Genomic DNA, 72,089 nt, shown 5'->3' on the forward strand with positions numbered 1-72,089 from the left:
CTTGCCTGCCTAGCTAGATGTTGCTGCTTGTAGTTTCCTGCTAGGTGGCTTAGTGCTATTAGCTATTATCTGCTGTTGTAGTTTGCATGCCTGCTAGCTAGCTAGTTGCCGTAGCTTACATGCTAGTAGATGTCGTTGCTTGTCTGCCGCTTGCCGTCGCCGCGTGCTCCATCCCCTCCTTCATGGAACCGACAAGCTCGCCGATTACCACGTCGTCCTCGATGACCCCCGGACATCTTCGGACCCGTGTTCGACTACCGTCGCCGAAGACTCGTGTTCATCTACCGACGCCGAGCGAACGACTACCGTCGACGAGACCGAGTACCTCGACTTCCACGACGACCACGACCTCCACGACGTCCGCTTCGAGCGAACCCCTCTGTTTCGCACGCGTCAAAGGTATACCGATGAGACGTGTCGTGTAACGAATGCATGTGTTGTATGAGATGAATGTATGTTTGCGTCGTATGTTGCCGTAGCACGTTGTCTCACTTTTGTTGTGCCCCGACACATGGGAACCCGGTAACCGGGATCACCCCATTCCTTATTTAGCGTTCCCGCACACGCTCCCTATTCGTTGGCACGATATCTCGACGAGTTATCGGGATAGAAACGTTTCCGTGGCATTGTTTCCGTCTTGCCGCCATGGTCCCCTTTCGCTCGCCGTGGCGACACTTGTTTCTGTCTCTTCTTGTCGTGGTGTTGATGAACTCACATGCATGACACATTCATGGCATATACATCTTGTGTTGCATGTCTCTTGTGTCGTAGCTCCGTTCTAAGTCCCGCGTTCTATCGACTAGTATGACAGGTAGAATCATCGCTTCACCCCTTGCCATGTTAACAACATTTAATCTTGCCGGTAAATTAACGGGAGTGAACTAAATAATTAGACGTGGAGTTTCGTCGATATGCAACTCGTTGCATATCGAGCTTCACTTAATGTGTAGTGTTTGGTTGTTGTGTTTGTCATGCCTTGCATTAGACCGTTCATGCATCATATGTGTTGTGCATCGTGTGGTGTATATCGTGTGTTGATGCTTGTTTCCGTTTCCCTCCATCTCGATAGAGTTCCGCAAGCGTGTCGGATGTGAGGACCGTTCGAGTACATCGGTTCGTATGCTTCACGGAGTCATTCTTCTTCCAAGCGGGATCTCAGGCAAGATGACCATTTCCCCAGATACCATTACTATCATTGCCATGCTAGTTTTATCGCTTCTATCGTTTATGTCTCGATGCCTACCACATGTTAAATATCAGCCTCTCAACAATGCCATGATCACCTTCAACCTGTTCGACCTAGCAAACCACTGATTGGCTATGTTACTGCTTGCTTAACCATGTTGTTAGCGTTGCTAGCTGCAGGTGTAGTTGCTTCCATGTGATAACATGGGTTCCTTGTCATATCACCATATTTAAATGCTATTTAATTTAATGGACCTATATACTTGGTAAAAGGTGGAAGGCTCGGCCTTTCTAGCCTGGTGTTTTGTTCCACCTTTGCCCCCTTAGTTTCGGCTACCGGTGTTATGTTCCATAATTGAGCCCTCCTAACACGATCGGGGTTGTTATGGGGACCCCCTTGATAATTCGTTTTAGATTAAAGCTGGTCTGGCAAGGCCCAACTTTGGTACTACATTTGCCTAATAACTAATGAACTGCATAGGGAGTAATTAACCCGAGGAAATTTAATCAAGCCCCGGGCCAGTGCTCCTCATGAGTGTTGGTCCAAAATGGACAGACTGCGGGGCCACCACGGGGCAACTCGAGGTTTGGTACCTGTAGGCTTTTCCATCCGTTGTGTCCTGAGAACCAGATATGCGGCTCCTATCGGGTTCGTCGACACGTCGGGCGGCCTTGCTGGATTAGTTTTACCTTTGACGGAATATCTTGTGCATCGGGATTCCGGTGATGCTTTGGGTAATCTCAGAGTTGAGGTTTTCCATTAGGGAACCCAACGAGATCGTGAGCTTCGTGATTGAGGATTTCTATGCGGCTTGTGGTAATTTGTGATGGACTAGTTGGAGCACCCCTGCAGGGTTAAATCTTTTCAGAAAGCCGCGCCCGCGGTTATGTGGCAACGTGGAAACTTTGTTTAACACTGGTTCTAGATAACTTGAAGTTAATTTAATTAAAATATGCCAATTGTGTGCGTAACCGTAACTGTCTCTTTCATGAGTTCCTTCTCCGATCGAGGACACGGTGGGGTTATGTCTGACGTAGGTAGGTGTTCAGGATCATTCATTTGATCATCAGTAGTTCACGTCCGCTGTGCGTAGATCTTCCCCCCTCTTATTTCTTGTACTCGTAAGTCTAGCCACCAAATATATGCTTAGCCCCTGCTGCAACCTCACCACTTAACCATACCTCACCCATTAAGCTTTGCTAGTCTTGATACCTTTGGAAATGAGATTGCTGAGTCCCCCTGTGGCTCATATATTACTATAACACCAGTTGCAGGGACACGTAAAGGTTACTTGACGCGAGCGCGTTGATTGTTCATTTGGAGTTGCTTCTTCTTCTTCTTCTTCTTCATCTATCTAGGATGGGTTCCAGGCCGGCAGCCTGGGATAGCAAGGATGGACGTCGTTCTTATTTTCTCGTTTGTTTTCATCCGTAGTCGGACCCTGCTCTTACTCTTGATGAATATGTAATGTACTGATGTGACTCTAATGTAGCTTGTGGCGAGTGTAAGCTAACTCTATATATACCTCTTCTTTTCAGTACATGTACTTGTATCGATATCCATTATTGCGACACGGCGAGATGCGCTTCTATCCATGACGAGGTCCTCGTGCCAAATTGAGGATAGGGTCGCATCGTGGGCATGACAAATTGGTACCAGAGCAGTACCGACCTAGGAGCCCCCTTGATTGATCGAACTTGGCCGAGTCGAGTCTAGTGAAAAAACTGCTTTGAGTCTAGTTATATATCGGAGAGTAGGATTCTTTTTTCTCCTCTTCTATGCTCTGGTGAGGAATCTTGACGTAATAATTTAATTCTACTCCTGTTCTCACTCAAAAAAAAATTAGGATCATGCGGATATTTTTGGAATCTATATGATGCCGATGTGACGGAGTTCTGTCTTGGTGCCTCCTATCTGCTTTGAGTTTCAGGGGAGTTGAGCTCCAGGGGATTCTTGAGCACATCATTATCATTCAAGTTTCTTAGTATCTCAGAACGAAGGATGTTCGTAATTGCTTCAATACTAGTAGTGGCGAGATAACCCCGATGTCCCCAGTACTGGTGCAGATTGTTCGGGAGTACTGCCATACTTTGTATCGTTGTGATCACGAGGGTCTGTTGTAGATGAAGGTCCGAGATTCTGGTTGTGTGTTGACGGATGTGATACAAATGACGGGTTAGTATAGGAGTTGTGTGATATTACTCCTTGTATCTGTGTACCAGATTGCATGACCGGATATTTCGGGAATTCATAGGTGGGAATTCAAGTAGTTGCTTATAGGACAATCTTCCAACAAATGCATGATGTTAGGTTGGGGTTTGACATCTAGTGGATTCGTTTGTTCACGCTCGACTTACAGCGGTACACGTTGTGTCTTAAAGAGTCCTTGTAGCTTGCTACGACTCGGGGACGCTTTGTATGTCGGGTGCACTGCCTTGCACTTGATGGCTACTGTAAGGATCGAGCCCGTGCGATCCTGTCCACGAAAATATCGGAAGAAATCTTTCTCATGAGTTTGTTCTGGCTTGTTTCATAAGCCTAATCCTTTGTTTTGTTGAATATGGTAATTCAAGTTGCTTCGATGTCAAGTGGTGATTTCAGATCTTTCCTAAGTGGTGTTCTCATATTTTTATGAGAGTGGTAATCCTTTTGCTTAATCAATTGTCTTATCAATTCTTGTCTACCGGAGTTGTCATATCAATTCTTTTCCAACCGGTGTGCTTCTCTTCAGTGAATTCAATCCTCTATAATTTTTGCAGATCAGTCTTTCTATTCTTATTCCGGAGTTCATCTCATCTATCCCAAGTTGTCTTTGTTTTTCCCGGCCCTCCCACCCTTTTTCTCAGTGATTCAATTTTCATCCAAGAGTTTTCTTTTCTTTGTGCTCCCGCTATCTTTTCTTCCGTGTCCTATCCGATGTGTCATTGTGATGATTCTCAAGAGTTCTAGTGCATCATTCCTTCAATCTGGTTATTTTTTTTCTCTGGTGAATTTAATTCAGCTATCCGTGTTCATTATATCCTATTTATCCTTGTAATTCTTTCCCATGTCGGAAATTTTTATGAGCCTATCTTGGTATTTATTTCTCTCTGTTTGATCCGGAGCGTTGAAGTTATCTCTGTAGTTCTTCTTTCCAGTCTTTTCAATTATTTCGAGGTTCTCAACCTCATCTAGTTCTATTCATACCGGTGCAATATCTCTCTTCTAAGCAATCTTTTCTAACGGTGGTTTCTTTGAGTGGGCCCATAACCCACAGGTTTTTCCCAGGATCTTTTCTGGCTCTTGTAATCTTTTCCGGAGATCTCTAATTATTTCAACTATGATGTAAGTATGATTTCCATCAGTCATATTCCTTCTTCAAGTTCTATTTGAATTAGTTCTCATATTTGGCTCAACCTTTCATTCTTCGTTCTTCCGGAGTGTCTCATTAATTCTTGGTGGTGTTCTCCTCCTCATTCTCAGCTTGCTATCCGAAGGAGTGTTTCTCTCTATCTTGGTCCATTCTCTTGAGATTCATCATTTCAGCTTTGTGCCAACATCTTAATTGTTGTCAATCATGAGTAATCCCTTTCTTGCTATCCGGTGCAGTTATGAGTTGTTTTTATTTTTCGTTCCTCCGAAGGACATCATTTCAGAAGATTATTCGTTCTCAACTTTCAGCTTTCATTATCAATTCTTCTCAATTGTTGTCTCTTCGTTCGTCTCTCGATTATCCGGTGCCTTGTTCAAGTTTTCTCTCAAGTGGCTCATGAGCTCTTCATTCTCATGTTTCTCCATTAATTCGTGGTGTTCCCATTCAATTGTGAATTCTTACCGGTGTTCCTTGCAACATTTCTTCTAGTTTGTGCTTTATCTATCTCTCTTTAATCGTTTCAAGAAGATTAAGTTGTATGCGAAATCCGTTGCTTGTCATCAATTAAACTTGATGAAGGATAAGCATAACATAATTCTTATTCCTGTTTCATTATGATTTCAATTCTTCTTCCGGAGTGGCTCATGATATCAATTCCTTTTTTCTCAAGTGTTCTTATCTTTTCTTTCTGGAATGCTAAGTTTTCTCAAGTATCTATTGTGAGGCTTCATTTAAATCCTGGCAAGGTCATAATCTTATTCTTTTCTACCATGATATATTTGTATCATTCATTCGTATACGGAGGTCCTTCTTGGTGGTTCATCAAGGTTTCAATCCATTCTCAAGTGTTCTTCAAGATTCCTGTTGGAGTACCTCAAGTATTCTTTTCTCTTGCATTTCCAAGTGCATTTGTTCTTCCTTTATCCTTTGAGGTGGATTATAGCATTCTTGTTAGTGTAGGAGCCTCGAAGAGTTTTCCTTTCAAGAGTGAGATAATTAAACCCACCAACTCTAGGATCATGAGATATTTTCAACCCATGATTTCTTCATTGAGCTATCTTGGTTTGGATTTCACCTAAAGCTTTTCCCTATGGATTATGCTATCATGGTGCTTGTCATTAATCCAAGTTCTCAATGTATCCTCTTGGTGTAAGAATTGTTCATATCTTGTTTCTCTCAAGCTATCCTTGTTTCTCTTAGTGGTTGGTTATCACCTCATAAATGTTGAGATGATTTTCATAAGCCCACTACTATCTTGTTCTTTTCGTTGTTTGTTTTCCAACTACTACGTCAATTCTCTGTCCGGAGGCTCTTCTATTCTATTGTGATGATAGTTGTCATTCTTTTCTTCATTCTCTTCTTCTGCTTGAGCTAGTTCTTATTCTCTTGTTCCGGAGGCATTGTGATGTAGCTCTTTTGGGTCTATTATGTTGTTCTATCAAGATCATGGTGTTCCCTTGTTCTATTTACTTGTTTCTTGTGAATATTGTCTAATTCTCTCTTCTTATCGAATTTTTTGTCCCATTTTTCTACCGAAGTGCTGCCGAAATTTTCCGTGAATTCTTGCTTGTTTCTCATATCATTCCTCATCTCTTTGCAACTTTCAAGGACCGTTGGTTTCACTCGTTTGTCAAAGAAGCGACTAAGTTTTACCTCTTGCTTTCTCATCCTCTCCCCCTTTCATTCTTGGATCTGGGGACGAGATCCTCTTGTAGTGTAGGAGAGTTGTGACAGCCCGAGACCGATGCTCTAGAAGATTCCCCCCTTTATTCCATTTCCGTCGTGTGGCTATTTTATTTTGTTGGTTGCATCATCATTTAGTTTGCATCATCGCATCATGCATGGCATCATGTCAACTGTGTGTTGTCGGTGTTGTTTGTTGCTCCGTGTTGTTGCTTGTGAGTGCTTGTGAGTGTGGCGTCGTTTGTTGGCGTGATGAGAGTGCGCGCGTGAGAGCCACCGCTAAACCCAGTTTCACCGCGAACCTCTCCCCTCCTCTCCTCTTGTATTTGTTTTTGCGGTTTGCTAAAGTTTCCATTTTAACCCCTACTTAAAAAAAAGGTTTGTCTTCTTTTAAAGAAAATCCTTTTATTAAATGTGGGGGCAACCCTTGGGTTTTATTTTATTTCTCCTTTTCTTTTATTTTAAAGCCGTCTCATTTTATTTTCTCTTTTAAAGAGCTTTTATTTTATTCTTTAAATAAAAGAGGTATTATTTTTTTCTCTTGTCAAAAAGGAGTTTAGATTTTATTCTTTTGTAAAAGGGTTTTATTTTATTCTCTTGTTAAAAGAGTTTTATTTTAATTCTTAAAAGGGTTTCATTTTTATTTGTTTAAAAAAAGCCCAGCCTATTTTATAGTGGGGTATTTTTTTCAAGGTGCCAAAATCATTTTTTTATGTTGTTAAAATCGTTTTATCTTAGACTGTGTGTTTTCTGTTTTTTTAAAGGAAAAAAACAATAGAGGGAGAGGAGCCAGCTGGCCCAAGGCCCAGCTCCCCCCTGCCCTAGCGAGAGGAGCACGTGCCCCCTCGTCCCTCTTCTCTCGTCCTCCCCCACGCGTCGTCATCCCCTCGTCCCGTGCTCCTTCCTCCCTTGAAATGTGCCACCCCGCGAAAGCTTGTGCCCCGTCCCTTGCCCGACCTCGCCGCGCCGCCGTGGCACCTCCCGGTTGCCCGTGCCCCGCCGTCCCCCGGTCGCCGCCTCCAGCTCCAAGAACACGAGGCCCCGCCGGCGCCGCCATGCCATGGCCGCCTCGCCGTTCTCCCTCGCCGGCTTGCCCTGCACCTGCTCGCCGGTACCTCCATGCCTGTGTGCTCTGCCATGCGCCCACCGTGCTGCTGTGCCCCGACGCCGGCCACAGTCCCTGCTGCCTGCTGTCGCCATTCCCGGCAGGAACCCGGAGGACCCCCTCGCCTCGAGCCGCCGGTGCCCGACCTCCTCCTCCGGTTGCCGAGCCCGCCGTGCTCGCCCCCATGCCGAGCTCTCTTGCTGCCGTCTGCTGCTGCTGGCGCATTGCTGTCGCCCCCGCTTGTTGGCTCTTGCTTGAGCTGCTGCTAAGCTTGCGTGCATTGCTGCTGTTGCTTGTTCGATGTGCTCCATTTTGCTGTAGTCGTTGCTATGCTGCTCCCGATAGCCGCTATTGCCGCATGTTGTTTTTGCCTGTTACTACCGAGTTGTGCTGTTGCTGAGTTGTTGCTGCCGCCCCTGTGCTTGCCGTTATGCTAGCTGGTGCATGCTTGCTGCCTATGCCGATAGCTGCTGGTGATGCTAGATGTGGCTGCTTTACCATCTGCTTGATGTTAGTTGCTAGGTTAGTTGCTAGTTGCCGATGCCTGATGCTAGCTGTTGCTGGCGATTGCTGTTGGTGCTGCCTTGCTTGCCTAGCTAGATGCTGCTGCTTGTAGTTTGTTGCTAGGTGGCTTAGTGCTATTAGTTGTTAGTTGTTGTTGTAGTTTGCATGCCTGCTAGCTAGCTAGTTGTCGTAGCTTACATGCTAGTAGATGTCGTTGCTTGTGCTGCCGCTTGCCGTCGCCGCGTGCTCCATCCCCTCCTTCATGGAACCGACAAGCTCGCCGAGCACCATGTCGTCCTTGACGACCCCCGGACATCTTCGGACCCTTGTTCGACTACCGTCGCCGAAGACCCGTGTTCGTCTACCGACGCCGAGCGAACGACTACCGTCGACGAGACCGAGTACCTTGACTTCCACGACGACCACGACCTCCACGACGTCCGCTTCGACCGAACCCCACCGTTTCGCACGCGTCGAAGGTATACCGATGAGACGTGTCGTGTAACGAATGCATGTGTTGTATGAGATGAATGTATGTTTGCGTCGTATGTTGCCGTAGCACGTTGTCTCACTTTTGTTGTGCCCCGACACATGGGAACCCGGTAACCGGGATCACCCCATTCCTTATTTAGCGTTCCCGCACACGCTCCCTATTCGTTGGCACGATATATCGACGAGTTATCGGGATAGAAACGTTGCCGTGGCATCGTTTCCGTCTTGCCGCCATGGTCCCCTTTCGCTCGCTGTGGCGACACTTGTTTCTGTCCCTTCTTGCCGTGGTGTTGATGAACTCGCATGCATGACACATTCATGGCATATACATCTTGTGTTGCATGTCTCTTGTGTTGTAGCTCCGTTCTAAGTCCCGCGTGCTATCGACTAGTATGACAGGTAGAATCATCGCTTCGCCCCTTGCCATGTTAACAACATTTAATCTTGCCGGTAAATTAAGGGGAGTGAACTAAATAATTAGACATGGAGTTTCGTCGATATGCAACTCGTTTCATATCGAGCTTCACTTAATGTGTAGTGTTTGGTTGTTGTGTTTGTCATGCCTTGCATTAGACCGTTCATGCATCATATGTGTTGTGCATCGTGTGGTGTATATCGTGTGTTGATGCTTGTTTCCGTTTCCCTCCGTCTCGATAGAGTTCCGCAAGCGTGTCGGATGTGAGGACCGTTCGACTACATTGGTTCGTCTACTTCACGGAGTCATTCTTCTTCGAAGCGGGATCTCAGGCAAGATGACCATTTCCCCAGATACCATTACTATCATTGCCATGCTAGTTTTATCGCTTCTATCGTTTATGTCTCGATGCCTACCACATGTTAAATATCAGCCTCTCAACAATGCCATGATCACCTTCAACATGTTCGACCTAGCAAACCACTGATTGGCTATGTTACTGCTTGCTTAACCCTGTTGTTAGGGTTGCTAGTTGCAGGTGTAGTTGCTTCCATGTGATAACATGGGTTCCTTGTCATATCACCATATTTAAATGCTATTTAATTTAATGGACCTATATACTTGGTAAAAGGTGGAAGGCTCCGCCTTTCTAGCCTGGTGTTTTGTTCCACCTTTGCCCCCTTAGTTTCGGCCACCGGTGTTATGTTCCATAATTGAGCGCTCCTAACACGATCGGGGTTGTTATGGGGACCCCCTTGATAATTCGTTTTAGATTAAAGCTGGTCTTGCAAGGCCCAACTTTGGTACTACATTTGCCTAATAACTAATGAACTGCATAGGGAGTAATTAACCCGAGGAAATTTAATCAACCCCCGGGCCAGTGCTCCTCATGAGTGTTGGTCCAAAATGGACAGACTGCAGGGCCACCACGGGGCAACTCGAGGTTTGGTACTTGTAGGCTTTTCCATCCGTCGTGTCCTGAGAACGAGATACGCGGCTCCTATCGGGTTCGTCGACACGTTGGGCGGCCTTGCTGGATTAGTTTTACCTTTGACGGAATATCTTGTGCATCGGGATTCCGGTGATGCTTTGGGTAATCTCAGAGTTGAGGTTTTCCATTAGGGAATCCGACGAGATCGCGAGCTTCGTGATTGAGGATTTCTATGCGGCTTGTGGTAATTTGTGATGGACTAGTTGGAGCACCCCTACAGGGTTAAGTCTTTTCGGAAAGCCATGCCCGCGGTTATGTGGCAACGTGGAAACTTTGTTTAACACTGGTTCTAGATAACTTGAAGTTAATTTAATTAAAATATGCCAATTGTGTGCGTAACTGTGACTGTCTCTTTCGTGAGTTCCTTCTCCGATCGAGGACACGGTGGGGTTATGTCTGACGTAGGTAGGTGTTCAGGATCATTCATTTGATCATCAGTAGTTCACGTCCGCTATGCGTAGATCTTCCCCCCTCTTATTTCTTGTACTCGTAAGTCTAGCCACCAAATATATGCTTAGCCGCTGCTGCAACCTCACCACTTAACCATACCTCACCCATTAAGCTTTGCTAGTATTGATACCTTTGGAAATGAGATTGCTGAGTCCCCCTGTGGCTCACAGATTACTACAACACCAGTTGCAGGTAGAGGTAAAGGTTACTTGACGCGAGCGCGTTGATTGTTCATTAGGAGTTGCTTCTTCTTCTTCTTCATCGATCTAGGATGGGTTCCAGGCCGGCATCCTGGGATAGCAAGGATAGACGTCGTTCTTATTTTCTCGTTTGTTTTCGTCCGTAGTCGGACCCTGCTCTTACTCTTGATGAATATGTAATGTACTGATGTGACTCTGATGTAGCTTGTGGCGAGTGTAAGCCAACTCTATATATACCTCTTCTTTTCAGTACATGTACTTGTATCGATATCCATTCTTGCGACACGACGAGATGCGCTTCTACCCCTGGCGAGGTCCTCGTGCCAAATTGAGGATAGGGTCGCATTGTGGGCATGACAATTTGCTCTCTTTGCTTGACCGTTGGTTTGCGGATGAGCAACGGGTGCATAATCCACTCAGGTCCCTTGGTTAGTGCAGAAACGTCTGAATTCGTCCGAGTCAAAGTTAGACCCATTATCTGTGATGATTCTATGCGGGACTCCATATCAAAATGTAATTTCCTTCAAAAACTTGATGGATCTACGGGCATCCAGCTTCTTGATTTGCTTGGCTTCGATCCACTTGGTGAACTTCTCGACTGCAACAAGCAAGTGTGTGAAACCACTCTAGCCTGTCCTGAAAGGCCTGGCCATGTCCAAGCCCGAGACAGCAAACGGCCAAATAAGAGGAATTGTCTTCAGGGCTGATGCAGGTTTGTGAGACAAGTTGGAGTAGAACTGACAGCCTTCACAACGGTCGACGAGGTCTTTGGCCATTACATTGGCGCGTGGCCAGAAGAATCCGGATCGGTATGTTTGGCAACAATGGTCCGAGAGGACGCGTGATGACCACATGTCCCCGAGTGGATTTCTTCCAGAATCAGTTGGCCCTCCTCAGGAGAGATACATCGTTGAGCTACTCCGGTCACACTTTCTCTGTAAAGTTGATCACCCATTACCGTGTAGGCCTTTGACCTGCGGACAATCTGTCGGGCTTCGCCTTCGTCTTCTGACAATTCTCGCCTTAGAATATATGCAATATATGGCACTGTCCAGTCGGGAGTAATCACCAAAATTTCCATAATAAGGTCAACGACTGCTGGAACATCAACTTCAGTCGGATCAGAAGTACTTGTTGGGTGTGGGGGCTCTTCAGTGAAGGGATCCTCTTGCATAGACAGAGCGTGCAAGTGTTCCAAACATACATTGCTCGGTGCAGGCCTCCGAGTACATCCAATCTTGGCCAATTCATCAGTCGCCTGGTTCTTCACTCGGGGTACATGATGGAGTTCTAAGCCTTCAAACTTCTTCTCCAGCTTCCTCAATGCATTGCAATAACCTATCAAGGCAGGGTTCCGGACATCCCACTTCTTCATCACCTGATTGACCACCAAGTCTGAGTCCCCGTAGACCATCACGCGTCGTATGCCGAGTGAGATGGCCATATGCAACCCGTAAAGGAGAGCTTCATACTCAAGTTCCTTGCTGGATGAATCAAAGTGGATCTGAAGGACATAGCTAAGCTTGTCGCCTTTTGGGGACACCAGTACCACACCAGCACCGGACCCATTTAACATTTTGGATCCATTAAAGAACATAGTCCAATGTGTTGAGTGAATCTATGCAAGCTGTTGTTGTTCCAACCACTCGGCCATAAAATCAGCCAAGGCCTGAGATTTGATGGCCTTCTTTGCTTCAAACTTGATATCCAAATACAATAGCTCCATAGCCCATTTGGCCACTCGGCCCGTTGCATCCCGATTGTGAAGAATCTCTGACACGAGAGCATCACTGAAGACTGCTATGGAGTGATCTTGAAAGTAATGTGCGACTTTCTTCGCTGTCAAATATATTCTGAAAATAAGCTTTTGGTAATGGGGATACCTTTGCTTCGAAGGAGTTAAAACTTCTGAAATATAATAGACTGGACGTTGAACCTTGTAGGCTTTACCTTCTTCTTCTCTCTCGACAGACAAGACTGTACTAATGACTTGATTGGTGGTTGTGATGTATAGGAGCAGTGGTTCTTTGTTGTGCGGAGCAGCAAGCACCGGCTGGGTGGAACGCAGAGCTTTGAGCTCTACAAACGCTGCTTCTGCTTCATCATTCCACTTGAACACATCCGACTTCTTCATCAATCGGTACAAAGGCAGTGCCTTCTCACCGAGACGAGACATAAACCGACTCGATGCTGCGAGACATCCTGTAAGTTTCGGCACGTCATGCACTCGCACAGGGCTCTGCATTCTGATAATGGCGCCAATCTTCTCAAGGTTAACGTCGATCCCTCATTCAGAAATGAGAAAACTGAGTAACTCTTGGAAATATGCCCTAGAGGCAATAATAAATTAGTTATTATTATATTTCTTTGTTCATGATAATCGTTTATTATCCATGCTATAATTGCATTGGTTGGAAACACAATACTTGTGTGGATACATAGACAAAACAATGTCCCTAGTAAGCCTCTAGTTGACTAGATCATTGATCAAAGATGATCAAGGTTTCCTGACCATAGGCAAGTGTTGTTACTTGATAACGGGATCACATCATTAGGAGAATCATGTGATGGACAAGACCCAAACTATGAACGTAGCATATTGATCGTGTCATTTTATTGCTATAGTTTTCTGCGTGTCAAGTATTTGTTCCTATGACCATGAGATCATATAACTCACTGGCACCGGATGAATATCTTGTGTGCATCAGACGTCGCAACGTAACTAGGTGACTATAAAGATGCTCTACAGGTATCTTCGAAAGTGCCTGTTGAGTTATGATGGATCAAGACTGGGATTTGTCACTCCGTGTGACGGAGAGGTATCTCGGGGCCCACTCGGTAATACAACATCACACACAAGCCTTGCAAGCAATATGACTTAGTGTACGTCACGGGATCTTGTATTATAGAACGAGTAAAGAGACTTGCCGGTAAACGAGATTGAAATAGGTATGCGGATGCCGACGATCGAATCTCGGACAAGTAACATACCTAAGGACAAAGGGAATGGAATACGGGATTATATGAATCCTTGGCACTGAGGTTCAAACGATAAGATCTTTGAGAATATGTAGGATCCAATATGGGCATCCAGGTCCCGCTATTGGATATTGACTGAGGAGTCCCTCGGGTCATGTCTACATAGTTCTCGAACCCGCAGGGTCTGCACACTTAAGGTTCGGTGACGTTTTGGTATAGTTGAGTTATATGTGTTGGTAACTGAAAGTTGTTTGGAGTCCCAGATGATATCCAGGACGTCACGAGGAGCTCTGGAATGGTTCGGAGGTAAAGATTGATATATAGGAAGTCCTGTTTTGGTCACCGGAAAAGTTTCGGGCTCATCGGTAGTGTACCGGGAGTGCCGGGAGGGGTGCCGGGGACCATCGGGAGGGGTGTCACGCCCCAAGGGGTCTCATGGGCTATGGGAACAGATAAAACAGCCCCTAGTGGGCTGGAATAAGTTCCCACTAATGCCCATAAGGTTTGAGAAGGAAAAACACAAGGTGGAAAGAGTTTCCAAGTGGGAAGGTGGAATCCTACTCCAAGTAGGATTGGAGTAGGACTCCTCCACCTCCAATTTCGGCCAAACCTTGAGAGTTTGAGGCTGCCTCCTCCCCTCCCTCCCTCCTATATATACTAGAGGTATTGTGGGTTTTTGAGACACAACTTTGCCATGGCAGCCCGACCACATACCTCCACGGTTTTTCCTCTATATCATATTTCTGCGGAGCTCGGGCGAAGCCCTGCTGGGATAGATCACCACCAACCTTCGGAGCACCGTCACACTGCCAGAGAACTCATCTACCTCTCCGTTTCTCTTGCTGAATCAAGAAGGCCGAGATCATCGTCATGTTGTATGTGTGCTGAACGCGGAGGTGCCGTCCGTTCGGCACTAGATCGGAGCGGATCGTGGGACGGATCGCGGGACGATTCGTGGGATGGTTCGCGGGGCGGATCGAGGGACGTGAGGACGTTCCACTACATCAACCGCGTTTCTTAGCGCTTCCTGCTGTGCGATCTACAAGGGTACGTAGATTGGAAATCCCCTCTCGTAGATGGACATCACCACGACAGATCTTCGTGCGCGTAGGAAAAATTTTGTTTCCCATGCGACGTTCCCCAACAGTGGCATCATGAGCTAGGTTCATGCGTAGATGTAATCTCAAGAGAACATAAAAGTTTTTGTGGGCGGTGATGTGCGATTTGCTGCCCTCCTTAGTCTTTTCTTAATTCCGCGGTATTGTTGGATCGAAGCGGCTCGGACCGACATTACTCGTACGCTTACGAGAGACTGGTTTCATCGCTACGAGCAACCCCGTTGCTCAAAGATGACTGGCGAGTGTCGGTTTCTCCAACTTTAGTTGAATCGGATTTGACCGAGGAGGTCCTTGGAGAGAGGTTAAATAGAAATTCATACATCTCCGTTGTGGTGTTTGCGTAAGTAAGATGTGATCCTACTAGATACCCATGGCAACCACGTAAAACATGCAACAACAATTAGAGCACGTCTAACTTGTTTTTGCAGGGTATGCTTGTGATGTGATATGGACAACGACGTGATGTGATATATTGGATGTATGAGATGATCATGTTGTAATAGTTAATATCGACTTGCACGTCAATGGTACGGCAACCGGCAGGAGCCATAGGGTTGTCTTTTAACTAACTTTGTGCTTGCAGATGTGTTTACTATATTGCTAGGACGTAGCTTTAGTAGTAATAGCATGAGTAGCACGACAACACCGATGTCGACATGTTGATGGAGATCATGGTGTGACGCCGGTGACAAGAAGGTCGTGCTGGTGCTTTGGTGATGGAGATCAAGAAGCACATGATGATGGCCATATCATGTCATTTATGAATTGCATGTGATGTTAATCCTTTATGCACCTTATCTTGCTTAGAACGACGGTAGCATTATGAGGTGATCTCTCACTACAATTTCAATACGAAACTGTGTTCTCCTCGACTGTGCACCATTGCGACAGTTCGTCGTTTCGAGACACCACGTGATGATCGGGTGTGATAGACTCAACGTTCACATACAACGGGTGCAAAACAGTTGCACACGCGGAACACTTGGGTTAAACTTGATGATCCTAGCATGTACAGACATGGACTCGGAACACAAGAGACCAAAAGGTCCAGCATGAATCATATAGTTGATATGATTAGCATAGAGATGCTTACCACTGAAACTATTCTCGACTCACGTGATGATCGGACTTGAGATAGTGGATTTGGATCATGTACCACTCAAATGACTAGAGAGATGTACTTTTTGAGTGGGAGTTCTTAAGTAATATGATTAATTGAACTAATTATCATGAACATAGTCTAATGGTCTTTGCGAATTATGATGTAGCTTGTGCTATAGCTCTGCTATTTTTATATGTTCCTAGAGAAAATTTAGTTGAAAGTTGATAGTAGCAACTTTGCGGACAGAGATTGTAAAACTGAGAATTGTCCTCGTTGCTGCGCAGAAGGCTTATGTCCTTAATGCACCACTCGGTGTGCTGCACCTCGAGCGTCGTTTGTGGATGTTGTGAAACATCCGACATACACGTTTCTGATGACTACGCGATAGTTCAGTGCAAAATACTTAATGGCTTAGAAGCAAGGCGCAGAAGACGTTTTGAAACGTCACAGAACATAAGAGATGTTCTAAAGAGATGAAATTGTGATTTCATGCTCGTGCCCGTGTTGAGAGTTATGAGACCTCCGACAAGATTCTTTGTCCATGAAGTGAAGGAGAAAAACTCAATCGTTGAGTGTGTGCTCAAATTGTCTGAGTACGACAATCGCTTGAATCAAGTGGGAGTTAATCTTCCAGATGAGATAGTGATGGTTCTCCAAAGTCACTGCCACCAAGCTGTGAGAGCTTCATGATGAACTATAACATATCAAGGATAGATACAATGATCCTTGAGAGATTCGCAATGTTTGACACTGCGAAAGTAGAAATCAAGAAGGAGCATCAATAGTTGATGGTTAATAAAACCACTAAGTTTCAAGAAAGGCAAGGGCTAAAAGGGATACTTCATGAAACGACAAACCAGTTGCTGCTCTAATGAAACCCAAGATTGAACCCAAACTCGAGACTAAGTGCTTCTGTTATGAGTGGATCGGTCACTGAGGCGGAGCTACCCTAGATGCTTGGTAGATAAGAAGGCTGGCTAAGTCGACAAAAGTATATTTGATATACATGATGTTGATGTGTACTTTACTAGTACTCCTAGTAGCGCGAGGGTATTGGATAACCGTTCGGTTGCTAAGTGATTATTAACACGAAATGAAAGCTACGGAATAAACAGGAGACTAGCTAAAGGCGAGGTGACGATATGTGTTGGAAGTGTTTCCAAGGTTGATATGATCAAACGTCGCACGCTCCCTCTACCATCGGGATTGGTGTTAAACCTAAATAATTGTTATTTGATACTTGCATTAAGCATGAACATGATTGGATCGTGTTTATTGCAATATGATTATTCATTTAAAAGGAATAATGGTTACTCTATTTGCTTGAATAATCACCTTCAATGGTTTATTGAATCTCGATCGTAGTGTTACACATGTTCATGATATTGGTGCCAAAAGATACAAGGTAATGATGATAGTACCACTTACTTGTGGCACTGCCGCTGGAGTCGTGTTGGTATAAATTGCATGAAGAGGCTCTATACTGATGGATCTTTATACTCACTTGATTTTGAATCACTTGTGACATGCAAATCATACCACATGAGCAAGGCCTTGTTTTCATTGAGATGAGACAAGATAGTAACTTGTTGGAAGTAATACATTTTGATGTATGCAGTCCAATGGGTGCTGAGGCACGCAGTGGATATCATTATGTTATTACTTCAATGACGATTTGAGTAGATACAGGAGTATTTACTTAATGAATCACAAAGTCTGAAATATTGAAAAAGTTCAATTCTATTTCAGAGTGAAGTTCGTCGTAACTAGAGGATAAATTGTCTACGATATGATCATAGAGATGAATATCTTAGTTGCGAGTTATGGTACACAGTTAAGACAATATGGAAGTTGTTTCGCAATTCATGCCACCAAGAACACCATGGTGTGATGGTGTCATAGCCGCGACCTATTTGATATGGTGCATGCTATGATGTCTCTTATCGAATTACCACTATCGTTTATGGGTTATACATTAGAGACAACCGCATTCACTTTAAATAGGGCACCGCGTATTTCCATTGAGATGACACAGTATAGACTATGGTTTGGAGAAGCCTAAGTTGTCGTTTCTTGAAAGTTTGGGGCTGCGATGCTTATGTGAAAAAGTTTCAGTCTCATAAAGCTCGAACCCAAAGCGGATAAATGCATCTTCATAGGATATCCAAAACAGTTCGATACATCTCCTATCTCAGGTCCGGAAGCAAAGTGTTTGTTTCTAGAAACGGGTCCTTTCTCAAGGAAAGGTTTCTCTTGAAAGAATTGAGTGGGAGGGTGGTGGAACTTGATGAGGTTAGTGAACTGTCACTTCAACCAGTGTGTAGTAGGGCGCAGGAAGATGTTCCTGTGGCGCCTACACCAATTGAAGTGGAAGCTGATGATGATGATCATTAGAGCTTCGGATCAAGTTACTACAAACCTCGTAGGTTGACAAAGGTCGCGTACTACTACAGAGTGGTACGATAACCCTGTCTTGGAGGTCATGTTGTTGAACAACAATGAACCTACCAGTTATGGAGAAGCAATGATGGGCCCGGATTCCGACAAATGGCTGGAGGCCATGAAATCCGAGAGAGAATCCATGTATGAAACAAAGTGTAGACTTTGGAAGAACTGCTTGATGGTAGTAAGACTATTAAGTAAAGATGGATCTTTAAAAGGAAGAAAACGATGATGGTGATAAGTCACTATTAAGAAAAGCTCGACTTGTCGCAAAGATGTTTTCGACAAGATCAAAGAGTTGACTATGATGTGACTTTATCACTCGTAGCGATGCTAAAAGTCTGTTGGAATTATGTTAGTAGTTGTTGCATTATTTGTGAAATATTGCACATAGGAAGTCAAAACATTGTTTCCTCGACGGTTTCCTTGAGGAAAGATTGTATGTGATACAATCAGAATGTTTTGTCGATCCTAAGGATACTAACAAGTATGCAAGCTCGAGAGATCCTTCAATGGACTGGTGCAAGCATCTCGGAGTTGGAATATACACTTTGATGAGATGATCAAAGATTTTGGGTTTGTACAAGGTTTATGAGAAACTTGTATTTCCAAAGAAGTGAGTGGGAGCACTATAGAATTTCTGATAAGTATATGTGGTTGACATATTGTTGATCAGAAGTAATGTAGAATTTCTGTGAAGCATAAAAGGTTGTTTGAAAGGAGTTTTTCAAAGGAATACCTGGATTGAGCTACTTGAACGTTGAGCATCAAGATCTATGGAGATAGATCGAAACACTTAATAGAAGTTTCAACAAGATGCATGCCTTGACAAGTTTTTGAAGGAGTTCAAAATAGATCAGCAGAGAAGGAGTTCTTGACTGTGTTGTAAGGTGTGAATTTGAGTAAGACTCAAAACCCAACCACGACAGACTAAAGAGAATAGACGAAGGTCGTCTTCTATGCCCTGGCAGTAGACTCTAAAGTATGCCATGCTGAGTACCGCACCTGATATGTGCCTTGCAACAAGTCTGTTAAGAGGTACAGAGAGTGATCCAGGATTGAATCACTGATCAGCGGTCAAAGTTATCCTTAGTAACTAAATGGACTAAGGAATTTTTCTCGATTATGGAGGTGGTTAAAGAGTTCGTCGTAAAGGGTTACGTCGATGCAAGCTTTGACACTAATCTGAATAACTATGAGTAGTGAAACGGATTCGTATAGTAGAGTAGATATTTGGAGTATTTCCGAATAGCACATAGTAGAAGCATCTATAAGATGACATAAAGATTTGTAAAGCTCACTCGGATCTGAAAGGGTTCAGAACCGTCGACTAAAACCTCTCTCACAAGCAAGACGTGATCAAACCCCAGAATTGTAAGGGTGTTGGATTCGTTAGAATCACATAGTGATGTGGACTAGATTATTGACTCTAGTGCAAGTGGGAGACTGTTGGAAATATGCCCTAGAGGCAATAATAAATTAGTTATTATTATATTTCTTTGTTCATGATAATCGTTTATTATCCATGCTATAATTGTATTGATTGGAAACACAATACGTGTGTGGATACATAGACAAAACACTCTCCCTAGTAAGCCTCTAGTTGACTAGCTCGTTGATCAAAGATGGTCAAGGTTTCCTGACCATAGGCAAGTGTTGTTACTTGATAACGGGATCACAACATTAGGAGAATCATGTGATGGACAAGACCCAAACTATGAACGTAGTATATTGATCGTGTCGTTTTATTGCTATAGTTTTCTGTGTGTCAAGTATGTGTTCCTATGACCATGAGATCATATAACTCACTGGCACCGGATGAATACCTTGTGTGCATCAAACATCGCAACGTAACCGGGTGACTATAAAGATGCTCTACAGGTATCTCCGAAGGTGCCTGTTGAGTTAGGATGGATCAAGACTGGGATTTGTCACTCCGTGTGATGGAGAGGTATCTCGGGGCCCACTCGGTAATACAACATCACACACAAGCCTTGCAAGCAATGTGACTTAGTGTAAGTCACGGGATCTTGTATTATGGATCGAGTAAAGAGACTTGCCGGTAAACGAGATTGAAATAGGTATGCGGATACCGACGATCGAATCTCGGGCAAGTAACATACCGAAGGACAAAGGGAATGACATACGGGATTATATGAATCCTTGGCAATGAGGTTCAAACGATAAGATCTTCGTAGAATATGTAGGATCCAATATGGGCATCCAGGTCCCGCTATTGGATATTGACCGAGGAGTCCCTCGGGTCATGTCTACATTGTTCTTAAACCCTTAGGGTCTGCGCACTTAAGGTTCGGTGATGTTTCGGTATAGTTGAGTTATAGGTGTTGGTAACCGAAAGTTATTCGGAGTCCCAGATGAGATCCAGGACGTCACGAGGATCTCTGGAATGGTCCGGAGGTAAAGATTGATATATAGGAAGTCCTGTTTTGGTCACCGGAAAAGTTTCCGGTTCATCGGTAGTGTACCGGGAGTGCCGGGAGGGGTGCCGGGGACCATCGGGAGGGGTGTCACGCCCCAAGGGGTCTCATGGGCTATGGGAAGAGATAAACCAGCCCCTAGTGGGCTGGAATAAGTTCCCACTAAGGCCCATAAGGTTTGAGAAGGAAAAAACACAAGGTGGAAAGAGTTTCCAAGTGGGAAGGTGGAATCCTACTCCAAGTAGGATTGGAGTAGGACTCCTCCACCTCCAATTTCGGCCAAACCTTGAGGGTTTGAGGCTGCCTCCTCCCCTCCCTCCCTCCTATATATACTAGAGGTATTGGGGGTTTTTGAGACACAACTTTGCCACGGCAGCCCGACCACATACCTCCACGGTTTTTCCTCTAGATCGTATTTCTACGGAGCTCGGGCGGAGCCCTGCCGGGATAGATCACCACCAACCTCCGGAGCACCGTCACGCTACCGGAGAACTCATCTACCTCTCCGTCTCTCTTGCTGGATCAAGAAGGCCGAGATAATCGTCGAGTTGTACGTGTGCTGAACGCGGAGGTGCCGTCCGTTCGGCACTAGATCGGAGCGGATCGTGGGACGGATCGCGGGACGTTTCGTGGGACGGTTCGCGGGGCGGATCGAGGGACGTGAGGACGTTCCACTACATCAACCGCGTTTCTTAGCGCTTCCTGCTGTGCGATCTACAAGGGTACGTAGATCGGAAATCCCCTCTCGTAGATGGACATCACCATGATAGGTCTTCGTGCGCGTAGGAAATTTTTTGTTTCCCATGCAACGTTCCCCAATAGTAAATTACCCCGAGGAACGCTAAAAGAGCACATAGATGGATTGAGCTTGATGTCATATTTTCTCAAATTAGCAAATGTTTTTGCCAAGTCAGTCAGCAGGTCGGAACCTTTGCGTGACTTGACAACAATATCATCCATGTACGCTTCAATATTTCGACCGATCTGGTTGAGCAGACACTTTTGGATCATGCGCATGAAGGTTGCACCAGCATTATTCAGACCGAAAGGCATAATGATGTAACAGTAACACCCGAAAGGGGTGATGAAGGCTGTTTTTATTTCATCTGGGCCAAACAGACGGATTTGATGGTAAGCAGAGTAAGCATCCAAAAAAGACAAACGCTTGCATCTCGTAGTTGAATCAACAATATGATCAATGTGGGGGAGCGGAAAGTGGTCTTTCGGACAGACCTTATTAACGTTTTTGAAGTCGATACACATGCTAAGTGAATTATCCTTCTTGGGAACCACGACAACATTCGAGAGCCACTCGGAGTGGTAAATCTCCCGAATGAATTTGGCTTCCAAGAGCTTCGCTACCTCCTTGCCGATTGCTTTCCTCTTCTCTGACGCAAATCATCGCAGGCGCTCCCTGACTGGCTTCGCCTTCGGATCCACTCGCAAATGGTGCTCAACCAGCTCCCTGGGTACACCCGACATGTTAGCAGGCTTCCATGCAAAGATGTCCCAGTTCTGACGGAGGAACTGGATGAGCCCGGCTTCCTATTTCCTGTCGAGTGTCGTTGATATGTTGGTTGGAGCTGCATTGGGATCAGTCGGATGGACATTCACTGGCTTGACCTCTCCCGTCAACTGAAAAGCGGACTCAGAAGCTGGCTTCTTAGAGCGCATGAAGTCAGCTGGGTCGGCGGTCTTCCGGTACTCTTCCAATTCTACCACAGCCATCTGTTGATCTACAATCTTCGAACCTTGCTGCAAACACTCTTCGGCCCTCTGTCGATTGCCAGAAACAGTGATGACTCCTTTAGGGCCTGGCATCTTCATCTTCAGGAACACATAACATGGTCGGGCCATGAAACGTGCATAAGCAGGACGATCCAGAATAGCATGGTATGCACTCTGGAAGTCCACCACCTCAAATGTTAGCTTCTCCTTGCAAAAATTCCGGTCGGAGCCAAAAATGATATCCAGTCCAATCTGACCGAGTGACTTGGCTTTCTTCCCCGGGATTACTCCATGAAAGGACATGGAACTCTCACTGAGTCGGGACATCGGAATGCCCATCCCCTTGAGAGTTTCTGCATACATGATATTGAGCCCACTTCCTCCATCCATCAAAACTTTGCGGAGTCAAACACCTTCGACCACGGGGTCGACTACCAGAGCCTGGCGACCCGGAGTTGGAAAACAGCTGGATGGTCCGACTGATCAAACGTGATGGAAGTTTGTGACCACTTCAAGTATGTTGGGGTGGTGGGAACTGCCATGTTGACCTCCCTGTTGATGACCTTCAATCGACTTTTGCTTTCTACGTCACCAAAAAATCATCAGAGTTGCATTGACCTTGGGGAAGTCATCTTTTTCTTCATTATCTTCTTGGTCATGCTCTTTTCCACTCGACTAACCCTTGAACTCGTTGACCAACAATCAACACTGTCGAGTGGTATGCGTTGGCAATATCAGGTTACCTTCATCATCTTTCTTCGTGTGAAAATACACGGCTGATCCAAAACATCTGGCTGCATCTTGGATTTCTTCGGAGGGAATGGTGCCTTGGCCTTTCCCTTGAACTTCCCTGCCACCAGAGCGGCCGCTTCTGCTGGGGTTGCATTTTCAACCTTCCTCTTTTTCTTCCGATTGGAATTAGCATGAGTGTTGTCGACTGCTTTACCCTTGCTACTATGGAGGCGGTCTTCTTATTTCCCGTTTGCGTAACGGGTGGCTATCTCCATCATTTTACTCATCGACATGTCGCCTGAGCAAACAAACTTCAGATACAACTCTCGATACCTGACACCTGCCTTAAAGGCGCAGACTACTTGGTGCTCGGTAACATTCTCCACCGTGTGCTGAAGGGTGGTCCAGCATTGGATGTAATCGTGCAAGGACTCACTCGGCTTCTGCATGCAGTGTTGTAGCTCACAAAGGCCAGAAGGACGCTTGCACGTGCCCTCGAAGGTCTTGACGAACACTCGGGCCAGATCTACCCGACAATATATACTTGAAGGAGCCAATTGATTCAACCATGCACGGGCCGAGCCGTCCAACATCAGGGGCAAGTGCTTCATTGCAACATTGTCATTGCCGCCGCCAATCTGCACTGCAACTCGGTAATCATTCAACCAAGTCTCGGGCTTGGAATCGTCCGTGAACTTACTAACTCCAGTCGCCAACCTGAAGTTAGGAGGGATATCAACAGAGCGGATTGCTCTACTAAAACACTCGGGACGAGAAACTGTGGTTCCACTTCCACTCGGTTGATCTCTGTAGAGACCTTCCCTGTAGGCTCTGCCTCTGTCAATCCTTCTTTGTGCAAGCACATCTATCGCATCAAATCTGGGGTTCCGCTCATCACCGAACGGGCGCCGGTCATCACAGTGTCGGGGCACATACGAGCCCTCCTCGAAGGAGAATGCAGTCAACGGTGGTCATCACGGTGATGACGAGGGGGAAGCTGGTTCCGACCCTGATCTCTGTGTTGATACCCTCGGTAACCTCCGCCTCTGTGACGCTGGGGTGAACCTGGACTGTATACTGACCGGACTATCTCCACCCTTGGCGAATTGTTGTGCAATCTATTGATCGACTGTGATACAACCGAATTCTGCTGCTGTGCTGCTTGAAGAAAAGCGTGAATCTGTTCTAGACATTTGCGTGCCTCTGAATCTGAAGGCTAGATTGAATCTGCTATTTTGGCTGTGGCTGCGACATTAAGTACCGAAGTATGATATTCCTCAGTATTGGCGCGATGGTCGCCTGAGAAGAGCTAACGCTGATGCCGACTGGATGTTTGATGACGACGACGATCGCGTCCAGACGACGGTTCACCGGCCTCGTGCTCGCTGCGACCGAACCCGGGTGTGCTCTCCGTGGACCTCGCCATGAAGACCTTTGCTGCTGGGTTGCAGCTCTCACACTCGGAAGGAATGTCAAACTAGACTGACGCCGAGTGGATCGGGTCCTGAAGAGGTACAGCAGGTTCGATGGCTGCAACCTAAGGGGTCGACGGAGACAATGTCTGACGTGCCACCGCGTGCTTCACCCACCGCTGGAGTCGAGAGTGGCCGGATCGCTTGCGATGATGAACAATGGAGTGAAGAGCCAACAACGGAGTCGGCGACTGTAGAAGAAGAACGCCGAAGAAGTTTGCACGGAAGTGCGTCCATCCACGAACTGGAAGCGTCTCGACGTCAAGTGGCGCTTCTGGGAGCCATGCCGAGTCATCGGCAACGAATATGAGGGCGCCAAAATGGATCTCACTGCCCATGAACGAACAGCCGCCGGAAGACATGATAAAGAGTGAAAAAATGCAAACTTGCCGGAAGTCGCTTAGACGCGTGCCCCACGGTAGGCGCCAACTACCGTGGGAAGAAACCTGACAGTAGAGGTGTAGGGTACGAATGGAGAGGGAAGAGTTCTAGCTACGGCAAGATTGTACGCAAGATGTATGAGTTCAGGCACCTATCTTGGAGGTAACAGCCCTACGTCTCAGGTGCTCGGGAGCTCTTGCGGTGTGGTTTTTGTGTAATACAAGGGGTGCAAACCATTGTGCCAGAGGGGAGGGATGGCTTATATAGAGTGCACCACCTCTCATCAATTCCTCAGCATCTAAGGGCTCGATCAATATGAGTTAAAGATATATGTTACTGATAATGTAAGTGTGTAATAAATGCTACTAAAGACCATTGGTTGAAAGTGTGTCCCTTGGCTGTCGTGGATGACTTTTGATCTTCAGTACCGACTGGAATCCTTCCGAGTGCATTTGGGTTGTCGAGTGGATGTAAATTTAATCTGAGTGCCTTCGTACCGAGTGACTTTTAAGTACCATCTTCATCCAGTCGGTGTCTTCTGTTTGACCCTTGGCCTAATAATGAGGTGCCCTTGGGTAGGACATTTAAGTCAGGCCTATGACCCTACCCTAGGTACATATCCCCATCACCTTTTGCCATGAAGCAACAGGTGGGAGCAAAGCCATCATCATAGTCATCAGTGTTGTTGACGTTGTCACTTTCTTCAAGGTTGAAGATGGACTTGTTGATGAATGTGGTAGCAAGAGCCAGACTTGCCACAGCAGACAGTGACTCCACTTTAGAACCTTCCTCTTCATCACATTCCTTAGATTCTTCTTAAGAATCCATTTCCTTGCCAATGAGTGCTCGAGCCTTTCTAAAATTGGTGTTCTTGTGCGATGAGGACTTTGAAGATTTCTTCTTTTTCTTCGAGTCGTCAGAATTGTCATCCTTGTACTTCTTCTTCCTTAATTCCTTCACCCAACGAGGACAATCAGCAATGTAGTGACCAGATTTCTTGCATTTATGGCAGGTTCTTTTCTTCTAGTCCTCAGGTGGAGATTCTGATTTACTCACATCACTTCTTGAAGACTTTCCGAACTGGCCACGCCTTGAGAACTTCTGGAATGTCCTCATGAGAATAACAAGTTCCCGACCAAGTTCTTCAGGATCACCAAGACTGCAATCAGATTCTTCTTCTTTAGATGAGGAAACAACCTTTGCCTTCAGCGCACGAGGTCTTGATTAACTTGCTCCATAAAGGTCTCTCTTTTCTTCTTGTTGGAATTCATGGGTATTCAGTCTCTCAAGTATATCAGCATGATCAAGCATCTTGTAGTCTCTCCGTTCTTGAATCATCAGTACCAGTGTGTCAAATGATGGATCAAGGGATCATAGAAGTTTCTTCACAACTTCATGGTCAGTGATGTCTCTGGCTCCAAGAGCCTGTAGCTCATTGGAGATGTCAGTGAGGCGATCAATGGTATCTTGGCAGCTTTTATTATCAAGTCTCTTGAAGTGGTTGAAGAGATTGCGAAGAACATCAACTCGAGAATCACGTTGTGTGGAGACTCCCTCATTGACCTTGGACAACCTTTCCCAGATAAGCTTCACAGAGCCAAAAGCACTCACTCTGCCATACTGACCTTTGCTCAGATGGCCACACATGATATTCTTCGCTTGAGAGTCGATATGCTTGAATCTCTTCACTCCAGCGATAGTAATAGTTGAAGTGACGGAGGCAACACCATTTTTCATAATATACCAGAGATCATTGTCAATTGCTTCAAGGTGCATGCACATCTTGTTCTTCCAATAGGGGAAATCCTTTCCTTCAAAGGTAGAACAACACGCAGTAACCTTGATCATACCTGCGGTCGACATAACTAAAACTCCAGGCGATTAAACCAAAATCACACAGAACAAGGGAGTATCTTGATCTGATACCAATTGAAAGTGCGTTATATCGATTAGAGGGGGTGAATAAGCATTTTTTACGAATTCATCACTGACGAAATTCTTAGTGAGGAAAGTCCTCAGTCATAAACCGCGTGCAGCGGAAATAGTACTTAAACAGATATGCAAAAGCGACTATAGCTAAGTCCTCAGAGTGAGTAGAAGTATTCGGTTTGCACAGGTCATGTAAACAGGATATATAGGTGATGAATAACTTAGATGAAGAATTTGAGGTGAGGAATTCAAAGAAAGTCTTCAGTCAAATTCTTCAAACAGTACAGATCAAATTCATCAACATGCAATTGAGGAAATGAGAGAGTTGAAGAAATAGAACCCGTAGCTCGATGAAGACAATGGTTTGATGACCTAGTTCCAACTGCTGTGATTGATGTATGTCTGATTTGGAGCGGCTTGGTATTTAAACCAAAGGACACACAATCCCTAACGTAGTCTCCTTGAGCTAAGGACACACAGTCCTCGCCCAACACTCGTGGTAATTCTTCAGGGCAGACTTCCAAACCCTCACAAATTCGGTCACCCATCGATCCACAATTGACTGCTGGATGCTCTAGACCATGACGCCTAACCATCTGGAGGATGCACAGTCCTCAAAGGTGAAAGGACGTGGATGTCGCCTAGAGGGGGGGTGAATAGGCGCTTTAAAATAATTAAGGTTTAGGCTTGAACAAATGCGGAATAAAACTAACGTTTAATATGTCAAGCACAAAACGTACAAACAACTAGGCTCACCTATGTGCACCAACAACTTATGCTAAGCAAGATAAACAACTAAGTGATAGCAAGATATATTACAATAAACAATATGTCTATCACAAATTAAAGTGCATAAGTAAAGGGTTCGGGTAAGAGATAACCGAGGCACGGGGAGACGATGATGTATCCCGAAGTTCACACCCTTGCGAATGCTAATCTCCGTTAGAGCGGTGTGGAGGCACAATGCTCCCCAAGATGCCACTAAGGCCACCGTAATCTCCTCACGCCCTCGCACAATGCAAGATGTTGTGATTCCACTAAGGGACCCTTGAGGGCGGTCACCGAACGCGTACAAATGGCAAACCTTGGGGGCGGTCACCGAACCCGTACACGTGGCAACCCTTGGGGGCGGTTACCGATACCCGTACAAATTGCTCGGGGCTATCTCCACAACCTAATTGGAGGCCCCGACGCTTGCCGGGAGCTTCACACCACAATGATTGAGCTCCGAGACACCACCAAGCTTCTAGGATGCCAAAGCATCCACGAAGAACAATATCTAGGGTACTAAGTACCAAAGGTAGTAAGCTTCTCAACTTCTCACTTCCACGTATCACCGTGGAGAACTCAAACCGATGCAACTAATGCAATGGCAAGAACACACGAAGTGGTCAAGTCCCTCACACTCAAATCCCTCCACAACAACAAAAGCTATGGAGAAGTATGAGAGGAAGAACAAGGAGCTCACAAAGAACTCCAAGATCAAGATCCAAGGGGTTCCCCTCACATAGAGGAGAAAGTGATTGGTGGAGATGTGGATCTAGATCTCCTCTCTCTTCTCCCTCAAGAACAAGCAAGAATCATTGGAGGGATTGAGAGTAAGCAAACTCTAAGAATGTCAACAATGGAGGTAGAACAAGAGCTCAACGAATGGATAAGGCCAAGGGGGAAGAAGACCCCCTTTATATAGTTGGGGAAGGAATCAAACCGTTACCCCCACTTACAGCCCGAGCCCAGCGGTACTACCGCTGGCTGCAGCGGTACTACCGCTGACCAGGGGCGGTACTACCGCCAGCTAGCGGTACTACCGCTGGCTGCAGCGGTACTACCGCTCGTCCCAGCGGTACTACCGCTGGGCCCCTGGTAGTGCAAAGGCACTACCACCGCCAAGAAAGTCTTCGCAAAAAGGTCCGTCCACGAACAACCGCTAGGCAGGCGGTACTAAGCTCGTGGAGCGGTGCTACCGCTGACCAGTGGCGGTACTACCGCCAGCCAGCGGTACTACCGCTGACCAGTGGCGGTACTACCGCTAGGGCCAGCGGTACTACCGCCAACTCTAGCGGTACTACCGCTAGGTCCAGCGGTACTACCGCTCGCCACTGAAACAGCCATAACTTTCGCATACGAGCTCCGAATCAAGCAAACCCAAGCTTGTTGGATTCAGGACGACAAGAGCTATCCAAACAGCTTGTTGGAAATATTAAGACCATGCAGATATGAAAATGCCAATGATATAGAGATGTGAGATCTCTATGAATGAAGAACCGGCAAAAACTCCAACATCGAAAACATCATAGTAGATGCATATGGACTCCGTTTTCGATGAACTCGAGCTTGTCACGAAGATGACCATAAGCTCTAAAACTCACAAAGAGAAACACCAAACAAGAACCAAGAAGTATGATGCAAGGATGCAAATGGTTTGAGCTCTCAACGAACGATACGATCAAGCTACTCACTTGAGATCCCCCCTTGATAGTACAGCAATCTATCCTAACCAGAAAACCTATCAAGGGCAAACCTATACCTTGCACCTCGTCCTCTTGAGCTAGATGATGATGATCTTGGCTTCCTCAAGATGGACCACCTTTCTTGATTGCGTTGGCTTGATGAAGACTAGTTGATTGCTCCCCCATACTCACTATGGGTGAGCCACTCTTCAGCATATCTTCACAAGTCCATTGCCACCACAATGGACGGCAAGCTTCAAGCATGCTATCTTCGTGTTGATCCACTTGAACTTGCACATCGCAATCTTGATGACGATCACAACTTGACGTCATACTCCATGGGTTGTATGAGATCTTCCCTTTGACGCAAGCCCATGGAAACACACCTAACCCCCACATAGAACTCTCACGAAGACCATTGGTTAGTACACAAACACGTAATGGACAATGCTTACACGGGATCACTTGATCCCTCTCGGTACATCTTGTATGCTTTGTGTGTTGATCATCTTGATTTACTCTTTGTCTGGGATCTTGATCAACCATTGATGATGATCACAACTTGACGTCATACTCCATGGGTTGTATGAGATCTTCCCTTTGACGCAAGCCCATGGAAACACACCTAACCCCCACATAGAACTCTCACGAAGACCATGGGTTAGTACACAAACACGTAATGGACAATGCTTACCATACCATGGGATCACTTGATCCCTCTCGGTACATCTTGTACGCTTTGTGTGTCGATCATCTTGATTTAATCTTTGTCTGAGATCTTGATCAACCTTGTGTCTCTATGACCATTCTTTGGATAATACCTTGAATACCACCTTGGTCATCATATAAACTCCTTGAACCCAACAGATGGACTTCAAGAAGTGCCTATGGACAAATCCTATAAGTATAACTTAAGGCAACCATTAGTCCATAGGAATTGTCATCAATTACCAAAACCACATATGGAGATATATGCTCTAACAAAAGGTAACAAGTGTCGGTTCCATACAGGAACAATCTCTTCAGTGGTGCTCAATCACTTTGGGTTTTGGGTTTTGGTTTGGGTGTTTGGAGTTTTTCCTCACTTGATGATTTTTGCTCAAAGTCCTCGAGGAATTGGGTTGCTTTATATGACAAGTATCAATTTCTCTCGAAGCAGCCAGCCAACTAGTGGTTGTGGGGTGGCTATTTATAACCTGGGAGCATCCCGACATGATATGACATTATTGCCCACAATGATATGACCGTTGTGTCGATAGGATTGGGGACAGGTGGCGCGCAACGCGGCAACGATCGGAACTTTCAACTGTGAAAGTCCTCATGTCTCTCATGTTCCTCACTTGAAGGATTTGGTATGTGTAGGTTTGAGTTGAGCATCATGAGGAAATCTTTCCTTAGTATTACCTTGACCCCCTTTAATAGTATGGTGTTCCTATGACTCAAGAATGAAGAAAATGAAACAAAAAGAGTAAATATTCAAGCTTCAAAGTCTTCAGAGCATTTTCTTCTGGACACACCGAATTCCTCATCTTCAGTGTCTTCATGAGGAATAGCAATGTGTTCGCTATCAAAGTCTTCAAGGAAAGACCAAAGTCTTCACCCGAAGACATACAGTTTTAGGGGTCGATATTCTTCGAATAACTCAAACTCCTCAGCGACTTATAGAGCATGTATACACTCACAAACATATCGGTCTCTTAACCTGTAAGTCTTCAATCCACCAAAATCACTAAGGGACACTAGATGCACTTACAATCTCCCCCTTTTTGGTGGTTGATGACAAATATGTTAAGTTTTCAACAGAAATAAAAATATGAAGTGTAAGTAGAGAGTTTGAGGAATTTGATTGCAAGATATGGAGAAACTCCCCTCAAGATGTGCATGATTGAGGAATTTGCTTTGGACTGCAAATGCACATTGATGATTTATATTATGGAGATCTCCCCCTGCAGCTGGTGGTAGCAAAAAACATCATGGTTTGCAGCAAAAAAACGTTTTTCACCCGTCATCAAGGTTGCATCATCTTCACCAATTATGTCGCAAAAAAAGGTTGTCGCCGGTAGTAGCAAATGAAAACACTAGTAATAGCAAATCAAAACACTATTTGCAGCAAATAAAAAAAATCAGTGACCAAATCATGTAATTGGTTCTAACAAAAAAATTGTCGGTTGTAAGATCCCTCGCCGTCGGATGTAACAGCCCTCGGCTTTAGAAATGAATGGTTCCAACAATATTTCCATTGTCGCACGCCATGGTTGGTCGCTCACCATGGCTGGTTGCGCGTCACCGATGGTCACTAACGTCGCACACGTCCTCTTGCAACTCTTCCCGTCGTGACTTGTGTGTCATGTTGTCTTCTTCGCCCCCGTCGTGGCTTGCCCTATCAGCAAGGGCACGTCATGGCGGCCCGCTACGTGTGACGGCGAAGATAGGAGAAAAGGAGCAGTTGCGGAGTTGTAGGGAAGAAGAAGAAGAAGGTGTACGTGGAAAAAACGATTCGAGGAGCGCTCTCGTGATGCACGTGGAGAAAACGATTTAAGAAGCGCTTCCGTTTCTCAAAAAAAAAAAAACTTTCGTGACGCGTCATGAAAAATGATGGTAAGGCTCGCACGCGATCGACTGAGGGTTCGGCTGGCTCCCCGGCCCTAAAGTTTCCCTTTTACTATTTTTATGGTGGCAGGTTGTGACTGGATGGTGGGCCCCACCTGCCATTGACCTTGTGATGGAACCGATGCCTCTCCTTTACAGCAGGAGAGCATGTTTTACATGCAACAAACTGAAGAAAGCCCCTCAGAATAATCCAAACGTTACGGAAGAGGACACCCTGGACATGGACAAGCACATCAGCCAGCGGAGACAGTGCGCTACACGCAGCTCAGCCTCGTAGGGGCAGAAGGGTAACTTCCCGTGCCGTGACAGCTGTATGCCTCGCGTCTTTAATTCCCACTAAACCTCTAATTTTTTTTGTAAATTCCCACTATGACCCTCACCAAGAATTCTCTCCGCTCCTCCACTTCACTCCCCCGTTCTCTTCTCCTTTCGATCTCAATCCCCAAACCCTCTTCCCCTCCTGCTCCCCCGCGTTGCAATCGTCCCAAATCCCGTGGCCACCGGTCTCTCCGCTCTGATTCCTCCGAGATTGATTCGCTGCTCATTCCCTACCAATTCCAGAGCCTGTTCTTACTCTCTCGGGGGTAAAAAAATAGGTACTAGTATATTTAAACAATCCAATCTTGTTTTCAAGTCCTGTCTTTGTCCCGTCGTAGCTTCCATCTCCATTGCTCTGCGCTCGAGATTGCTCCGTAGAGAGCTGGCCCGCCCGTGCGGGGTGGGTGCAGTAAATGCGCGTCCTTGTGGAGAATCCCAAGGTTCCCCGCCCCGAATCTCGTCCTTGTTCCCCCGAGTTAAGAGGCGGAGGTGGTAATTCTCGTACGCGCGCCAATCTTTGCCGCGTTAGTGGATGACGAGCGGATCCTCCTGACTCTTCTTCTCGAGCTTGCCTCCCGCCCTGCCGGCTTTCTCACCACTCTTGAAATCCTGGCGGAGCCGTGGTGCCCATGGATTTCCTCGTATGCGTCTGCCTCCTCCAACTGCTGTTCTTGCGCTCTTCTCCGGTTGCGGCGCAGCAGCCGGCGAGGGCCCTGGACGCAATGCTGCAGGAGTACGCGTACCGGGCCCTCGTCCGGCCGCGCACCGGCATTGTCTACAATGCCACCGTCCCCGGCAACCTCGCTGGCGTCTCGGTGTCCGCGCTCCGCCTGCGCAGCGGCAGCCTCCGGAGGAAAGGTTTGTCCCAGTACTTCCAGTTCGGCCTGCCCACCGGCGTCATCGCGCAGCGGCGCGTGGAGAGGATGGTGCTCGTGTACCACGACCTGGGCAATTGGTCGCAGCACTACTACCCGCCTCCCCCCGGACACACCTACCTCTCGCCGGTGCTTGGGCTGCTGGCCTATGATGCTGTCAACCTTTCGGCAGTGGGGTTGCCGGAGCTGAACATCGTCGCCTCAGGAAGCCCGATTCTTGTAAATTTCAGCAATGCCATGGCGGCGCCGTCAGGCGGCCCAGCACCACGGTGTGTGTGGTTTGACTTGGACGGTGTGCCGCAGTTCCGGGGCCCAGAGGCAGGCAACGTGTGTGCTACGTATCGCCAAGGGCACTTCTCGATAGTGGTGAACTCCAGTGAGGGTGCTCCGGCTCCATTGCCACCCGGCGCAATTGCCCCGCCGATACCGGCTGCCGGAGGTCGCACGAAGGGGGACTCGCAGGCTTGGAAGGTTGCCGTTGCCGTGGTTGGGGGCGCCATAGCATTGGGGCTGTTATCTTCAGTTCTTCTGTGTCTGGTGAGGCATAAAAGGGCCAAGAAGTTGGAGGTGATGGAGCGGAATTCAGAGGTTGGGGAGACATTGCGCATGGCGCAGGTTGGGCGGGCACAAGCACCTGTAGCGTTGTGGACACGAACAAAGCCGGTGATCGAGAGCGAGTATGCTGCATAGTTTGTTTTGTTCGATTTTCTGCAGAGTTCAACCGTCACTAACAAGCATCTAGTACTATTTATGCCCGGAGCCGGAGGCATGGAATTTGTCTATCAGGTGGTTGAAGGTGGCAAGTGTTCCGTCGGTGTTGCTAATTACTGAAGTCAGGGCTCAGCTCCTGCCCTTGTGTGCTAAGGCACTCTTTTGGTGGGTCTATTTCGAAGGTTAATTTTCATTCGATGGCTATAATTGGTATTCATAGTTGCCATGTTCATGCTAAGGACCTCTCTTCATCTCCAAAACAATGGAGAAGTGAATTTATCAAGTCAGATTTGGAATCCCGCAAACTTTTTTGGGACGCTGTATTTCAGAGGAAGTAGGTTAGTGGTAAAGCTGGGTAACACTCACTGCAAACGACATGGTCCTGTTTCTTTGAAATTAATTATAGTTTGGGATCAGTTCCATTTTCGCCCTGTTTAGTTTTCCTGTTCAGACACCTGTTGAGATGATTACATGATAATGTACATGCCGTTTTGGTAATTATCCTGATAACTTAGATTTCATGGTCACTTGTTTTAAGATATACAATTTGTATGTGGTGTGAACTTTCCGTTTCCTTCTCGTTACATTTCTAATTTCTTGTTCCGCAGTCTGTTGATGATTTGTTGTTATGATGTAATTCCAAATTAATATGATACTAAGCTTACTAGGGTGTCATTATCATTTCCCTAAAAAGGGTTGCTTTATCGTTGTTCATAAATTAGCACCAACAATGCTGGCATCGGGCTGTTGCTGGCTGAAGCTTTAGATGATTTATGGTTTAAACAAGAGGCATTCTGTTGTTGGTAGTATAATTTAGTACGAACTTTATGCAACTCTTGACTTTTAATAAATTATTGTGTAAAGTATGTGCCCGGACTGATTTATGAAAGTGTAACTCTTGTTATGCTTTAACAGTGTCATTTATAAAAGGTATGCATTCTCAGGTCCTCTTGTCGTAAAATTTCTTCGGAAGTGGGCTTTGAACACCAGCCATCTTGTGAGCTGGCTTCAGGTCATACTTTCTGAGCATGTGTTTTGTACTCCCTCCGTTTCTAAATATAAGTCTTTTAAGATATTTTATTAGATGACTACATACGAAACAAAATGAGTAAATCTATACTCTAAAGTATGTCTATATACATCCGTATGTAGTCTTTTAATAAAATCTCTAGAAAGACTTATATTTAGGAACAGAGGGAGTAGTATATACTTTGCACACGTTTATTCTTGTGTTAGAAGATTATGTAATTGTCGAGGGAACCGATGATTATCTGTTGTCATAACTTAATCATTACTCCCTCCGTTTCATAATATCAGAGCATTTTTTTGGACGGAGGGAGAATGTTTTAGCAGCCAGATGTCTGTTGCCCATTGCCAGTTTCAAAGTTGAGAGTACGCATTCTTTAGAGGTGCCCTGTTTTCAGTGGATATGTTTGCTGAAATGTGTGGCACAAGCAAACCGGAGTGCTGAATTGGTAGCACATACTGCATCTGCAAGCAAATGCGTCGGTATATGTTCATTACAGGGCCATCACTAGATGATGCTCTATGTACTTCTTCCGTTTCTAAATATAAGTCTTTTTAAAAATTCCATTAAGGGACTACATACGTGGTAGAGGCTAGGGTTCTACCAGGTCTCGGACGTAGGTTGTAGGGATGGAAGTGCGGGCTGCGAGGTTGGGGACGCCGGCGCCGGCGGTTGGGCGCCGTCGCGGCGTGAGAGAGAGAGAGAGAGAGAGGGAGGCGGCTAGGGTTTGGGGCTCTCGTCTCCTGAGGGAGACGACAACAGAATATACTGTTTATTGTCTGATTAATATCGAAGGGGTACATGTGTTTATAAAGGAGGACAGCCTCCACTAAACCCTAGATAGCTTGGACTCTAACTTGGACTCTAATATAACTTGGACTTCTAAGATAGGTAAGATAACTTGGGCTAAGCCCGTAATTAACCCTGTCCATTGGGCCTCCTCCGTTGGTACGTTGTACCGGTCATAACATCTCTCCCCGCCTTCTCAAACAGCTTGTCCTCGAGCTGAACATCTGGAAACTGCTGGCGGAAATCATCGAGCTTCTCCCAAGTCGCTTCCTCCTCTGGCAGGCCGGTCCATTGTACCAAGACATGCCAGACGCCGCGGCGCTGCTGCGCCTGTAGCACCTTCGCCACCTGTGCGGAAGCTGGAAGGAGGCGGCCATCCGAAGTAGGAGGAAGGGCCGGTGTCGTTGCAGGAGGGTCCCCGCGATAGGCCTTCAGTAAGCCGACATGGAAGACGTCGTGGAGGCGAGAACCAGCTGGCAGCTCCAAGCGGTATGCGAGTGTGCCGACACGCTCCAGCACATGAAAGGGACCGGCGTAGCGAGGTCCCAATTTGCGCTTGGAGCGCGGGTCCAGAGACTGCGTGGTCCTGTGAACGAGACGCAGCCACACCCAATCGCCCACCGCGAACTCCGCCTCGCGATGATGAGCATCATAGTACTTCCGAGCCAGCTGCTGTGCTTGGAGAAGACGCTGGCGTGCCTCAGCCAGAATGTCGTCGCGGGTGCGGAGTAAGTCGCCCGCCGTCTCGGACCGAGCCATCCCAGGCTCGTAAGGGAGCATCGCCGGAGGTGGGCGCCCGTAGACCACCTCGAAAGGCGTGGTGCGCAGGGCGGAGTGATAGGAGGTGTTGTAGCAGTACTCCGCCCATGCCAACCAGTCCACCCAAGCTCGTGGACGATCACCAGTAACACAACGCAGGTACATGGCGATCACCTTGTTGACCACCTCGGATTGGCCGTCTGTCTGAGGGTGGAACGTCCTGCTCATGCGGAGCTTCACGCCCGCCAGTCGAAAGAGATCCCGCCAGACATGTCCCGTGAACACGGGATCACGATCGCTGACGATAGACGACGGAAAACCGTGGAGGCGGACGATGCCGTCGAAGAAGGCCCGCGCCACGGAGGCGGCTGTATATGGATGACCCAGGGCGATGAAGTGCGCGTACTTGGAGAAGCGGTCAACCACCGTGAGGATGACGGACTTGCCGCCCACCTTGGGAAGGCCCTCGATGAAGTCCATGGAAATATCCGCCCACACCTGGGAGGGTACGTCCAGCGGCTGCAGTAGACCCGCGGGTCGTAGTGTCTCCGTCTTGTTCCGCTGGCACGTCACACACGACCGCACCCAGTCACGGACCATCGCGCCATCACCGGGGATGTAAAAATCAGCACGGAGACGATGGAGAGTCTTTTGCACGCCCTCGTGCCCTGCAGAGTGCGCCAAGGTCAGGACCTGGTGGCGCAGGTCGCCATGGTCGGGCACGAAGATGCGGCGGCCATGTAGGAGTAGCCCCTTGTCCAAGCGCCAGGGCGCGTCCAGCTCGCCGGCGTCAAGGCGCTGGCGCAGGCCCTGGGCGTCCACGGCCGTCGACGTTGCCCGGCGAATGTCGTTGATGAAGACGAAAGATGGCCCAGAGCGAATGCACATGATAGTGCCAGCCATGGCGATGTCGTCCGCGACATCCTCAGTGTCGCGGCGGGACAAGGCGTCGGCGACCGTGTTGAGACGGCCGGGGCGGTACTCAACGGTGAAGTCGAAGCCAAAGAGCTTGCTGATCCATTGGTGTTGCGAAACTGTAGAGAGGCGCTGGCCCAGCAAGAACTTGAGGCTGTAGTGGTCCGTGCGCACACGGAATGACCGGCCCCAAAGATAAGGCCGCCAGTGGCGCACCGCCTGAACCAGCCCAATAAGCTCGCGCTCGTAGGCCGCGAGCTTGTGATGGCGAGCGGCGAAGGGGCGGCTGAAGAAGGCGAGCGGTCCCTCGCCCTGGTGAAGGACGGCGCTGAAGCCGATGCAGAGGCGTCGCAGTCCACGATGAACGGCGTATCGAAGTCCGACATCTGGAGGACGGGTCCCGTCGTGAGCGCCCGCTGGAGAGCCTCGAATGCCGTAGTCGCCTCCTCGTCCCAGGAGAAGGCGTCGCGTCAAAGGAGACGCGTCAGTGGCGCGGCGATGAGGCCGAAGTCCCGGATGTACTTCCGGTAGTAGCCGGCGAGGCCCAAGAAGCCGCGGAGCGCCCGCGGTGACCGCGGGATCGGCCACGCGGCGACGGCGGCGACCTTGTCCGCGTCCATCACTACCCCGTCCGCCGAGATGACGTGCCCCAGGTACGCGACGGAGGTCGTGCCGAACGAGCACTTCGAGCGCTTGAGGTGAAGACGATGCGCTCGAAGCTCGTTGAAGATGATGGCCACATGTTGTAGATGCTCCGCCCAAGATGCACTGTAGATGAGAATGTCATCAAAGAAAACAAGCACAAAGCGGCGCAAGTATGGGCTGAGCACGTCGTTCATCAGGGCCTGGAAGGTCGTCGGCGCGTTGGAGAGGCCGAACGGCATCACCAGGAACTCGAAGTGGCCATGGTGAGTGCGGAACGTCGTCTTCTCGATGTCGTCAGGGTGCATGCGCACCTGATGGTAGCCCGAGCGAAGGTCGAGCTTGGTGAAGAAGCGCGCTCCGTGTAGCTCGTCCAAGAGCTCATCCACGACGGGGATGGGGAACTTGTCCTTGGACGTCAGGGCGTTGAGGGCGCGGTAGTCGATGCAGAAGCGCCATGTGCCGTCGGACTTGCGCACAAGGAGCACCGGGGCTGAGAACGGCGATGTCGAAATCCGGATGATGCCCTGCGCGAGCATGACCGCCACCTGACGCTCGAGCTCGTCTTTCTGCAGCTGAGGGTACTGGTACGGACGCACTGCTACAGGTGCCGTGTCCGACAGCAGGTGGATGCGGTGGTCACAGGGCCGCACGGGAGGGAGGCCCTGTGGCTCGTCGAAGATGTCGCTGTGCTGCTGCAGGAGGTCGGCCAGGAGGGGATGCGCCTCGTCCAGTGCGGACGCCATCAACTGGAGCTGTGGAGTCACGGCGCCGGAGCCGCCGATGCCTGTCCACTGAACGCGACGGCCGCCCTCACGCCAGAAGATGAGGGACAACACATCGAGGTCCCAAAGGATGGGGCCGAGAGTGGACAGGAAGTCGATGCCGAGGATGAAGTCGTAGCAGCCCAGGTTGATGCCGACGCAGTCGATGGAGAACGGCTCGTCGCCGATGAGGACGGGAACCTGCCGCGCCACCCCCTGGCAAGCAAGGCGGTCCCCGTTGGCGACGGTGACGCTGAACTTCTCCGAGCCCGCCGGTTGGAGTGCGAGGCGGCGCATGGCGTCCCCGGACAGGAAGTTGTGCGTCGAACCCGTGTCCACGAGCGCGGTCAGAAGCTCCCCGTTGATCGTCACCGAAAGCAGCATCGTCTTTGCCGTCTTGATGCCAGCCATGGCATGAAGGGAGACGACGAAGGCGGTCGCGTCGACCGGCCCGTAGGTCGTGACGCCGGCCTCGGAGAGTGTGGTGGTGTCGAGCTCCGCGGTGAGGGCCTCCACCTCCGCGTCGTCGACGGTCTCCAAGTAGAACAGGCGGGCGCACGTATGACCCGGCGCATACGGCTCGTTGCAGTTGAAGCACAGGCCCTTGCGGCGCCGCTCGAGCTGCTCGGCCGACGTCAAGCGCCGGAAGGTGCGTGTCGGCGCGGGGGCAGCCGCCGTAGCGGCCGGCAGGGCGGGGCGTGTCGAGGTGGCGGCCGCCGGGGCGGGTCGGGTCGGGGAACGCGGGCCGCGGCCCGGGAACGCCTGCTGCAGGGCGTTGGCGCGCTGCTCGTACGCGCGTGCGTAATACATGGCCATCTGCAGGTCCTGGGGGTCGCGCATCTCGACGTCGATGCGGATGTGGTCGGGAAGGCCGCCGACGAAGAGCTCGGCGCGTTGGCGAGCCGTGACGTCAGGCGCATGGCAGGCCAACGTCTGGAAGCGGTCGGCGAAGTCCTGCACCGAGGTGGTGAAGGGAAGGCGACCGAGCTCGGCCAAGCGACTCCCACGTATGGGGGGGCCGAACCGGAGGAGACACAGGTCGCGAAAGCGCTCCCATGAAGGCATCCCGCCCTTGTCCTGCTCGAGGGCGTAGTACCAAGGCTGGGCGGCGCCACGGAGGTGGTAGGAGGCGATCCACGTGCGGTCGGACGCCATGGTCCGCTGCCCCCTGAAAAACTGGTCGCACTGATTGAGCCAGTTCAGGGGGTCGATGGTGCTGTCGTAGGTGGCGAACTCCAGCTTGGTGAAGCGGGGTGGCTGCTGCACGTGTGGCGAGGCCGCGTAGGTGCCCTCGTGACGGCCTAGCGCAGCGGAAGGAGAGTGTTGCGGCACCACGGAGCTCTCGGCGTACGGATCAGTGTACCCGCCGAACCCCCCGAAGGTGGGGGCGGGTGGCTGCAACACCGTCGGCTGTAGTGGCGCCGTCGTGTAGGTCGGCGTGTCCATCCACGTCGGTAGCGGGGACGGCGACGGCGGCCACCGGACCTGGGTGATCGACAGGCCCTGGGGCACGACAGTCGTCGGGGGCGGTGGCGCGAAGGGCGCCGCCGGCGGAGGCGGTGGTGGCGGGGTTGCGTACGGAGCCTGGAGGAGAATCCGGAGGTTCGAGACCGCCAGGTTGAGGTCGCGGATCGCCGAGGACATCTCCGCCGGGGAGAGGACGGGGGCGGGTTCGGCCGCCAGGGCCGCGGGACCGGAGGCGGCCGGACCTGAGGTGGCCGGCGGCGGTGAGTGGTGCGGCGGCAGCGGCTGCTGTGAGGTGGCGGGGAAGGCGGTGGTGGCGGCGGCGGTGGTGGTGGGAAGGTCCGACAAACTCATCGAACCCAAGCTACCTGATACCAAATTGGTAGAGGCTAGGGTTCTACCAGGTCTCGGACGTAGATTGTAGGGGTGGAAGTGCGGGCTGCGAGGTTGGGGACGCCGGCGCCAGCGGTTGGGCGCCGTCGCGGCGTGAGAGAGAGAGAGGGAGGCGGCTAGGGTTTGGGGCTCTCGTCTCGTGAGGGAGATGACAACAGAATATACTGTTTATTGTCTGATTAATATCGAAGGGGTACATGTGTTTATAAAGGAGGACAGCCTCCACTAAACCCTAGATAGCTTGGACTCTAATATAACTTGGACTTCTAAGATAGGTAAGATAACTTGGGCTAAGCCCGTAATTAACCCTGTCCATTGGGCCTCCTCCGTTGGTACGTTGTACCGGTCATAACAATACGAAACAAAATAAATGAATCTACGCTCTAATGCATGTATATATACAGTGGCGGAGGCAAGAATTATTTTTAGGTGTGGCGGATTTATAAAGAAAAAAATAATGCATAACAAAATCACAAAGAGTAAACCAAGAGCACTAGAATGGTCAAAAAAAATCGTTGCGTATTTCGGTATTTGCTGCCTTTTTCTTAAAAGCAATCTGGGTATTCATCCTCACAGCCTCGTCGGTCTCTGCCTTGCCTGGCTAGCCGATGGCCACTATATACCGCTCTACGGTCATTGCTCGCCGACTGCTGTTGTGCTCGTGTGCCCTGCCATAGTGGTGCCTGCATACATGATAGCAGAAATTGTAATCGCTAGCGGTTTTACTTATGTGAAAACGTGCAATCAGGTCACCGACAATCAGGCCAATGACCCATGGGCCACCAACAATAATCCATCAGACATAAGGAGGAACGGTTGCACAGCTAAGGTAGGAACTCTTTTACGATACCAAATATCCAAACACGTGAAATATATACTAGTACACCAGTATTTGCAGCAAATTTAGGTGTGGCAGCCGCCAAGGCATGCCAGATTGCTGGCTCCGCCCCTGTATATATACATCTGTATGTAGTTTTTTAGTGGAAATTTTTAAATGACTTATATTTAGAAACGGAGGAAGTATATATGTATTTATGTTTTTGGAACAAGGCAAAGGATTTACCATTTCATTGAATAAGGAAGAAGGTTTAGACAAAGCCACAAGGTGGCAAAAGAAGTAAAGGTCTACTGTGCCATTACAATACTCAATTGTTTGACATCCGTCAAAGCCCAAAGAGACAGCTCCTCCTTAATCTTGCTAGTAATGACCGTTGAAGGAGCAGCCGTGTTGCGGAAGATTCTAACACTGCGTTCCAAATCTCTTAAGAAATGAGCATCCTTGGCGAAATTGTTTGACATCTGTCAAAGCCCAAAGAGACAGCTCCTCCTTAATCTTGCTAATAATAACCGCTGAAGGAGCAGCTGTGTTGCGGAAGATTCTAGCATTGCGTTCTGACCAAATCTCTTAGAAATGAGCATCCTCAGCGAAGCAAGCGCCTTGGAGGTTTCGCTACGAATATGAACATCTCAGATCCACCATTCCCAGACCGAGGCCCTCCAGATACAAACGTCATTCGTGAACTTCGAGATAATGGAATCCTCCATATGTTTAGCAAGTGTAACAGAGATGAGCTGCCGATTCCTGACTTTGCTTGCAAAGGGGGCAAAGACCGCAGTTGGGCCATCCACGACGAATAAGGCGATCCGATATCCAAATCCTATTCTGAAGAGCAAGCTAGGTGAAAAATTTGCACCGCGGAGGAGCCCACACCTTCCACACTCAATTGATCATGCCTCACGTAGTAAGGCCCTCAAATTGCGCCTTATAAGCAGATGAGGCAGAATACAAACCGTCCTTGGTGAACATCCATATAATGGAATCCTCCATATCTTCCGCAAGTGTGACCTGAGCAATCTTTTCCCAGAGGTTGGCAAACTGTTGAACGTGGTCAAGGGTTAGGCCATTGGAGATGTCGATGTGAGAGATCCAAATGTTGTTTGTTAAAGCTTGTTGGACCAATCATTTTTTTCTTTTTGGATAGATCAAAGATGCCACGCGCAATATCACGTGTGCGCAAACCATTCAGTGAAGAGGAGTTCTAGAATTTGGCTATACGCCCATTGCCAACCGTGACCATAGTGGCAGCCACAAAAAAAAATCTTTGTCCTTGTTCGTGCATGACGTACCCATACCAATCCACGGTTTTGTGGGCTCTTTCCATTCAAACCAGAGCCACCGAAGTCTAAGAGCCTTGGAAAATTTGTTTAAATTGAGCACACCCAGGCCACCATGCTTCTTTCGCTTGCAAACAAGGTCCCAAATCACTTTGCATTTCCCACTGGAAACCTTATCCGCTATCGCCCAAAGATAGGTGCGATGAATACAGTCAATCTTCTTGAGAACCTCTACCGGGATATCAATAGGCGTAATATGGTAAATGGCGATGCCAGTGAGGACAACTTTGACAAGAACAACCTGGCCAACAGTAGCGACACGTCTTCCTTGCCAGGGTGAGAGCTTGCCAACGACCTTGTCCTCAAGATGCTGAAAATGGATCCTCTTGAGACGTTTGACGGATAGCGGGAGCCCAAGGTATCTCATTGGAAACAAAGTACAGACAGCAAGGAAGGCATGTAGAATATTGTCAAGGTCAACGTTTTCACATCGAATAGGAGCCACAAGGCTTTTGGCGTGGTTGGTGACTAAACCGGTAACATCTCCAAAGGAGGCCACAGAGGAAGCAAGGAATTGGACGTCCTCTTTTAATGGGCTTGATAAAGATGACAACATCATCGGCATAGAGCGAAGCACGGATGGTCGTGGATGTACCACATAGAGGATGGAGGTGCCCTTGGGTCATGGCTTTGTTGAGAAGATGGATGTATATGTGTTGGGCTCACAACAAACTGTCTAAGTGAGGATCAATGCTCTATCTGGAAGTTCATGAGCATGCCACTATACAAATCGTCCTTGGTGAACTTCCAAATAATGGAATCCTCCGTATCTTCAGCAAGTGTGATGCAGCGAGCTGTTGATTCTTGACTTTGCTTGCAAAGGGGGCAAAGACCGCAATTGGGCTATCCACGACAAATAAGGCGATCCGATGTCCATCCTATTCAAAATTTGCACTGCGTAGGAGCTCACACTTTCCACACTGAATGGACCATGCCTGGCGTAGTAAGGCCTCAAATTGCGCCTTATAAGCACAGGAGGCAGAATACAAACCGTCTTGGTGAACTTACAGATAATGGAATCCTCCATATCTTCAGCAAGTGTGACCTGACCAATCTTTTCCCAGAGGTTGGCAAACTGTTGAACGTGGTCAAGGGTTAGGCCATTGGAGATGTCGATGTGAGAGATCCAAATGTTGTTTGCTAAAGCTTGTTGGATCGATCAATTTTTCATTTTGGATAGATCAAACACGTCGGGCGCAAACCATTCGGTGAACATGAGTTCCAGAATTTGGCTGTAGGCCCATTGCCAACAGTGACCATAGTGGGAGCCACAAAAAAATCTTTGTCCTTGTCCGTGCATGGCGTACCCATACCAATCCATGGTTTTGTGGGCTCTTTTCATTCAAACTAGAGCCACCGAAGTCTAAGAGCCTTGGAAAATTTGTCTAAATTGAGCACACCCAGGCCACCATGCTTCTTTGGCTTGCAAACAAGGCCCCAATTCACTTTGCATTTCCCATCGGAAGCCTTATCCGCTGCCGCCCAAAGATAGGTGCGATGAATACAGTCAATCTTCTTCAGAACCTCTACCGGGATATCAATAGGCGTAATATGGTAAATGGCGATGGCAGTGAGGACAACTTTGGCTAGAACAACCCGGCGAGCAGTAGCGACATGTCTTCCTTGTCAGGGTGGGAGCTTGCCAGCGACCTTGTCCTCAAGATGCTGAAAATGCATCCTCTTGAGACATTTGACGGATAGTGGGAGCCCAAGGTATCTCATTGGAAACGAAGTATGGACATCCGGGAAGGCATGTAGAATATCATCAAGGTCAACGTTTTCACATCGAATAGGAGTCACAAGGCTTTTGGCGCGGTCGGTGACTAAATTGGTAACATCTCCAAAGGAGGCGAGAGAGGAAGCAAGGAATTGGACGTCCTCTTTTAATGGGCTTGATAAAGATGACATCATCGTCGGCATAGATCGAAGCATAGATGGTCGTGGATGTACCACAGAGAGGATGGAGGTGCCCTTCAGTCGTGGCTTTGTTGAGAAGATGAATGTATATGTGCTGGGCTCACAACAAACTGTCTAGGTCATACCACAAAGCAAAATGTGTTGTGACTCCAGAAACCAGTAGCCACCTACACTTGGCTATCGCCGTTGTTGGTATGTAAACCCATGTTGAGTATGCATGGAGTTTCATGGATACTCCCTTCGTTCCATAATATAATACATTTTTTATACTAATAAGACATTTTTTTGACACTAATATAGTGACAAAAAATATCTTGCATCATGGGACGGAAGGAGTTCTAACTAGTGTCCTTTGTTGCCATTTCCCTCGTTGAGTGTGCTAATGTGCTGATGTAATGGAGCTTGATGGTTAAACTGTTTAGTAGTTACTACCTCTGTTCCAAAATATATGATGTTTTCGTAGGCCAAACGGAGACAGTAGATTAGTAGCCATGGCGCTTGATTTGCATGTTAATTAGTTCCTTCGATCTATAATAAATGTCGTAGTTCTGAACTAAGATTAAACAACTCGCTTGACACTTTCCCGTACCTTCACTTCATCCTTCATCCTGTTACAAAATTCATTAGTCCGTATTTCCTCTCCCTGCATTCTTTGTTTCTTTCTTCTTTATGGCAAATGGATCTTCAGGTTTTCTTTCAATCTGAAGCATGATTTAAGCCCGACAGCACCAAGCGAAGTGAGCCCAGGTGGTAGTACATGTTGTTATAAACATGGGCTGCCCATGCAGGCTGCAAGCCGCGCATTTCTGGCCCAAACAAGGGTCTGTTTGGAAGCTCTACTTTATAAAATTCAGTTCGTTTCATCAAATCTATTTTGAAGTAGTTCTACATAAAATTTGTAACTTTTTTAAGAAAGTGTTTGGCTTTTTATCTAGCTCCAGCTTCAAGAATGAAAAATCTGATGAAAAAATATAGAGTGGAAGAAATGAAGGGGTATCCACTTACCAATGGCAGTGGTGGATAATTTCCTTCCAACTTCAGCTTTTACCTTTTTTAAAGCACCTTGTAAAGAGCCTCAGAAAAAAAATATAAAGCTGTATCCAATATTCTAGTCTTTTTATGAAACGACATATCATAAAACTATCCCGTTTGATTTGTGTTTATAGAACGAAGCTAAATTTTAAGAAGCAGAAGAATCCGAAATGAAACCTTAGCGTGTCTATGTTGCCCTCAGCTTTTGCTTGCATCTTCCTCCACACCATATTCCATACATTTGAGAAATCTGTTTATCTTCTATTTTTTAAATAGGTGGAACCTATTATTTATTTTCTTTTTCCATGCAACAATGTCATATCATCAAGTCATGTATGTAGTCATAAGTTACTTTTTCCATTAATCTCTTCACCCAAATCATACCGCCATGCATGCATTTTTTTCTCGCTAATTAAGTCATGTAAGACATTTTCATATTTATTTTTTTACATAATTTCCTACCATTTATTCATATACCTTTGGACAAGTCTCCCGCATCAATGCGCGGGGCATCCTTAGAGCATCCCTAGTAGTGTCCTTAAACCCTTAAATTCTTATAAATAACTGTTTTTTTACAGTTTACGAGAGAAAAAACGCGTACACTAGAACCCCTTAACCCTCAAATCCTCAAAAAAATTTGAGGATCCAACCCTCAAATTCTCTCCCAACCTGTAGAAGTGAGGGTTGGGGAGCGAAAACTACTCCAACTCTCAAACCGTTCCATCGTCGCGCGGGAGTGACTTTTTCCCGTCGCCAACCGTCGCCGCCGTCCCGAGCCGCCGCCGCGCCCCGCCCCCCGGCCGCCATGCCCCGCTGCCCCGAGCCGCCCCCGCGCCCCGCCGCCCCGAGCCGCCGCCGCGCCCGCCCCCCCCCCCCCCCCCCCCCCCGGCCGCCCGCCGCCTACCGCACCAGGCCGTCCGCCGCCTCCCGCAGCCAGAGGCAGGCCGGCCCCAATAAGTGTTGGATTTGAGGATTCTAGTCTTTGCCACTGTTTTTCAACCCTTAAAGTGCTAAAAAATGCAAATTCTCAACCCTTAAAACTGGTTTAAGGGTTCGAGAATACTACTAGAGATACTCTTAGTTCTTTAAACTGTTCGTCTGTTCATCCTGCTTTATTATATACCATGGCCGGGCCTTTGATAACGATGTGTTTTCCCAGACTTGATTGAAAATCGTCACGTTTGGAGCCATTCCAACCGGGTTTAAGGATCCTGAAAGGCTGAAACGAGACACATCAGGCTTGGCGCTGATCAAGGACAGTGTTCTTGAAGTGGGAGTAGGTCCGAAATGAAGCAACCCAGAATTTGTTTTGTCTCATTCTTTCTCTATCTTGTCTGGTTGTATGTATGTGCTCTGAAATCACGAGCTCACAGATTTTGGACTTGTGAGCTGCCTCTGGACACTTGCTCCTAGGCCAGAAAGGGTTAGCTCCTATCTGTTCCGCAGCAGAGCAGCGTATGAAGCCTAAATTTCGTATTTTTGACTTTTTTCGAAAGTAAATCAAGATCTGATCTTCCTTTGTACAAAAATCGGATTTAATTCTTTTTCTTCTGTCGGACATCATGACGCTAAGGTATAACAACCTACAGTCAAGGTCCATAACGGCTTACATTGGGTTACACGTCCTACCTAAAGTCCCAGATAACGGCTTACATTGGGTTGCATGCACCCTATTGCCAGGCACCTTGACGGTAGAGTTGCATACTCTATCGTCAGCATCTGTGACAATAGAGATACACTGCACTTACATGACTCCCTTTTCCATCATCACGGACCTTGACAGTTGGTTGTTATATCCTATCGTCATCGGCTTGATGATAAAAAAAATCAAATCTTATTTTTTTTTGCAAACAAGGGTTAAATCTCAATTTACTCATAAATAAAAGGCAAAACACAAAATTTTACCCCATATGGATGCATGTGGCCCCTGGGTGGCTGGCCTTGGATCCTGAGCTACAAAACAAAAGCGCAATCTTGGTTCCCACTCCATGACCGATCTTGACCACATGCAAAGGGACAAAGATGGTGAAAAAAAGAAATGCCCGGCGTTCGATATTAGCATCATCCAGTCCACACCACACATCATGTAAAGAAGATACGTACAGTTTGTTAATCTGAATCCGAGCATGCGTGCATGCATGTAAAAAAAGTCTTGAATTACTTCCTACGTTTTTAAATATAAATTTCTTTTCATTAAGCAACTATAGATGAATCTATATAGACATATTTTAAAGTATAGATTTTTTTAATTTTTTTATATAGTGTCTTAGAAAATCTCTAAAAGACTTATTTTCTCTTCATTCGAAATTATTTGTCATAAAAAGGTTGTATCTTGACATATATTAGATCTAGATACATTCTTTTTTTCCATTCTAATGATTCCACACGAAGGAAGTATTTAGAAACGAAAGGAGTAGCAACCATACATGATTTATCCTCAGCATCCTTGACACTTAAAAAAATAAATCAAACCCAACCTAATAAGTTTATGCACAGCCCGTAAGTGGGATGGTGATGAGAAGATTACAAGTTTGATCCTCCAAGTCTCTGTGCGCATAGCGATTAGACTCGAGAAACACTTCAAGACGGCTGTTAGAATTAATCCCGTTGGGTTAGTTATCCTCTAAGATATTTGTTTTAACTGAATGAAGGGGCCATGTAGTGTGAGATATGTTCACAATTTGGCGTAGCTCATGTTTTTAGTTAGTTAGCTAGTCCAGCCACCATAAGTGGATTGTGGGATGGCACGATTGTAAGAGCATCTCTAGTGGAACGTGTAAATTTGGATGTGTATATCTTCATATACACGTCCATATACACCTTGGTAAATTTTACACGTCCCAGTTTTTCAGTGGAACGTGTATATAGGACGTGGAAATCAGGACGTGTATATTTCAACGGCTATATTTTCAAACGGCTATATTTCCAACGGCTATATTTTCAAACGGCTATATTTCCAACGGCCATATTTCTGATCTATATAAACCACCCCTATCACCTTTCTTCCAGCACACTTCTACCTGTGACTTCTCTTCTCACCTAGATTTCTCTATCGTCTCTCACGCAACACAATGAACACATCCACTTGGGACATGAGTTCTTCGTCATCTTCATCTGGCGACGATGAACTCATACTTGCAGCATTCCCCGAGCGCGAGGAGGAAGAGAGGAAGAACGCTCGACGCCATGGCGGTTCCAAGCATGGACGTCAATCAATCGATCGAGGAAGAGATGCCGGATTTCTTCTTCTCTGGAACGACTACTTCAAAGAAGTTCCTCGCTTTCCCGAACATTTGTTTCGACGAAGGTTCGTAATTAGTACACTTCTCTGCTTTGGTTCTTTTTTCATTTCCCTGTCTGATTGACTTTTTATGCATAGATTTAGGATGTCGCGTACTTTGTTCAACCGCATAGCTGATGGTATACTTGAGCATGACTATGATGGTTATTTTACGCAAAAAAGAAGTGCTTCTGGAGCTCTTGGGTTACATCCTCTACAAAAGATGACCGCGGCAATGCGGATCCTCACATATGGAATAGCAACTGATGGTGTTGATGAGTACATTCGGTCCGCTGAGGCTACTAATTTAGAGTCTTGCAAGAAATTTGTAATCAAAGTTTGTGAAGTTTTTGGGGAAGAGTACCTGAGATCTCCAAATGAAGAAGACATCGCTAGGTTACTTGCAATAGGGGAGGAAAGAGGATTTCCCGGTATGTTAGGGAGCATAGATTGCATGCACTGGGGGTGGAAAAATTGCCCCAAAAAATGGCATGGCATGTTTAGAGGCCATGTGAACGAGCCCACTATGATCTTGGAAGCAGTTGCTTCACAAGATCTTTGGATTTGGCATGCTTATTTTGGTTTACCAGGGTCTCTGAATGATATAAATGTTCTTCAACTAGCAGAAAGCAGTAAATGTCTTTGTAATGCAGCTATCAATAAAGTTGAGTGATGTAATCCATGTCTTCAACTAGCAGAAAGCAGTAAATTGTTCTTACAACAACTAGTAGAAAGCAGTAAATTGTTCTTACAACAACTAGTAGAAAGCAGTAAATTACTCTAGGCCGCGAGCAAGGATCTCCTTCTGCTTAGCTTGGTAGAACTGCTTTTGCGCATCAGTCATACCACTAGTGTCCATGAGCATGACCCTCTCATCTAATTCAAACTGTCTTCGTGCATCCTCCCTCTCGTTTCGTGCATCCTCCTTCTTTTTTAGTGCAATCTCCTCTTTTCGCAATTCAAGTTGCTGCGCGTAGCGAGCATTTCTTGCCGCCTCTTTGATCTCATCCTTCTCTTGTTTTGCTGCCCACACAGTTTCTAATGAAAACTTGCAAGCAATGTCATCAGCCTTACCTCTCTTGTCCTTCTTCACACCATCAGGTCTAGTCTCATGTTCAAGAGCATCAGTGCGTATCGAGGTAGCATCAGTACGTACCGAGGATGCATCAGCCGGATCATTGGTAGCTGTGCCCGGACTTGCATCAATGGTCTTCTTTTGTTTCTTCACAGAAGTTTCAAGTTCTCTTGTCTGCCACTTTGGATACTTCGAAAACTCTATGTAGCAATGCATCAATGTGAAAGGCTTCTTTTTTTTAGGATCCATTTCCTTGAACAAAATGTGTGCATCGTTTGTCTGCACATATAAATATATGGTTAAAATATGCACAACACATATAAAATATTGCACAACACATATAGAATATTGCATACCTTTTCTTCTATAGTACTTCCACTTTCTTGCCTATTTAAAATCTGCTGAAGGCAACCACAAAATTTAGAGGTCTCTCTGTTAATGAAAGTGTAACGGCAATTGATTGCATTATCATTTCGTTCCGGCCATGATGATTCCTTCTGTCTGTTGTAGTACTCTGAAATTCTAGCCCAATAAGTATCTCGGTTTTGATCTGTCCCAACAATATCCAAACTTGTATTTGCCCATGCTGCTATGAGAACCTTGTCCTCATCACTAGACCAATTTTTTCCTTTGTGGGATTTTTCTTTCTCTGTTATTGCAGAACGATGCTGAGTTGATGGAGTTGGCTGCTCTCCAATTGGACTCTTTGGTTGCGTTTGTGTGCAACCAAAATCAATGATGTCCAAGAAGGCTTCGTCATCATCCATCTACAAGCAATCCATCCATACACAGTTATTTTAGACTCGGATATCAACTGAAAACCAAAGTAAACCCTAACTCAATATCTACACAATGCCAGTGCAAAGGAACACAAGAAGCCATTGTGTTGCAGTGCCATGAAATTTCATCTCCTAAACCAAACCAAAAGTCCAACGCAACCCTGCCTGCAGCTGCAAACAGATGAAATTTCATCTCCTAAACCAAACCAAAAGTCCTACACAATGCCAGTGCAAAAGAACACAAGAAGCCAGCCATTGTGTTTACATATTCAGTCATATGACTGAATATTCAGTCGTATTCAACACAGCCCTACAGCAGCTGCAACCCGCGCGCCTGCGCCGCCCGTCGCCCGCCTCTGCGCCGGCCGCCGCCCGCCGCGCGCCCCTGCGCCGGCCGCCGCCCGCCCCTGCGCCATCCGGCCCGCCCCTGCGCCATCCCGCCCGCCGCGCGCCCCTGCGCCATCCCGCCCGCCGCAGGCCGCCGCCCCCATCCCGCCAGCCGCCGGCCGACGCCCCCATCCCGCCAGCAGCCGCCCCCATCCCGCCCGCCGCTAGCCGCTCCTCCCGCTCGTGAGCTCGTCCCCTCATCCCGCTCGTGAGTTGATGGATACCTTGGGCGGCCGGAGAAGAACGCGACGGCGCGACGGCGATCTGGGGCGAGGTAGCGCTGCGGGACGAAGCAGGCGAGCACGAGCGTGGGTTGGTCGTGGATGTTTCCACGCCGCGTACCGTCGTGGCTTGGTCGTGGATGTATCCACGCCTCGTTTACACGAGTCGCTGGGACTCTTTGGACAGTAAAAAACGGCTGAAGACTTGTATATTTACAATACATGTCCATATAGAGGATCCACTAGAGATGCTCTAAGCGTGTGATGGCGTCCCCACTCCAATCGGGTGGACATGGGATGTCACGACGTTTTAGCCGTCCGTGAGCTGGTTTTCCGTTGATTTAGTTTTAGTCTCTCCCTAATAATAAAGCACGCAACGCTTCTGTCGTACGTCGTCGGTCATTTTACATAAAACCCCTTGCGTTTTTCCCAAATCAATCCGCAGTCCGGATATAAGTGACCAGAACGAACCGGTTTTTGTAGTTTTGTAAAAAGACCCTTTTGTTTTCATGGAATCAACCCGCAATCTGTTTTGTCTGTCACCGAGCCTCCCACTCACGCCCCCTCACCCACCAACCGCTCCCTCCCCCTCCCCTCTCGATCCAGATTGGATCGGGGCTGAGGTCGCGCCGCCCCGCCGGTGCCCCACTGCCGGGCCACCACCAGCCCACGCCGCTGGCCGCCCCCCTCATCAGCCCCCGACGTCCGCTTCCCCGCCGGGCCACTACCGTCCCACGCCACAGGCAGCGCCCCCTCATCGTCCCCCGTCGGACTGCCCCGCCTCCTCCTCACCGGACCATCCCACGTCGGTGCCACCCTCCAACGATGGTGAGCCACCGCCCCCCTCCTATCTTCCTCTCCCCTGTCCCGGCGTGCCTCCCCTAGCTCCGCCCGACCTCGCTCGCCGTGCGCCCTGACCTCGTCCACTCCGGTCGCCGCCCTCACCCCTCCGACTGCACTCCAGCGGACCCCGGCCACGCCCCGCACGGCTTGCACCGGCTCACCCCGGGCGCTCCCCACGCAGCCACACGCGCCCCTGGCCGCGCCCCATCGCGGCTCCGGCCGCCGCGTCCCTCACGCCGCCCCTCGCCTCGGCCCCTTCCGTCACGACCGTGACCCCCAGCGCGCCGCCAGCCTCCCCGCCGGCCTGCTCTCACCCCGGGCACCTCTGTGTTGATGGGCAGACTTCCCCTGAGTGAATGGCATATGGGCCCCACACCCCACCAAATGACAGGTGGGCCCCCCCATGAAAACATGCTAAAATATAAATAAATAAATAAAAGTACTATATGCAATAAAAATAATAATTAAAATAATTAAATGTTTAATTAATTATTCTATTAAGTAATTATTTAAAGATTAATTAGTTGACTTAATTAACTTCCTAATTAATTCGATCTAATTTAGTTAAAGTGGTTAAGTAGGATAATTAGTTGGGATGGTTAATTAGGTTAAATAAACCTAAGCTAAATAAAATAGAATATGTTAATTAATTAATTTTAGTAGAGAATGACATGTGGGTCCCCCTTAAACTAATCTATTTAATTATTAATTAATCCTAATTAAAAATGTGTATGTGATGTATGGGACCCACTAGAACAGACCCAGGTTCGATCTGAAAGGACGTGGATATCGCCTAGAAAGGATGAATAGGCGTTTTAAAATAATTACATAATCTTTTCCTTTGTTTTGTATGGATGCAAAATCCGTGAAGTGCTAATGATTTTGTACTAGAAAATAGGTCCTGAAATGTGCACTTTTTGCAATGAAAATCTGTATATTTTTATGTCACTTGCATAATCCTGCAGTGTTACCAGTAGTACAGGGCATCATAAAAGCTTTGCTTTTTGGCATGCTCCAGCAAAGGCACCAGTTGATATAGAAATAAATGTTTGCATATTAAACTTTCGCCCGGTGCAATACACAGGCATTTGTACTAATCTTAATAAAGAGAGAAAGAAAAAAAAGCTGTAAATGCAGTACGCAACATAAAATATCCAATGTTCAGGTTTCAGGAGATTTCGAGTTTCTCTCCATTAGAGCTACAGAGAATGTCGGGACAAGGTGGCTCACACACGCGGCAGCGTTCCAGCTTGTGCTGGAGGAACACGCCCTCGACGGTGGCTCGTCGAGCGACGAAGTGGGCGGGAGATGGTCATCCAGGAGCGGATGTGGCGGCGTCGGAGGCCCAATCCCGATGTTGACTCGCACGAACTGAGTGTTCAGGTTTCCACGCATACTTTCTCAACTTAAAATTTGGCAGTCACAGTTTAGTTGGCATATCTTTGATTTTTGCCACATTTGCTATGGCTCATTTTCATAGTCATTTTTTTGCCAACTTTTGTTAAAGTTTGGTGTTCATTTTTTAGCCATACTTTATGACCTGCCACACTTTAATGATTTGCCACACTTTGATTTGACAAAATTAGTCTTCAACCAGACATGCCGTTCGTCTAGTGGTCGATCCTGATGAAAGTACACATACAAGTTCCACCTCTGTGGGAGGCAGTCGAGTCACGCAACGCTGTTCATCCTGATGATCGTTCGGCACCGGGCGTGATTCTCCGTGGTGTACCACCGGAGATGCTCCGAACCTTGGCAGGCAAGGCCTCGGCCAGGGAGGCCTAGAACACGGTGAAGACGCTCTGCATGGCCATATGGAGCGCGTGCGTGGATCGAGGGCTCACACACTGTTGAGCAAATAGGCAATTTTTCGATTATATTAATTCACGAAATAATAACTAGCATGACATTGACTAGACTAATGATATACTGATCATGAACTAATCTAGCACATACTACGCATATAGTTGATACATCTATGCATGTCAGTAGTATTGCTAGGATTGAAACGAACATGAGTGAAATAAACGAGCTATACCCTCTAGTAGGCCAGTTGGCCATAGCAGCCATGTTGGCAGCGGATGCAGCGGTAGCATCCTGTGCCTTCTTCTTCTCAGCTTCAAGGGCGAGACGATCGGCCTCGGACGGTTCAGCCATGGCGATGACAAGGACGGCGTGGACGTAGACGAAGCAGACGGACGGATGCGAGCAGTCGCGTGATCGCTCCCCAAAAACCTAATCGCCCCTCTCCCGTACAGGAACCGGAGAGGCGGGGTTTCAGAGGCCTGCTTTCCCGTCGACCGTGTACGCGGTGAACGGGACGGAGTCGCCGGCGGCAGCAACAGCAAAGGAACGAGCGCGTGAGGCAGATGTGATCTGATTTTCGTGACGGCTAGGGTTGGCGTTAGACCTGCTTATATAGGCGGCCGGGTGGAGAGACGTGGGCTGAACCCACGTCCGAATCAAAATAAAGGGATATTGCTCGAAATAATGGTGGAAAGTTATGAGCATAAGGCAGCGACAACGTTGGATCTACGGCATGAAGGCTTAAGCTAACAAAAAGACGCGATAAAGTGGTCGTAGTTTGCTATTGCCTAAAGTCTATTGCGAAAATATGAAAAGGCAGGTAAGGACGTTAGTCACGTCACGGAGCTAGCTCACAGGAAGAAATGGTCATGGTGTTCACGGCTTAACCCTAATAAGGGAATGCGTGTACCTGGGAAAAGAAGATCGGTGCCGGGGACGAAAGCGCAGTACTTCGTGCTTGTTGGCGCCCGGAAGACCATGGTCGACAAAGGAGCTCCAGGAGCCGGTGACGACGCCGGGGCGTTGGTTCTCGAAGAGGAAGAGCGCGAAGAAGACGAGTAAGAGATGGAGGTAGGTGACGGGGATCGCTCCCCCCATTTCTCCTCTTGTTATTTAAAGGGCGGGAACGGAAATCGAGGCTGTCAAGGGGGAGATCGAGGCGACAAGTCAGAGACTGCGATGATGGCGCCTAGATTTTCGGGATAAGTGATTATGGAACAAAAGATCCGTTGAGGGTTGCAGTGCTAAAGGCCGTGGAATTAAGGGGATGAGGTGATGTCATCAAAGATTCACGGCGGTTCAGATCAAATTACAACGGATGGCGACTTATCGTTCGTCGAAAGATAGGAATGGTAAGAGTCGCCCCAAATTGGTGGAGGTTTATTGACATGAATGAATTCAAGGCAATCTGGGGCCTAATGTTGGGGATATTACCCGCGGATAACCCGCCCTTAGTGGGTCGGGTCACCAAAGGGGCGACTTACCATTCAGCGTGCGTCCCGTGGCCCAGAAGCTGATGCCGGTTCAAGAGGTCGTGCAGATGATGGATTATCAAGAAAGCTCCTGATCGTGAAGGACACGACGACTTAGAGATAAGGAAAGCCACAAAGAGTAGCATGGCAGTACTTTGTAAACCCTAGGGCCTCGACCTGTATATAAAGGTGAGTCCCAGGGAAAGGTCAGGCGAGTTAGAGAGAATCGAGAGCTAGGTCAGGTGAGTTAGGCCCTCCTTGTAATCGAAACCACCATTAATCCACACAAAGCAGGACATAGGCTTTTACCTCCTCACGAGGGGCCGAACCTGGGTAAATCTGAGTCTCGCTTTCGCTCACCCCCTTCGAGTCGCCACCAAGGTGTGATGGCTCCATCTTTAAGTCCTTTCACGAGGACATCAGCCGTGAAAAAACCACGACAATTGGGATCATTGTCAAGCTTGCATTTGGTTGGCATGGGAAATTTGACCGGCTTGACGTCCTCGAGCTCGAACCTCTTGAGCATGTATTGAGTGTACTGTTGGGGAACGTCGCATGGGAAACAAAAAATTTCCTACGCGCACGAAGACCTATCATGGTGATGTCCATCTACGAGAGGGGATGAGTGATCTACGTACCCTTGTAGATCGTACAGCAGAAGCGTTAGAGAACGCGGTTGATGTAGTGGAACGTCCTCACGTCCCTCGATCCGCCCCGCGAACAATCCCGCGATCAGTCCCACGATCTAGTACCGAACGGACGGCACCTCCGCGTTCAGCACACGTACAGCTCGACGATGATCTCGGCCTTCTTGATCCAGCAAGAGAGACGGAGAGGTAGAAGAGTTCTCCGGCAGCGTGACGGCGCTCCGGAGGTTGGTGATGATCTTGTCTCAGCAGGGCTCCGCCCGAGCTCCACGGAAACGCGATCTAGAGGAAAAACTATGGAGGTATGTGGTCGGGCAGCCGTGAGAAAGTCGTCTCAAATCAGCCCTAATTGCTCCATATATATAGGAGGAGGGAGGGGGGCCTTGCCTTGGGGTCCAAGGGACCCTCAAGGGGTCGGCCGAGCCAAGGGGGGGAGGACTCCTCCCCAAACTGAGTTGGACTTGGTTTGGTGGGAGGAGTCCCCCTCCCTTCCCACTTCCTCCCTCTTTTTTTTTTCTTTTTCCTTTGATTTCTTTTTCTTGGCGCATAGGCCCCCTTGGGGCTGTCCCACCAGCCCACTAAGGGCTGGTGTGTCTCCCCAAAGCCTATGGGCTTCCCCGGGGTGGGTTGCCCTCCCCCGGTGAACTCCCGGAACCCATTCGTCATTCCCGGTACATTCCCGGTAACTCCAAAAACCTTCCGGTAATCAAATGAGGTCATCCTATATATCAATCTTCGTTTTCGGACCATTCCGGAAACCCTCGTGACGTCCGTGATCTCATCCGGGACTCCGAACAACATTCGGTAACCAACCATATAACTCAAATACGCATAAAACAACGTCGAACCTTAAGTGTGCAGACCCTGCGGGTTCGAGAACTATGTAGACATGACCCGAGAGACTCCTCGGTCAATATCCAATAGCGGGACCTGGATGCCCATATTGGATCCTACATATTCTACGAAGATCTTATCGTTTGAACCTCAGTGCCAAGGATTCGTATAATCCCGTATGTCATTCCCTTTGTCCTTCGGTATGTTACTTGCCCGAGATTCGATGGTCAGTATCCGCATACCTATTTCAATCTCGTTTACCGGCAAGTCTCTTTACTCGTTCCGTAATACAAGATCCCGCAACTTACACTAAGTTACATTGCTCGCAAGGCTTGTGTGTGATGTTGTATTACCGAGTGGGCCCTGAGATACCTCTCCGTCACACGGAGTGAAAAATCCCAGTCTTGATCCATACTAACTCAACTAACACCTTCGGAGATACCTGTAGAGCATCTTTATAGTCACCCAGTTACGTTGCGACGTTTGATACACACAAAGCATTCCTCCGGTGTCAGTGAGTTATATGATCTCATGGTCATAGGAATAAATACTTGACACGCAGAAAACAGTAGCAACAAAATGACACGATCAACATGCTACGTCTATTAGTTTGGGTCTAGTCCATCACGTGATTCTCCCAATGACGTGATCCAGTTATCAAGCAACAACACCTTGTTCATAATCAGAAGACACTGACTATCATCGATCAACTGGCTAGCCAACTAGAGGCATGCTAGGGACGGTGTTTTGTCTATGTATCCACACATGTAAATGAGTCTTCATGCAATACAATTATAGCATGGATAATAAACTATTATCTTGATACAGGAATTATAATAATAACTATACATCTATTATTGCCTCTAGGGCATAATTCCAACAGTCTCCCACTTGCACTAGAGTCAATAATCTAGCCCTCACATCACCATGTGAATTACATTGTAATAAATCTAACACCCATACAGTTCTGGTGTCAATCATGTTTTGGCCGTGGAAGAGGTTTAGTCAGCGGGTCTGCTACATTCAGATCCGTGTGCACCTTGCATATATTTACGTCCTCCTCCTCGACGTAGTCGCGGATGAGGTTGAAGCGTCGTTTGATGTGTCTGGTCTTCTTGTGAAACCTTGGTTCCTTTGCCAGGGCAATGGCACCAATGTTGTCATAGAACAAGGTTATTGGATCCAGTGCACTTGGCACCACTCCAAGATCCGTCATGAACTGCTTCATCCAGACACCCTCCTTAGCCGCCTCCGAGGCAGCCATGTACTCTGCTTCACATGTAGAATCTGCTACGACGCTTTGCTTGGAACTGCACCAGCTTACTGCACCCCCATTAAGAATAAATACGTATCCGGTTTGCGATTTAGAGTCGTCCGGATCTGTGTCAAAGCTTGCATCGACGTAACCTTTTACGGCGAGCTCTTCGTCACCTCCATACACGAGAAACATCTCCTTAGTCCTTTTCAGGTACTTCAGGATATTCTTGACCGCTGTGCAGTGATCCACTCCTAGATTACTCTGGAACCTACCTGCCATTCTTATGGCCAGGCTAACATCCGGTCTAGTGCACGGCATTGCATACATGATAGAACCTATGGCTGAAGCATAGGGGACGGAGCGCATATGCTCTCTATATTCATCAGTTGCTGGGCACTGAGTCTTACTCAATCTCGTACCTTGTAAAACTGGCAAGAACCCTTTCTTGGACTGTTCCATTTTGAACCTCTTCAAAACTTTATCAAGGTATGTGCTTTGTGAAAGTCCTATCAGGCGTTTTGATCTATCCCTATAGATCTTAATGCCTAGAATGTAAGCAGCTTCTCCTAGGTCCTTCATAGAGAAACTTTTATTCAAGTAACCTTTTATGCTCTCCAAAAGCTCTACGTTGTTTCCAATCAGTAATATGTCATCCACATATAATATTAGAAACGCCACAGAGCTCCCACTCACTTTCTTGTAAATACAAGATTCTCCAACCACTTGTATAAACCCAAATGCTTTGATCACCTCATCAAAGCGTTTGTTCCAACTCCGAGATGCTTGCACCAGTCCATTAATGGATCGCTGGAGCTTGCACACCTTGTCAGCATTTTTAGGACCGACAAAACCTTCGGGTTGCATCATATACAACTCTTCCTTAAGGAAACCGTTAAGGAACGCCGTTTTGACATCCATCTGCCAGATTTCATAATCGAAAAATGCAGCTATTGCTAACATGATTCTGACGGTCTTAAGCATCGCTACGGGTGAGAAGGACTCATCGTAGTCAACTCCTGGAACTTGTGAAAAACCCTTTGCCACAAGTCGAGCTTTATAAACGGTCACATTACCGTCAGCGTCCGTCTTCTTCTTAAAGATCCATTTGTTCTGAATAGCCTTGCGGCCCTCAGGTAGTATCTCCAAAGTCCACACTTTGTTCTCATACATGGATCCTATCTCGGATTTCATGGCTTCTAGCCATTTGTTGGAATCTGGGCCCACCATTGCTTCTTCATAATTTGCAGGTTCATTGTTGTCTAACAACATGATTGATAAGACGGGATTACCGTACCACTCTGGAGCAGCGCGTGATCTCGTCGACCTGGGTGGTTCAACAGAAACTTGAACTGGAGTTTCATGATCATCATCATTAACTTCCTCCTCAACCGGCGTCGCAACGACAGAGGTTTCCCCTTGCCCTGCGCCACCATCCAGAGGGATGAGAGGTTCGACAACCTCGTCAAGTTCTATCTTCCTCCCACTCAATTCTCTCGAGAGAAACTCCTTCTCGAGAAAAGTTCCGTTCTTAGCAACAAACACTTTGCCCTCGAATTTGAGATAGAAGGTGTACCCAACTGTCTCTTTTGGGTAACCTATGAAGACGCATTTTTCCGCTTTGGGTTCCAGCTTTTCAGGCTGAAGCTTTTTGACATAAGCATCACATCCCCAAACTTTAAGGAACGACAACTTTGGCCTTTTGCCATACCACAGTTCGTATGGTGTCGTCTCAACGGATTTTGATGGTGCCCTATTTAAAGTGAATGCAGCTGTTTCTAATGCATAACCCCAAAATGATAACGGCAAGTCAGTAAGAGACATCATAGATCGCACCATCTCTAACAAAGTACGATTACGACATTCGGACACACCATTACGTTGTGGTGTTCCAGGCGGTGTTAACTGCGAAACAATTCCACATTGGCTTAAGTGAGCACCAAACTCGAAACTCAGATATTCACCCCCACGATCAGACCGTAGGAACTTGATCTTCTTGTTACGATGATTTTCCACTTCACTCTGAAATTGCTTGAACTTTTCAAATGTTTCAGACTTGTGCTTCATCAAGTAGACATAACCATATCTACTTAAATCATCAGTGAAGGTGAGGAAATAACGATATCTGCCGCGTGCCTCCACGCTCATTGGACCACACACATCGGTATGTATGATTTCCAACAAGTCACTTGCACGCTCCATTGTTCCGGAGAACGGAGTCTTAGTCATCTTGCCCATGAGGCATGGTTCGCACGTGTCAAGTGAATCAAAGTCAAGTGACTCCAAAAGTCCATCAGCATGGAGTTTCTTCATGCGCTTTACACCAATATGACCCAAGCGACAGTGCCACAAAAATATGGCGCTATCATTGTTTACTCTAACTCTTTTGGTCTCAATGTTATGTATATGCGTATCGCTATCAAGATTCAATATGAACAATCCTCTCACATTCGGTGCATGACCATAAAAGATGTTACTCATAGAAATAGAACAACCATTATTCTCAGACTTAAAAGAGTAACTGTCTCGCAATAAACAAGATCCAGATATAATGTTCATGCTCAACGCAGGCACTAAATAACAATGATTTAAGTTCATCACTAATCCCGATGGTAGCTGAAGTGACACTGTGCCGACGGCGATTGCATCAACCTTGGAACCATTTCCTACGCGCATCGTCACTTCGTCTTTCGCCAGCCTTCGTCTATTCCGCAGTTCCTGTTTCGAGTTGCAAATGTGAGCAACAGAACCGGTATCGAATACCCAGGCACTACTACGAGAGCCGGTTAAGTACACATCAATAACATGTATATCAAATATACCTGATTTTTCTTTGCCCGCCTTCTTATCTGCCAGATACTTGGGGCAATTGCGCTTCCAGTGACCCATACCCTTGCAATAGAAGCACTATGTTTCAGGCTTAGGTCCAGCCTTGGGTTTCTTCGGCGGATTGGCGACAGGCTTGCCGCTCTTCTTCGAATTGCCCTTCTTGCCTTTGCCGTTTCTCTTGAAACTAGTGGTCTTGCTCACCATCAACACTTGATGCTCTTTACGGAGTTCAGACTCTGCGACTTTCAGCATCGCAAACAACTCGCCGGGAGACTTGTTCATCCCTTGCATGTTGTAGTTCAACACAAAGCCTTTATAGCTTGGCGGCAGTGATTGAAGGATTCTGTTAGTGATATCCTCTTGCGGGAGCTCAATCCCCAGCTCAGCTAGACGGTTTGAGTACCCAGACATTTTGAGCACATGTTCACTGACAGACGAGTTTTCTCCATCTTGCAAGCATAGAATTTATCGGAGGTCTCATACCTCTCGATCCGGGCGTTCTTCTGAAAGATAAACTTCAACTCCTGGAACATCTCAAATGCTCCATCACGCTCAAAGCGACGTTGAAGTCCCGGTTCTAAGCCATACAAGACTGCACATTGAACTATTGAGTAGTCCTCCTTACGCGCTAACCAAGCGTTCTTAACATCCTGATCAGCCGTAGCGGGTGGTTCATCTCCTAGCGCAGCATTAAGGACATAATCCTTCTTCCCAGCTTGTAAGATTAGCTTAAGATTACGAGCCCAGTCTACAAAGTTGCTTCCATCATCTTTCAACTTAGCTTTCTCTAGGAACGTATTAAAATTCAGGATGACACTCGCGTGAGCCATGATCTACAACACAAATATATTCAAAGTGGACTTAGACTATGTTCAAGATAATTAGAGTTTAACTTAATCAAATTATATGCTAAACTCCCACTCAAAAAGTACATCTCTCTAGTCATTTGAGTGGTTCATGATCCACTTACACTATCCCAAGTCCGATCATCACGTGAGTTGAGTATAGTTTCAGTGGTAAGCATCCTTATGCTAATCATATCAACTATATGATTCATGATCGACCTTTCGGTATCATGTGTTCCGAGGCCATGTATGCACATGCTAGGCTCGTCAAGCTTAACCCGAGTGTTCCGTGTGCGCAACTGTTTTGCACCCGTTGTATGTGAACGTTGAGTCTATCACACCCGATCATCACGTGGTGTCTCGAAATGACGAACTGTAGCAACGGTGCACAGTCGGGGAGAACACAATTTCGTCTTGAAATTTTAGTGAGAGATCACCTCATAATGCTACCGTCGTTCTAAGCAAAATAAGGTCCATAAAAGGATTAACATCACATGCAATTCATAAGTGACATGATATGGCCATCATCACATGCTTCTTGATCTCCATCACCAAAGCACCGGCACGATCTTCTTGTCACCGGCGCCACACCATGATCATCCATCAACGTGTTGCCATCGGGGTTATCGTGCTACTTATGCTATTACTACTAAAGCTACATCCTAGCAAAATAGTAAACGCATCTGCAAGCACATATGTTAGTATAAAGACAACCCTATGGCTCCTGCCGGTTGCCGTACCATCGACGTGCAAGTCGATATTTCTATTACAACATGATCATGTCATACATCCAATATATCACATCACATCGTTGGCCATATCACATCACAATCATACCCTGCAAAAACAAGTTAGACGTCCTCTAATTTTGTTGTTGCATGTTTTACGTGGTGACCAAGGGTATCTAGTAGGATCGCATCTTACTTACGCAAACACCACAATGGAGATATATGAGTTGCTATTTAACCTCATCCAAGGACCTCCTCGGTCAAATCCAATTCAACTAAAGTTGGAGAAACCGTCACTTGCCAGTCATCTTTGAGCAAAGGGGGTTACTCGTAACGATGAAACCAGTCTCTCGTAAGCGTACGAGTAATGTCGGTCCAGGCCGCTTCAATCCAACAATACCGCGGAATCAAGAAAAGACTAAGGAGGGCAGCAAAACGCACATCACCGCCCACAAAAACTTTTGTGTTCTACTCGAGAAGACATCTACGCATGAACCTAGCTCTGATACCACTGTTGGGGAACGTCGCATGGGAAACAAAAATTTTCCTACGCGCACGAAGACCTATCATGGTGATGTCCATCTACGAGAGGGGATGAGTGATCTACGTACCCTTGTAGATCGTACAGCAGAAGCGTTAGAGAACGCGGTTGATGTAGTGGAACGTCCTCACGTCCCTCGATCCGCCCCGCGAACAATCCCGCGATCAGTCCCACGATCTAGTACCGAACGGACGGCACCTCCGCGTTCAGCACACGTACAGCTCGACGATGATCTCGGCCTTCTTGATCCAGCAAGAGAGACGGAGAGGTAGAAGAGTTCTCCGGAGCGTGACGGCGCTCCGGAGGTTGGTGATGATCTTGTCTCAGCAGGGCTCCGCCCGAGCTCCGCGGAAACGCGATCTAGAGGAAAAACTATGGAGGTATGTGGTCGGGCAGCCGTGAGAAAGTCGTCTCAAATCAGCCCTAATTGCTCCATATATATAGGAGGAGGGAGGGGGGCCTTGCCTTGGGGTCCAAGGGACCCTCAAGGGGTCGGCCGAGCCAAGGGGGGGAGGACTCCCCCCCCAAACCGAGTTGGACTTGGTTTGGTGGGAGGAGTCCCCCTCCCTTCCCACTTCCTCCCTCTTTTTTTTCCTTTGATTTCTTTTTCTTGGCGCATAGGCCCCCTTGGGGCTGTCCCACCAGCCCACTAAGGGCTGGTGTGTCTCCCCAAAGCCTATGGGCTTCCCCGGGGTGGGTTGCCCTCCCCCGGTGAACTCCCGGAACCCATTCGTCATTCCCGGTACATTCCCGGTAACTCCGAAAACCTTCCGGTAATCAAATGAGGTCATCCTATATATCAATCTTCGTTTCCGGACCATTCCGGAAACCCTCGTGACGTCCGTGATCTCATCCGGGACTCCGAACAACATTCGGTAACCAACCATATAACTCAAATACGCATAAAACAACGTCGAACCTTAAGTGTGCAGACCCTGCGGGTTCGAGAACTATGTAGACATGACCCGAGAGACTCCTCGGTCAATATCCAATAGCGGGACCTGGATGCCCATATTGGATCCTACATATTCTACGAAGATCTTATCATTTGAACCTCAGTGCCAAGGATTCGTATAATCCCGTATGTCATTCCCTTTGTCCTTCGGTATGTTACTTGCCCGAGATTCGATCGTCAGTATCCGCATACCTATTTCAATCTCGTTTACCGGCAAGTCTCTTTACTCATTCCGTAATACAAGATCCCGCAACTTACACTAAGTTACATTGCTTGCAAGGCTTGTGTGTGATGTTGTATTACCGAGTGGGCCCTGAGATACCTCTCCGTCACACGGAGTGACAAATCCCAGTCTTGATCCATACTAACTCAACTAACACCTTCGGAGATACCTGTAGAGCATCTTTATAGTCACCCAGTTACGTTGCGACGTTTGATACACACAAAGCATTCCTCCGGTGTCAGTGAGTTATATGATCTCATGGTCATAGGAATAAATACTTGACACGCAAAAAACAGCAGCAACAAAATGACACGATCAACATGCTACATCTATTAGTTTGGGTCTAGTCCATCACGTGATTCTCCCAATGACGTGATCCAGTTATCAAGCAACAACACCTTGTTCATAATCAGAAGACACTGACTATCATCGATCAACTGGCTAGCCAACTAGAGTCATGCTAGGGACGGTGTTTTGTCTATGTATCCACACATGTAAATGAGTCTTCATTCAATACAATTATAGCATGGATAATAAACTATTATCTTGATACAGGAATTATAATAATAACTATACATTTATTATTGCCTCTAGGGCATAATTCCAACATGTACTTGGCTTGTTTGATGAATGTTCCTTCTCTTACTTATCTGATTTCAAACCCGAGAAAGAACTTCAACTCTCCCATCATAAACATCTCAAACTTCTCGGTCATTAGTGCAGCAAACTCTTTGTTGAAAGATTCGTCAGGAGAACCAAATATAATATCATCATCATATAGTTGGCATATGAACAAATCCCCTTTGACCTTTTTGGTAAAAAGGGTGGGATCAATTTTCGCAATTGCAAACAGATGATCTTGCAACAACTCGGTAAGGTACTCATACCACGTACGTGGGGCTTGTTTAAGGCCGTAGAGCGCCTTCTTGAGTTTGTATACATGAGTGGGGGAACTTGGGATCCTCGAATCTCGGGGGTCGTTTGACATATACCAGCTCACTTAAGGGACCAGTAAGAAATGCACTCTTCACATGCATTTGTTGCAATTTAAAATCATGATGAGAAGTGAATGCAAGCAGCATGCGAATGTATTCAAGACGAGCAACAGGGGCAAAGGTTTCACCATAGTCGATACTCTCGACTTGGGAGTATCCTTGATCCACAAATCTTGCCTTGTTTCGAACAACAACACCATTTGCATCCTGCTTGTTCTTGAAGATCCATTTGGTTCCACTGACATTATGTTCCTCCGTTGGCCTTGGCACTAATTCCCGAACTTGACTGCGCTCAAAGTTGTTAAGTTCATCATGCATGGCTTCAAACCAATCCTCATCATCGAGCGCTTCATGTACCTTTTGGGGTTCAACACACGAAACAAACACGTGATGCAAACAAAAGCTTGATAATTGTTGACGAGTAGTTACCCCCTTATTAAAGCTTCCAGGCACATTCTTGAAGATATGTTGTCAAACCCGGAGCTTGTTAGCCACCTTGGCGGCACGGCGCTCCAAGAGTTCCTCACTGGGTAAATGTGGAGCATCTTTTTGATCATCTTAAGCACCGCCTTGAGCTTGCTCACTAGTTTGCCCTTGATCTTGTGGTTGCACTTGATCTTGAGCAAACTCAGAGTCTTGAGAATGATGTTGGACATCATTTGGTGCAGCACCATCCTCATGATGTTGATCTTGTTCAACGGGTTGAGGTCCTTCACTTTGTTCTTCGAAAGCGTGTGGGACTAGCGAAGGTGATGGCTCCACTTGAGTATAGCATTGTCCTTCTCCTTCATCCACAAGGGGTTCCTCAATGGGGAGTACTTGACGAATCCCCATTCTTCTTATGGCTCGAGGAGGAATTTCATCACCTACATAACAAAGACCACTTTGCTCCACTTGGGAGCCATTATTTTCATCGAACTCTACGTTACACGTCTCCTCAGTGAGTCTGGTGGACTTGTTGAGAACATGGTAAGTATGAGAGTTTGTAGCATAACCAACAAATATGCCCTCATGAGCTCTAGCTTCGAATTTAGGCAAACGAACACCTTTCTCTAGTATGAAACACTTACACCCGAACACCCAGAAGTACTTGAGGTTGGGCTTGTTCACGGTAAGAATTTCATATGGAGTCTTGTTCAAACCTTTGCGGAGGTAGAGCCGATTGGATGCATGACATGTGGTGTTAATGGCTTCGGCCCAAAAGTTCTACGAAGATTTCAACTCCGCCACCATGGTTCTTGCCACGTCAATCAATGTCCGATTCTTCTTCTCCGCCACACCGTTTTGTTCAGGGGTATAGGGTGCTGAATATTGGTGTTTGATACCCTCGTCACTAAGCAACTCATGGAAGGTGTAGTTCGTGAACTCGGTGCCATTATCACTTCTAATCATCAATATCTTTGCTTCATGTTGACGTTGAGCTTCATTAGCAAAGTTGATGACGGTTTGTTGAGTCTCACTCTTCCTCTTGAAGAAGTATACCCAAGTGTATCTTGAGTAGTCATCCACAATCACCAAGCAATACTTTCTTCCCCCAAGACTATCAAAAGGTGGAGGACAAAAGAGATCCATGTGAAGGAGCTCCAAGGGCCATTTAGAGTAGATGATAGTCGTGGTACGGTGAGTTGTTTCATGAAGCTTCCCTTCAATACAAGCACTGCAAGCACGGTCTTTGGAAAAACTCACATTTGTTAGTCCACGAACATGGTCATCTTTGAGGAGACTTTGCAAAGATCTCATATTGACATGAGCTAGCCGACGATGCCAAAGCCAACCCACATCAACTTTAGCCATTAGACAACTTGCAGTCTTAGTAGGTCGCTCCGAAAAGTTCACCACACAGAGACCGTTCTCGACATGTCCAACAAAGGCTACTTTAAGAGTCTTGCTCCGCAAAAGGGCAACCATATCAAGATTAAAGAATGTGGCAAAGCACATAATTGCAAGTTGATAAACGAAAAGCAAATTGTATGCAAGGGACTCAACAAGCATGACCTTTTCTATAGATAAATCTTGAGAGATGACCACCTTGCCAAATCCCACTACCTTAGATGTTGAGGCATCAAAAAATTGGACATGGGTGGGCATATATGGAATTGGATGCACATCCACAACCAAGTCCTTGCTCCTAGTCATATGATTTGTGGCTCCACTGTCGAGCAACCATGACACTCCACCGGAAGCAAACTCCTACAAGAGATCAATGCTTGGATTTAGATACCCATTCTTGAATGGGTCCTTTGATATTAGAAACAAGGGTCTTAGGAACCCAAATAGCCCATTCAATGTACTCATAATAAGAACCAACAAATTTAGCATGAACATGCCCATCACTAGCACGGCATAAGACATAAGAAGGGTTAAAGTCGTCGGCTTTGTTGGTAGAGGTGGTTTTGGCCTTCTTGGCATTATCACCCCCTTCCTTCCTTGTTCTTCATCTTCTTATGAGTACTCTAACCCTCTTTGAAAAAAATGTCCTTGAGAGGGGAAGATAGCTTGGTCTTGTTCTTATTTTTCTTCTTAGACTTGGGTGCAAACCCAAGTCCCTTCTTTCCTACAACTTCCTTTTGATTACTCAAAAGGTCATTTAGGTTCTTCTCGCCTTGGATTCATGACACAGGGCCCTTTTCGAGTTGTTCTTTCAACTTAGCATTCTACTCCACAAGATGCACATGCTCACAACAAGGGTTAGTAGCACAAGCATTATCAATTAAAGGAGGACAAGTAGGAATCTCCTTGGTTAATTTTACTTCGAGTTGATCATGGGACTCCTTAAGAGAGGAATGAACACCTTTCAAGACCTTGTGGGCCTTGTCAAGTGTATCAAATTCTTCCTTGAGTATATCATAGCCAACCCCAAGTGCAACTTTCTCGGATTTAAGCACACGGGAAAGTACAATAGCATGATCAAGATCTTTTTTGAATTTAGCATGATCAACGTTGTGTGACTCCTCAAGAGCCAAACGAAGACCATGATCTTCCTCTGGAGCAATGGATAGTTCCGCTATCTCATCGGCGTAATCACGACTATGTCCCTCCAACTTGGAGATATTATCCTCATGAGTCTCAATTTGATCATTGGCCTCACCAAGTTGTTCCAAAAGAGCAAAAAAGTGTTGGAAATATGCCCTAGAGGCAATAATACATTAGTTATTATTATATTTCTTAGTTGATGATAATCATTTATTATCCATGCTATAATTGTATTGAATGAAGACTTATATACATGTGTGGATACATAGACAAAACACTGTCCCTAGCAAGCCTCTAGTTGGCTAGCCAGTTGATCAAAGATAGTCAGGGTCTTCTGATTATGAACAAGGTGTTGTTGCTTGATAACTGGATCACATCATTAGGAGAATCACGTGATGGACTAGACCCAAACTAATAGACGTAGCATGTTGATCGTGTCATTTTGTTGCTACTGTTTTTCTGCGTGTCAAGCATTTGTTCCTATGACCATGAGATCATATAACTCACTAACACCGGAGGAATACTTTGTGTGTATCAAATGTCGCAACGTAACTGGGTGACTATAAAGATGCTCTACAGGTATCTCCGAAGGTGTTCGTTGAGTTAGTATGGATCAAGACTGGGATTTGTCACTCCGTGTGACGGAGAGGTATCTCGGGGCCCACTCGGTAATACAACATCACACACAAGCCTTGCAAGCAATGTGACTTAGTGTAAGTTGCGGGATATTGTATTACGGAACGAGTAAAGAGACTTGCCGGTAAACGAGATTGAAATAGGTATGCGGATACTGACGATCGAATCTCGGGCAAGTAACATACCGAAGGACAAAGGGAATGACATACGGGATTATATGAATCCTTGGCACTGAGGTTCAAACGATAAGATCTTTGTAGAATGTGTAGGATCCAATATGGGCATCCAGGTCCCGCTATTGGATATTGACCGAGGAGTCTCTCGGGTCATGTCTACATAGTTCTCGAACCCGCAGGGTCTGCACACTTAAGGTTCGACGTTGTTTTATGCGTATTTGAGTTATATGGTTGGTTACCGAATGTTGTTCGGAGTCCTGGATGAGATCACGGATGTCACGAGGGTTTACGGAATGGTCCGGAAACGAAGATTGATATATGGGATGACCTCATTTGATTACCGGAAGGTTTTCAGAGTTACCGGGAATGTATCGGGAATGACGAATGGGTTCCGGGAGTTCACCGGGGGGGGGGGGGGGGCAACCCACCCCGGGGAAGCCCATAGGCCTTGGGGGTGGCACACCAGCCCTTAGTGGGCTGGTGGGACAGCCTAAGAAGGCCCTATGCGCCATAGGAAGAAAATCAAAGAGAAAAGAAAAAAAAGGAGGAGGTGGGAAAGGGAAGAAGGACTCCACCCACCAAACCAAGTTGGACTCGGTTTGGGGGGGGGGGAGACCTTCCCCCCTTGGCTCGGCCGACTCCCTTTGGGCTCCTTGAGCCCCAAGGGAAGGCTCCCCCTCTTCCCCCTATATATACGGAGGTTTTAGGGCTGATTTGAGACGACTTTTACACGGCAGCCCGACCACATACCTCCACGGTTTTTCCTCTAGATCGCGTTTCTGCGGAGCTCGGGCGGAGCCCTGCTGAGACAAGATCATCACCAACCTCCGAAGCGCCGTCACTCTGCCGGAGAACTCTTCTACGTCTCCGTCTCTCTTGCTGGATCAAGAAGGCCGAGATCATCGTCGAGCTGTACGTGTGCTGAACGCGGAGGTGCCGTCCGTTCGGCACTAGATCGTGGGACTGATCGCGGGACGGTTCGCGGGGCGGATCGAGGGACGTGAGGATGTTCCACTACATCAACCATGTTCACTAACGCTTCTGCTGTACGGTCTACAAGGGTACGTAGATCACACATCCCCTCTCGTAGATGGACATCACCATGATAGGTCTTCGTGCGCGTAGGAAAATTTTTGTTTCCCATGCGACGTTTCCCAACACAAAGTGCTTCTTGGATTCACCTTTGATCTTACACATGAATTTGTAAAACTCATTCTCATGAAGCTCCACTGCTTCACTATCATAACCACAATCTAACAATGAAGGAGAAGTAGTGATAGTGGTCTTGGTGTTGGGGGATACCTTATTGATACCTTTGGCCATGAGGCACTTGGAGATGCGGTTCTCGTTGGTGGCACCGAAGAGAGACACCTTGGGGGAGGAAGTGGCAATGGCCACAGTAGCCGTTGCCATCTCCTCACGGCCTGTATCATCTTCGTCGTCATCGGAGGTGTACTCTTCATGGGCCACCAAACCCCTTGGAGGAGTATTCTTGGTGAATATGTTCTTGCTTGGGAAGGACTTGGCTTTGTCTTTGCGAATGAGCTTGCCCTCATTGTCTTCCCTCTTATCATAAGGACAATCTGCCACAAAGTGACTCACATTGCCACAATTGTAGCATGTCCTTACTCTTTACTTGTTCTTGGACCCACTTGAGTTGTTCTTGGAGAAGTTAGGCCTTGAGTTTCTCTTGTTTCCCCGAAATTGCCTTGATGCAAGAGCCATGTGCTCGTGATAAGCATACTTTGTGTCTTCGGGGCAGCCATCTTCTTCCTCTTCTTCTTCTTCATCTGAGATGACCTTGGCTCTCAAGGCAAGATTGGGTGAGGTTTTCTGTGATCGAACATGAGCAAGAGCATTGTCGGCGGTTTTGTTCATGATATTCATGGCAATGAACTCATCCAACACTTCGCTTGAGGTCAAGGTGTGGAAATCCGGCCTTTGACGAATGACGGAGTACATGGCTTTGTTGAATGGCATGATGGCCTTGAGAAACTTGCACTTGATCCAAGTGTCCTCCGTATCCATGCTCCCATGATCCTGAAGAGCAATGACAAGAGCAGTCACCCTTTGGTAGAGATCACGGGGGTCCTCATCTTCTAGCATCACAAACTCATCGGCCTCTTCTAGAACCACTTCAAAGTTTGTCCGTTGAATGCTTGAGCTCCCCTTGTACAACACCATGATGTGCTCCCAACAATCCTTTGCACGGGTGAAGGGGAGCAAGTGTGATAGATCTTCGGGAGGAACCGCTGATTGAAGGATGAACAAAGCAGAATGATTGTATTGATTGTCCGCCTCTTCTCTTGGAGTGAGGTTGTTTGGATCAGGTGGGTATAAGCCTTGTTAGATGATTCTCCAAAGATTTGTTGAACTATGATTCAAATGAGACTTGATGCGAAAGACCCAATTAGCGAAATCACCTTTAACAAGTTTAGGAGGAGGACCAAGGTTATTAATATGTGGGGTAGGGACCGGTCCTCCATAGACCGGGGGAGGAGGAACCGAGGCAAAGGTTCCCGTCGCATTCTTGTCAAGAGGGGAAGAAGTTCGAGTACCTTCAGCCGTTTCCTTTTCTGAATTGGCCTCCGACTCCGATGTGGTGGGTTTAGCCACAAGCAACGGTTCGAGAGAATTCTTCATCCCCTCAAGTAATTCTTTAAGCATGGACTTGACTTCAGTCGTCATGGACGTCTTGAGTGAGATCATAGCCTCATTCAAGTCGCCCCGTGTGATCAAACTCAACTCCACGACCTCGGGCACTTCATACCCAACCACACCATCGTCAACCATACTCTTCGGGTGGTGAAACCCTTAATAAAGAGACATGGCTCTGATACCAATTGAAAGGATCGATATGGTTGACTTGAGGGGGTGAATATGCAACTACCAATTTTTAGCTCTTCTTAACAAATTAGGGTTAGCAACAAAAGGTATTATAGATGAACAACTAGGTGAGCAACCTATATGATGCTAGCAACAACGACAACAAGTGCATGCAAAGAATACACCACAACCATAGTAATTACAAAGTAAAGATAATAGATAG

At 47.2% G+C, this 72,089-nt stretch overlaps 2 protein-coding genes and 1 long non-coding RNA gene across 3 annotated transcripts; 2 read left to right on the forward strand and 1 right to left on the reverse strand.

Moving 5' to 3' along the window:
* The first annotated feature begins 32,123 nt into the window (after window positions 1–32,123).
* On the forward strand, window positions 32,124–34,226 carry LOC123452834. The gene has a single exon (XM_045129557.1). It carries the CDS (start codon window positions 32,707–32,709, stop codon window positions 33,640–33,642), a length of 936 nt encoding a protein of 311 aa, XP_044985492.1. The 5' UTR covers window positions 32,124–32,706; the 3' UTR covers window positions 33,643–34,226.
* Window positions 34,227–48,693: 14,467 nt separating this feature from the next.
* LOC123398166 lies at window positions 48,694–49,498 on the forward strand. Its single transcript, XR_006610091.1, has 2 exons — window positions 48,694–48,847; window positions 48,920–49,498. It is a non-coding gene; the product is annotated as an uncharacterized LOC123398166 (long non-coding RNA).
* A 97-nt stretch (window positions 49,499–49,595) lies between these two features.
* LOC123398165 (glutathione S-transferase T3-like) lies at window positions 49,596–50,820 on the reverse strand. Its single transcript, XM_045092664.1, has 2 exons — window positions 50,252–50,820; window positions 49,596–50,174 (listed from the first exon to the last, which is right to left on the reverse strand). Exons 1-2 carry the CDS (start codon window positions 50,660–50,662, stop codon window positions 49,596–49,598), a joined length of 990 nt encoding a protein of 329 aa, XP_044948599.1. The 5' UTR covers window positions 50,663–50,820.
* Between the last annotated feature and the right edge of the window lie 21,269 nt (window positions 50,821–72,089).

This window comes from Hordeum vulgare, chromosome 5H, assembly GCF_904849725.1.
Source record: "Hordeum vulgare subsp. vulgare chromosome 5H, MorexV3_pseudomolecules_assembly, whole genome shotgun sequence".
Taxonomy (NCBI): domain Eukaryota; kingdom Viridiplantae; phylum Streptophyta; class Magnoliopsida; order Poales; family Poaceae; genus Hordeum; species Hordeum vulgare.

Excerpts from the sequence above, each read along its gene's own strand:
- LOC123452834 (XM_045129557.1), top strand. The coding sequence starts at position 32,707 with ATGGATTTCCTCGTATGCGTCTGCCTCCTCCAACTGCTGTTCTTGCGC.
- LOC123398165 (XM_045092664.1), bottom strand. The coding sequence starts at position 50,662 with ATGGATGATGACGAAGCCTTCTTGGACATCATTGATTTTGGTTGCACA. Across the intron at positions 50,175-50,251 it reads GAAGTACTATAGAAGAAAAG|ACAAACGATGCACACATTTT; the intron begins GTATGCAATATT and ends TTATATGTGCAG.